Here is a 72,089-nt window from a genome sequence, read left to right on the forward strand (position 1 = left end):
CTCAGGTATTTTGAAAGTGACCGAAACCAGATTCACAGAATATCTGAAAGAGGGTGGCCACAGACCGACCCAGGGTCGCTCCACTGGGCCTTGCAGGGAAATCCTATAGGACCTTCCACTTGAGTCCACTTGAGATGCAGCCCGCATGGAAACTTCACCACCAAATGCTGTAGCCCACAACCTGACACCCTAGAAATCTGTCCAGTGTTTTGGACAGAGCTATCCAATTCCAAAGAGTCAACAGTATTTACTGCCAAAGATTCCTCTGCAAAAGTTTGAGGACATATCATTCTCATATTTTGCCCTCCTTGGTGAGAGGTTTAAATAAACACATAGCTTCATTCTGAAACTTACGAGCTGGGGATTGTTTGAAACTTCCGTTGCACACCATTCAGAAGAACATGTATGACCTCCAGGAAGACTCAGGCTTGGAACTCTTCTAAGAGGGTAATCATAAAATTAATGTTTTCTCTATTTAAAAGTGATTTGAAATTAAAAATAGCTCTATTTATCTTAGAGAGGGGAGATAGGCTGTCAAGGAGCAAGTTTACATTGCTAAAGACCATCCATAATCCACACTACACCCTGCAGGGTTTTAGCGTCGAATATGTTGCTCAGGGCACCTGTCACCTGTGCAATGTATCTTATTTGATCAATAAAATGCATGATTAATTTAAACTTTGTAGGAACACAAACAAAAGTTCGTTTTTTCAAATATTCATGGTTTGGCATTTAAAAGAGCTCTGATTTGTGTACTGAAAAGTCTCATTTATTATTTTCATTTTGTGGGAAATATGAGGAATTTAATTGACTTTACCAAGGTCATCAGCAAAGAAATGATGAGAAACCTGAGAGTGAATCCTTGCTGCTTCCAAACATTTTGAAAGTTGGCTCATGTAAAGGGAAGGAAAAAAAAAGCACGATGAAAGAGCACTTCTGGGAATGAAAAAGAGAAACCTTGTCTTTCAGTGCCTAGAGGTCTGTGCTAGTTCCAAAGATAAAGCTTTTATTTTAGGTACAGAGCTCACAGTAATCTTCATTTTAACTGGACACTTTGCTTGTTATATTCTGAATTTGGAAAAATAAATGGAATAATCACAAAAGCACAGTCTTATAAAATTTGTCCTTACAAGTCTGATGTTTAATGGCAGGGTTCTGTGGCTTTGGTAGGTATTTAAATAATTCCATGTTTCAGTGAGATCTACATGTAAAAACTGTCTCCTGAATTGTAACATTTATTTAACCACTATTTGTTGAAAGTTTATTAGCCAGGTACTTGTTAATCTCATCTTCTCATTTAATTCTTGTAAAATAACTGCCTAGGGAAATGCTGCTCATATCATCTTTATTTTATAGATAAGGAAATAAGATATAAAAAAGTTGGCTAATTTTCCTGAGGTCATGGGAATAGTAAAGGCTGGAGGATAAGTACAAACAGGCTGAATATTATCAAAATTATATTAAGTAAAGCTCACAGCCTTGCCAAAGGCTACTCTGTGGTGTATTAAATCTGATTTTTCAGGGTAGTTTCTTTAAAACAACAAAATTAGCAACAGTGAAAACTGCAAAAGAACACCATTTCGTATTTACAGAAAATCTTACCTTTGTTTCTTGCATTTTTATTATTTGTATAATTTTTCTCTGTTGGTTTGATCCTTTGTGCCATTATATAGACAAAGACTTGTAGCAAATTGAACTCAAATTCTCACTTTGCCTTACCTGGGCCATGTAACCTAGGGCATGTTATCTAATTTCTTCAAATCTCTTTCATATTGGCATTCAATAAAAAGTTCCCAAATTTCTAGGTACAAAGGGTTTATTAGGAAGTAAAAAAGGAATTAGCCCAAATTTTTTCTTTCTATTTACAAATGATGAAAGTGAGACCCAGAGAAATAAGTTTCTCTAAAAAGTTTTCCCAGATAGCTCTGTGTAGAACTAGAAAACACATGGTTGCCAGAGTCTCAGGTATGTGCTCTGTCACTACCCTGTGCTATCTCAAGTTGATTAATATATGACTGATAAACTCTGCCATCAGAAGTTTTCCTCAGACAGATATGGAATGATTGTATTCATCTACTGTATGAGCAGAGTTTCAGTATGGAGCAGAGAATTGATTTTGAAACTAAATTAATGGGAGAATCCCTTCTGGCTATATGTGCAACTCCCACTTGCCAATTTGAGCCCATGACATTTTACTTGAGGTTGAGAAGTTACATAAATAACACGGTGGTGGTTTCTGGTCTTTCGATGCTTTGTTGCATGACTTTGCATCGTAGGCATCTGCACAGAACATTTCCATGGATCATTCCCATGGGGAGTGGTTTCTTACAATTACTGCTGCCAATTGACTCCTCAAATGACTCCAAGGGTCTTTCTGTGGCTCTGATATTTCAAAATGTAGTTTTTAATGTGAATACAGTTGGCTTGCTCAGCAGATTTAGAGAAAACACAAAGATGGAATACTATGAATATGATAATGGAGTGATCAGGTTATAACGAGCCTAGAATAATGGGGCAAGTGGAATATAATGAAATTTTAAAAGGGAGATTTTAAGTTCTTCGACTTGCATGCACAAAAAAAATCACTACAGAGAGAAGATGGGAGTATTTGACATAAAGCTGGCATGGATAAATTGCTACTCTTACCATAGATTAAAATCTTTAAAATCTTAAGAGTTGACTATAATCTTTCATGTTAGTCAACAGCAATGCGACTGCCAAAAAATATCATTTTGTCCTGTGTAGCTTACAACATTTGGATTTCAGAACAAAAAAAGTGACGATTTGGTTCTATTCATTTTAGTCAGATTACATATGAACTTTTATTTTCCTTTCTAAGTACCAAAGCCATAGTTAAACTGATAAATATACAGAACTTTTTATAAGATCAAGAGATGACTCAAAACATATAATAAACAGTATGAAGGGTGACTGAAGGAAGTTTGTTATAGAGGGATATGATAGTCGTCAAGAATTGCAGGCTAATAAGTCAATCTGCCACAGTTTCAAAGATGTTGGCATGAGACATTTTTCCTGGGTCAGAGACAATGGGTAGTTTATTACGCCTAGTGATACAGTACTCAGTATCAAGCATTTCTTATGCCTGTTCCTTAAGCCTAATTCCCACTGAGCAACTCAAGGAGGGTCAGATAAAGCTTGCACACACGGTGGATTGATTTACAAGAAAGGGATCCTGAACTTAGGGAACTCCAGTGTTTTATAATGGGCTGTAAGCCAACTGGCCAAACCATTTTCCAGAAAGAAGGGAGATACTATCGCTAAATAAACCTCTTCAAAAAGGACAAGCTAGCATTTGATTCTTTGCTAGAAAGACATGCGGAAACAGGAGAGACTCGTGAGAACTAGCTTTCAACAATGACTACACATTAAGAGTTGTCATGTTAATCTCTGTCTCCTAGGTGATAAATCAAGACAAACTGGTAAAAACTATGGAAAGAAAACTTTCTGGCATATAAAGCTATTTATGGAAAGCAAAGCTAGTATAAATAGGGTGCACACCCTAATAAGTTAGACAGGTGCAAGAAGATCTAGATGTTCAATTTTTTGTTGATCATTAAGGAAAATACTCATGTACCAAGAAGTACTGACCTTAAAGGTAATTAAGCTTCTTCTTGAACTCCAATTATCAGAGAATAGAGGGAAAGAATGAACCAAAGCAGTTTTTCATTTACACATGGAACATATATTCTAGAACATTCCATTAGATGCCTAAAATCTCAGAAAGTACTAAACCTTGTATATATTATGATTTTTCCTGTACATACATGTCTGTGGTAAAGTTTAATTATAAAATAGATACATTAAGAGGTTACCAATAGTAACTCCTAATCCAATAAAATGATTATAACAAAACTGTAATCAGTGATGGTGAATTGACAACTATTTGGAAGAAAACAAGAGACAATATGATAGATAGTGAAGATCTCAGGTCATCTAGCTTTGAATTTTATATGTCTTACATTGCTTTCTTATGTCCTATTTTGTTCTGTTTAATTTTACCCCCTTTAACATAAAAAAAAAAACCTGTACGGAAAGTTATATGATATTGTCTCTGCTTCTGTGACTTTCTATTTCATATTTGTATACTATGATGCATTGTGGGTAACTGAGCCTGCAGAAAAAGAAGCTATGGCTAAGGACGGAATCCTGCAAAAAGGTTAAAAGTCAGGACAAAAAAGGATTGAATGTACTTTCGAGCCACAGAGGCTGCATTGTACTGTGTGTCTTCTGCACCTCTGCGTCCCAAGAGGATGCAGGCATTTCTGATGAGCCACAGACGGGGTGGCATTCACAGCCTCTGTGATCTTTGCTATAATCTCCCTTGTCAGCCCTCTTCAGTTTTAAAGTCTTTTTGGAAACAAAGAAACTCGAAGCCTTACCCTAGATTGATTGTCCTTATTTTGAGAAACAGAAGCTTTGCTAAATAATCCCCTACAATCTAACTGCAAATAGTTCTGACTTCTCAGGCACTTAAACTGAAGCTTCAGAATATTCTAAAGGAAATTGCATTACCTATGCTTTTTTTCCCTAAATAATACATGTTTTATTCCCCAACACCCCCTACAACCAAGAGACACTATTTAAGATTATTATAACTCTTACGTCAATTAGCAGGTAGATCTATTTTCACTCATGAATTTATTCACTTACCAGTTTAAATTCATCTATGTATCCCCTGGATAAGATGACCCAGCTCCACAACCAGTGGGTAGGCAGATGACTGTGGTCATGTAATACAACCAACTTCTTTGTCTCATTATGTGTAAAGTAAGTCAGTTGACATAGACGACAGCAATGTTTCTTTGCAGCTTTTCAATCTTTAAGGAACCCATGAAAATTCGTTTTTGCTTTTTAAAGAACTCAAGTTTGGTGCTCTATGGCTGATAAGTCAGGGCTTGGGAAATAATTAGGGTAGACATCTCTTTTTTGTGTGTGTCTTTTTCCTTTTTATCGGTACTGGGGATCGAACTCACGACTGCCTGCTTGCAAGGCAGGCGCTTATGCCGCTAAGCTAAATCCCCAGCCCCTGTCTTTTATGTTTTAAAAGAAATCTCTCTTACCCTAAAGCAAAGTATAGAAACATCAATCAGAATAGGATCTTGTAGACAAAACATGAGCATTCATTTGTAACCAAAAATGTGACCGAAGTTCTACTCTGAAAAAGTTCAACAGGGCATGAGAGAAAGAATGAAAGAAAGAAAGAAAGAAAGAAAGAAAGAAAGAAAGAAAGAAAGAAAGAAAGAAAGAAAGAAAGAGAAAGAGGGAGAGAGAGAGAGAGAGAGAGAGAGAGAGAGAGAGAGAGAGAGAGAGAGAGAGAGAATGGAGCAAGCTTGGAAAGGGACCAGATTTTTAATAAATAAAACTGCGAACAACAGGATGGGGAGGTCTCTCAGCTGCATAGTGCACATCTGACTGGAAAATTCATGAATACGTTTTCAGAAAGAGGAGGAGTGAACAAAGCTTAAAGAGTTCATTTTTTTCTATCTCTAAACAGATAATCTCTTCTGGCATGGGCCAGTTTGATCCTGAGGGATTGATCGCATGTATTTAGATAATGATTTGGGCACTTATTTTTTGAAGATCATGACTCTACTTTGCAACTTTGTAATTCATCAATAAATGATTTTTCTTGAAAGATTAACATCGCACAAACCCCAGATCTTGTTCAGTGCTTATCACCTTAGAATATTTATTAAAAGTAATCTCATTTCAATATATTTTATATGCAAGTCTAAAAATTTTATCTAGAAAGATTTTTTAGTATAATGATCTACTCAGTGAAAATAATCAGTATCTACCATAATAACTTATAGTAGATAAGTGACTTTTTTCATTGCACCAATTTTTTTGTTTTTTGTTTTTGACGCAAGATCTGCTCTTCAGGCTGAGCCCGAACTCACAGTGATCCTCGTACCTTAGCCTCCCGAATGCAGGGTCTACTGGTGTGTGCCACCACATCAGGTCTCATTACACCAACTTTACCAATGTACTTATAATATTAAAATCTCAAAGGCTAAGTTTCGCACTGTGAAGTCAATAAGAAAAGAACAAAATACATATTTTTTATTACATAAACATCTATGTTAATTTTTGCCTCCTTCAACTGCTGTTCATTTTGCCTCAGCTTTAACCCTTTAAAATAGCAAAAGAATTCTCTCTTGCAATACTGATTAACAGCAGGAGTCAAGTTAATTGCCTTCATATCCAAGTTAAATCCACTTTACTTAGTGTCAAAGGTATTTTCAGAGGTCTCTTTAAGGGAGAGGTGTTATGAACTTAAGGTCTCTTGGAAGGCATAAAAATTGGGTGACTCAGAGCTCAAGCAATGAATGAGTGGGCCTCATTTTTCTGAATCAAAAGTTAGACTGATTCTAATTTTCCAGTTCTGACAGTGGACAAGTTTCTTTCTTCTTTCCTCTGAGATAGAGCCAGCCATGGTGAAGGCCAGCTGTGCTTGTTTTGAGTATCTTGTAAGACAGCAAAATGCTGCACTGTAACTCCTGTAGCCAGACAGCCAGGAAAGAGAAGGCTTAGGTGATCTTTTGAGAATGTGTGTTTCACCCCAAGGAACAGGGAGTAATTATAACTGGGAGTGAGCTCTTCTCACAGGGAGGATCAGTTGACTCCGCATAGCCCAGAGCTTTTTATCACTTGTTATGGTATTCTCACTCTGGACAAGGAAGGAGGGGGAGACCCAGGAACGGGAGCAGTAATCTGAGAAGAAAAACAAAAATAGAGTAGGCACTGAAGGGGAGAAAGAGGAGCAGGCTCAGGGAGGCCCTGAAGTCTTTACTGACAGTACCTGAGTTTCAAGGCCTTGGAGAGGGCCGGGGACTATTTCTGTCTGTTCCCATTATAGAAGTGGAACTAGATTTGCCCCCAAGAAGGGCAGAAGCTAGGTATGCCATGCCACTTTTCACACCATTTTCCTTCCCATGAATCCACAGTGTTTCTCATCCTTGGTTTTTCTGTTTGGGAACATCCCCACTTTTGGCTTTCCCATTGGAGCACCAGCCAGTTTTCCAACTGGCCTTCCAAATCGGGCTTCTCTCCTAGCCCGGAGCCCCCTACACACACACACACACACACACACACACACACACACACACTCCTTTTCCTTACCTATGGATTTCCTTTCTCCCTGCTTTAGCACATCCTTAAAACACCGCCATCCTTTTCAGTCAGGATTTTTATCTTGCAGGAATAACTTTCATTGCATAAAGGTTTACACCAAACATGGAGGCCAACAGTATCACACTCGAGTCACGGCCTCCAGGACATTTCCTTCACCATTGTGGCCTAAACCTATCCCTCCAGGTGTATGAACCTCCTAGGGTGTGTTCTCACCAACTCAGCTCTATGGCATCAACCCCCGGGGATGGAAAGCTGTGATAATATCCATTGTCAATAGACTCCCAGGAGAAACTGAGGCCTTAGGGTGCCCTAGTGGGGTGGAACTGTCACTGTGTTTCACTGTGTCTTCTTGCATCTTTCCATATTGTTTGATATATTCTTACCATGATTGTGTACAACTTTTATAATAAAAACTAAACCTATGAGATAGGAGGTAGGGTGTGACAAAGCTGGTTGGAGAAATAACAGAAAGCTGTTAATTGCACGGCATCCATTTGTAGAACTTCTTTCTCACAGGCTCCCAAGGGAAGTGGATGACATCAAAGAGATGGGAAGCCACAAGAAGCTCACTGTCATAACTCCTCAGAGCAGCCCGCTCTGTGACTTCCGGATGACAGTAGAGCACACTTTTATTTTTGCTTTTCTCTCTTTTTCTCTTTTTTTGGGCCCAATTTCACTCTGCAGAGCCAGTTTTTTCCCCTTACACTCTTACTCTTCACTTTTCAAATAAACTTTTGGCACCATTTTGGGCTTTTTTCCTTCAATTCTTTGTTCAAGGCAAGAAGGACCCAGAATAAGTTTAACTGACAACCCATTTCTAAAGGAACTACCTGGTAACAGATATACTAAGTTACCCCGGTGATTCTGATGATGGGGAGCCAGAGGATGCTTATTTGAATAATAATTCAGTCACAGGCCTTAATTTATTACCTCTCTTGCAAGATAAAAATCAAAAGCATGAACTAACCTACCCTTTCTTTCTCTTTAGGGCTCAAAATAAAGCTTTCATCAACTTTTGAGTAGGACTGAATAGACTCTCAAGAAAATAGGTCAAAAATGTAGTGACACATATATTACATTTTCAGTACTGGGAACTGCACCCAGAGAGCACTGCACTGCATTGCTAATTCTTTTTATTTTAAATTGTGTCCAGACTGGCAGAAAGGAATCCAGACTTTCCTACACCGCTGGCAGTAATGTAAAAGCAGTTTCATAGTTCTTCAGAACACTAAGCATAGAGTTACCATATGATCCAGAAAATCCACTTCTAAATAATGGATTCCAGGAGAATTGAAAACACATATCATACAGAAAACTTGCACACAAATGTTCTCAGCAGCATTAATCACAGTAGCCAATAGACAACCATGATAACAATAGATAAACTGAGGGATAGTCAAACAATGGGATATCATTTCGCTATACGAAGTAACGCATATCGTATTTCAACATGAATGAACCTTGACAATGTACTAAGTGAAAGAAGTCAGACACTATGCTTACATGCTACAAAATTTCATGATAGAAAATGTCCAGAATTGGCAAATGCATGGAGACAAGAAGTGGCTGATTGGAGTTGAGAAAGAAAGGCCTGGGGATGCCTTTCACTGTTCTAGAGTATGATATTGATAGTTACAGAAATCTGTGGGGTATAATAAAAATTATTCAATTGTTTTCTTTTAAAGGTTGAACTTTATAGTATGCATATGCAAAGTATATCTTGGTAAAACCTTTTTAAAGAAAAGAAAAGACACTCAAAAAATATAAAAATAAAAAAAATTTACTAAAGATTTTTTAAATAAAAAAATGATAGTTAACTATGGAGAAAATTAGAAGACAGAGACTATAAATACTGATAAAGGGATCTGACTCAGATACAAGATTTTTCCTTCCCATGCACATTAGAATGAGGTGTTCACAGTTTCCTTACTGATGCACTTAGTTCTTAGAATAGATTTTAATCTCTTCAGGACAATTTTCGGGAGCCCTTCTGAAATGGAAGAAGGATGAATTAGGTGACCTTTTATGCTCTTTGCTTTTTTCCACCTCTCTCAGAAAAATGTTGATCCTCAGCATTCAAAATGACGCACCATCCCAGCACATTCATCTTGGTGGGATGAGAAGAGACGTTGCTGTTTCTTGAAAAGTTTTATTTGGTGGCTATTGGAATCAGAGTGCACATTCCTCTTACAACCGCAAACGTCTTCTCTACATAGTTGGTTTTTTACTTAAAAAAGAAAGACAACCCAAAGCTGTATTTGTAACCTATGTTAATCATTAATGTAAATAAATTCAAATTACGTGTAGCTACCTCTACATATGCTATTACTATGAACACAGAGAATACACGAGGCCTAGTTTTGGAAAATTCTGTAACTTTCTAATTCAGTTTTGTTTGAAAACTAAAATGATATTAGTCTCACTCGTATTTACTGAGGACAAAACCATCTTAGTTAAGCCTCTCAGTGCTCCCTGTGTTAGGAGAAAGTAAGTCCACTTTGAGTCCTCCCAGGACAGCCTTCTTTACTCTGCCCAGGGCCCCAGCGCCTCGGAGATAAAGCAAACAGAGCCGCATGATTGGAGCGAGGCAGGTTCTTCTTGGTCTGCTCACCACATTCAGGACAGATCTTTTCTAGCCTTGAATTGTCTGCTCCGGCCAGGTAATGCTCGGTCTCATAGCAAAGTCTGTGTCAGTACTGCTGCTCTTGATTTCGGTAACACGCTCAACAGTATTCGTTCATTGACTAAACACAGTGTTTAAACTTTCCTATTTTTAGGGTCAGTAATGTAAACTTTCATTTCCAGTGTTCTCAAATAAAACTTCTTGAATTCAGCTCTGTGTTTATGGAATAACAGCTTGTGGTCCTAGGACCAGTTTTGTTAAACTCTGATTTGTTGAGAATAGTCACTAAAGGGAACCCTTCCCAGGCACAAGCCACTTCCCCTCCTCAGGAAGAGAGCCCTGAGTCCTGCTAAGCGAGGGCATGATCAAACTGCCCTTTCTCCAGGCCTTCTAGCCCATCAGCCCAGGTCGAGGTCGGCATGCTCCGATACGGGTCCAGAAGAATCCGGAAGCACCTGACAATAAGGATGCCCAAGAAAATAAACAACAAAACCACAAAAACAAAGGTCGTTTTCTGCTCCAGAGACATGCTAGAATCTGAGGACGCGTTCCCGAGGGGCACGAGGGGTGAGGGGATGGGCTGTCCTCCATCCATTGTCCAGGGAGGGCAGAGCATAGGACATCCGGGTTTCCTTTTCTTCCATCATCAGTCTGCTGAGATCATGGTGACTGCACCCCGGAGAGCTCAAGTAATCTGGAAGGAGAAAGAAAGGAAGCAGAGGGACTAACTATCACACCGGCATTTATCTTCCAGATCGATGGTCATGTTTTTCCAACAAAAGAAATCCTCAAACAGGCTACTCCTTTCACCAGAGATGCTTCATTTTGTATAATTATGAAGGATATTTCACCCTTCTGTGAAACAACTAGACTGTCCTCAGACTAGCCACTAGGGCCAGGAGGGATGGGCAGAAAACCTAAGTATAAGACAGGAGATGAGAAATGGGCGCGGTAATGTTGATCTTGGGATGTGCTATCAACCAGTCCCAGCCTCCCCATCTCTTCTCTCAGTTCTATTACTGTCATGCTGTTCTCATCATAGTGCCACTGACTGAGCACCAGCTATGTGCCGGGACTGCGCCTACACTTGGCATGTGTCAGCCAGTCTACTAGGGACTCCACAGAGGCAGGGACCTAGGTAGCCGTAGAGCAAAGGAAATCAGACCAGAAAAGGTGCTCAATATGGGTGATCCGTCAGGGGTTTAGGCTCTAGGCTGGAGGCTCTGGCCTCACTACTAAATGAGGCTGGGACCTTGAAGAGGTCGCTAAGCTGTAAAAAATCATCAGAAATGTCTGTACCATCTCATGGTGCAAGGATACTGATGAATGTCTGTTAAAACCCTTTGAAAGGTATACAAAGAAGAAGAGAAAAAAGACAACAAAGCCTTGCTTCACTGAAGACCTGACTAAAATAGCTAAATGCTTCTACTTTTTTTCAATTGCCCGAGTCAACGGAGAATAAGATATCTCAGAGTCTCAAATCATCAAGTTACTGCTGCTTTTTCTTTCTCCTTCAAAAACAAAGACCAAGTTCAATACTTGACCCAGAGAAGCACCTAGAGAACTGAGCTAGGGAAAAGGAATTGATTGCCTGCATGCTTTTAAAAGGACAGTTTTCTTAGCAGTGACTTCCTACCAGTTAAGACCATTTGGGAGAAGGACGAGAAGAGAAAGACAACTTACCATTGGTGGAAAAATTGAATCATTTGAATATTACAGCTTGTTTTAAAGACAGAAGGACACAAAAAGATCATTAAAAGCTTCAGGTACTGAATTAAGTCAATTTAAATCAAATTTGGTAAAGAAAGATATACATATTAGACATTACCATATAGAAAGTCATCATGAATTTGTAAGGAAAATTATGTAATACAGTAATTACCCATACAAATTAACATAGATCCACGAAACTAGGCTCAATGAAAGTAAGCAACCAGGTATAATCTGAAGTATCAACACAGTGTTTCTGTAGTTCACTTAATGGTTATAGTAATTCAGTTATTGGTTAGGGTTATTCAATTAACATGGAATGGTTTTTACATTTAGTGCAACATTAGTAATCATAACAGTTAGTGTGTGAGTTGACACTCGCAAACTTTACAAAAATCACAGTTTAAAGCACACTTTGTAATGGTGATCACTAATAGTGTTGGAGAGGAAAATGTTACCAATTTGAGGGTAATATGTCCTTTTGAAGTCCCAGCTCTTTAATTTCCTTCAGTACTAGGAATTAAATTGAGGAACTTCACCCTGTTTCATGTATTCCCCAGCTCTTTTTAATTTTTTATTTTGAAACAAGTTCTCATTAAGTTACTAAGTTAGTGAGATGGACTCAAATGTGCTATCTTCCTGCCTCAACTTACCAGAGTGCTAGGATTATAGACATGAGCCACCATATTCAACCTGAATTTTTAAAGGACTATAATAGCTGCAAGATTCATTTATGATTCATATTTGTTTCAAAGAAAGATTAGGATTCAATTTAACTCTATTTTTTTAAATAAGTAAGTTCTTTAGGAATACAGACCTGGTGAGGCGGGTTTGGTTTCAATCTGCTTCTTTTTAAGTACCTGCTATATTTTGGGCATTGACTCCTATTAGAGCTGGAGAAAAGGGAGCAGAAAGGGTAGCCATGGCCTCTAATGGACCTTCCTTGGCTTATCAGACTGGGGTCATCTGTAGCCACCAAAAATATTCACACTGGCCTTAATCATTCCAATTATACATTTCTCCAAAGGCTGACACAAAGGAGAGCCATCTGATGACAGAGGAGACAAACCTTGGCTGTCCCTGACATGCCCCTTCCTCCATTTGTGTCCTCAGGAGCATCCCACTTTGACCAGTAAAGTAGCTTTCCTGGCTAGTTTACTAGAATCCCTTTCTGTCTATTTTTTCTCCTGCTAGATAAGCACAGAGGTCTCCCACCCACCCCACCCTTTTTTTGCTGTATCCCCAATAGTGCCAAGCAAGTATGCATTTCCAGAAAATTCTTTCTAAAAACAATCCATAACACAACCAAGAATGTAGGAAGACCAAAGACCATTAGCTATTAATGTACAAGATAAAGATTTCTGCATCTGGAAATTCCAATGCAAAGAGAAAAAAAACTGGCTAAAGAACCCCTGGGCCTGTGAGAATGAGCCGCTGGACATGCTGGCTGACTAGTGTGGCATTCCCTGGTCTAGTGCCTCCCTGGCAGAGTGCCACCTTGACAGTCAGAAGCTGTCTCCCTCTGCCTTCTCCTCCGTACAAAGCAACTGCCAAATTCTTTCCTTCTAGATGAACACCCCATACCTCCAAGGCTTTACCCACTACTCGGGACTGAGAACCCATATCAGGTTCATTTAGGGGCTACAGCAATCCCAGAAACCCCAGCTGAGAGACTGATTCTGATTCACACTGTCTGGCACATTTTCCTTTGCAGTCTTCCTGCGAAAGATGGGGCTTAGCTTCTCCACAGGAACCAAGAGCATTAGGATGATTTCCAAATGAGTTTCCATTTTATCACTCTTTTGATTAGAAGGCATGAGCAGTGGGTGAGGCTCAGTTGCCTAGTATGTACATTGCATGTGCAAGGTCCTGGACTTGACCCCCATCATCACATGTACACGTACAAAGTCAAGAGGTAAGAGAGCATGGTTAACTCTCTTTGCAGCCTGCCGACACATTTTGAGAGGCCCATTAAAAAAAAAATATATATATATATATATGTATATATATATATACACACTAACCCTTCATCATCAAGCCCTTTTAGAAATAATAAATTGATGAGCAAATAGAGATGATTTGTAAAATTTCCTCTCCAGGCATACCACGGTGCCCGTGTTCTTACTCAAATAGTTTCTTGTTTGGATTCAATAATCAAAGTTGCTTTTAAATCGCAGCATTTTATAAAGGAAAGGGACACATCAGCATCTTAGCAGAAATTTATCCATGAGGATTGTCTCCATTTGAAAGATGAAAAATTTGGTTGATAGGAAATTGAAAGAGAAGGGGCTGGGGATTTAGCTCAGTGGCATAAGTGCCTGCCTGGCAAGCACTAGGTCATGAGTTCAATCCCCGGTACCCCCCCCCCCCCAAATAAAGGAAATTGAAAGAGGAGGGAAATGTAGTTAAAGGAAGACTTTTCTTGGAATTGAGGGACTGCTAGAAAGAATGGGGGCAGATATGGGTGGGGGAGGAAAGAAAGATGGTAGGTAAAAATGAAGGGATCAAAAGATGATTACAAAGGGATACAGGGATAAAGAGATCCAGAAACAAATGCCAACTACTTCACAATTTTGCTTAGGACTGATTGAAATCCCTGGAAGATCCTGCTTGACTTTAAACCTCTAATCCGCTAATAAATAATTTACAAATTTAGAAAGCTTGATTATATATTTAATTTGAAAGAAGCATTAGATAAAAAAATGGAGAAAAAGAAAAAAAACCATCTCTTTACTGCCACAATGAAGAAACAGTGAGATGTTGAAATTTTTAAACTGTGTATCTTAAAGTACAGCGTCCTCTTTTTGGTAGAAATGATTCTTAGAAGATATTCATGATTACTTTTAACTTAATAATGAAATCTTTGAGCAAGAGTGAAATCTGGGACAGCAAATTATTTCAAACGTTTTTAACATGGACATCACCTGATTACTAATCACAAATGGCAGATATTTTAAGCATGGAGAAGAACCACAGTTACTCACAGCAGTATTTTAGTCCTGACTGGCTTTTCCCATCACGCAGTGCATCTGTGTCTTCTGTTTGCCAGGTCCATTCACGTTGTGCTCAGGAAATAATGTCTAATTTTAATACTGGGCCAAGAAAATCTTAATCAAAAGATGCCATTAAAAATAATCCAAGACATCCTTTTTCTCAAGGCAGGCTCCCTGGACTCCTTGATACTGATAGTGGGAAACCTCTTACGAGTAAAAGGTCTTAGCGATGGCCAGTCACAGCAAGAGCCACTCCTGAGTGACTTTTATCTCCACCCTGTGTCCCCATCATCTTTCTAGTCCAGCTCTTCCTCTTCCTTTTCCTCTTCCCAAAGACCCGCCTACCACCCAGCAGCCACAGCCCACTCAGCCCCCATGGCCCTGATGCTCTGGTGCATTTTGGACCACTAAGTGGACCATACTTACAGTGGGATCTTCTAAAATATTAACTTATCCTCATAAGTTTACAAAGGAACAAGCATAAATTCACTTTCAGTCTTCACTATAACTCCCTGATGTATTCATAAGACTAAACATCCTTGTGATTGGGTCCTGGGACCCCTGAAAATGCCGTCCTTTTGTCCGTCCCTCAGCTCCTCCTAACACTTGCTGTTGTCTGAAGGGTTCCAGGTTCCCACTCCTGATGCTTTCTTCTCCTCCCCCTACTGTCTGCTCCCCTCTTTCGGGTCAGCACCCATGTCTCCTCCTCGGAGGGGTCTGATGTCTCTCCTTCCCAGGGATGGGGACTTTCTTACACTGTCTCTGGGCAGCAGTGGTAATAGGACAAGCGACCACATTGCTGTCACTGTCCTCTTATTAAACAAATTCTTGCAGAAGTCCCTTGCTTTGCTGGGAGCACTGCCTTTATGAATAGATTCAGTCAAATCTCGGGTCCCTTGTGATCCAGGGAACTGAATTCAAAAATTAAAGTTTTATCTACCTGATATAAATGAGGAAAAAGTAGTTCAACCAGGATGTCCAGTTGTTGCATTAGAAATAGATCTTGTTTCAAAGAATCACAGTTACCCCAAGCTACAGTGGCATTTAATAATCACAGAGTTTATGAACTGAGAAGCCATGAATTATTTGGCTCTTTAAATTTTCCTTAGCCTCAGTGCTAATAGGTGGGACCCAAAATATGAAAATCAGTCAGAGGTAAACAGGCACCCTTCTACTAAAGAGGTCAGTCCCTTCTTAATTTAATCCTTTTTTTTTTTTTTTATGATGAGGAAAGGCATCTCTATACCAAATCCTAATGTCTGACATGTAAACTATTACACCAATATGTATACCTCTCAGGATATTTTATTTTATTTGCATCTCATTACACAACTTCACAGAAAGAAGAAACACTTTTTAAGAAGAAAATATATCTTAACAAAATGATATATTTCTTTTCTCCTTTTCAAGTGACAACATCAGAATCAGTTATGTGCATCTGGCCACACAGACATTTGGTCCTGCCACCTTATCTTCATGGTGGGTGACTCGGGTGCCCACCCTCCTAGAGGGGTGGCAAAGATCATAGCAGCCCACGTGGCACACAGTGCAGGCTCAGTAAAAAAGTGATGACGAAGGAGTGTTTCTCTCTTGCTTCATTTTTGGGCAAAATGAGGATTATTTCTAATGTTTTTATACAACTAAGGACACAGAGAAATAAAAACTATAAATAAATTGCCCCAAATCATAAAAATCAGTTGTCAAAAGTGTAGCATCTGTCTTTACTCCTTAGAAATCCTAGATCCCAAGTTTTTCTCTGGCATGCTGAAATGACTTGAATGTCTTCACCCCTTGGTTAATGGCATGTAGGGCACAGTTGAGCAATGTTTTTTGTATTTTAAGTACTTCTAAACCACATAATTACCGTACCTAATTTTTAAAACTCCTAGGCCAGACCCTAAGTACGTGACTTGACATGTTATGAAAGGTAGCTGTAAAAATAGGCTGTCCATTGAGGGAGAACACTCACAGACTTGTTCAGTGTAAGTTGACAGGACACTTCGCCCTACAAAGACATCCTGTGCACTTTATTTATGTTTACGTGGCAGACTGGTGAGACTAATCTGTACTCTAACAGGAAAGAAACTGGCTAGCTGGGCAGGACTGAAGATGCAAAGCCCAGCAAAGACAAACTTCTCCCAAGACCTGCATTGTTCTTCAATAGTTCTAACGCTGGCTGCGCAGAGGGTAACTGGGCTCACCTTTAGCACGGTAACCCATAGCTTGAGACTGGGCTAAACAGAATCACTCTCTACTTTCTGAACTAAAGGAAGCCTGAATTGCTTTCCTGTTTGTAGCACTGGAGCCTCTCAGGGTGTACCCCACCATTCTAGATGTGCAGAACTCCTAAGTGACCCTATACTCAGCTCCCCCAACAACAGCGAGCCCTTTACAGAAAATACCTAATTACCCAAATGATCAAATAACTACATTAGCAAAAGTGACTCCCTTATGAAGCTTTTGGAAATGCTGCATATTAGCCCAGTGAACAATAACTTGCATTCCAGAAGGTACAAAACAAAGAAACAAAATGTTTCATCAAAATTCAAACAAATTATGATCAGCTGGGAACTTCAGGTAAAGACTTCCTGCCTCTTTCTAGGGCTTCATATATTTGAAATCCTCCTACTTCCTTTATTTTGGGCTCATTTAAACACATGACAATATCTATATATTTTTTCCCAAATAAAGTCCTACTGTTCCCTCATAGTAGCTTTGATGCTTCTAAATTCACAGAATGTCTAAGGGTAAATATAATTTTTTTGCTCTCAAAAAAGAGACCAAGGCTACTAGAAAGCTCACAAAAATGATTTTTAAAACATGAGCGTGTGGCCAGCTATGAGTGTCAACAGGCAGTTTCATGGAGCAGCGCCAGCCCCCGTGCTGCACCAGGAAGTCTGCTCTCAGCTCATCCCTGCAAAGTCAGCCTGCAGACACGCTGCTTGGGTTTGAGAGTGGACCTTGTCCTTACACTCACTGCTCTGTGTCACCTCCGGGTCACTAGGGGACCTTTCCTGTTTAGCCTATAACCCAAACCAGCAACATTTCACCCTTATCTTTATTTTCCTCCTAACACTTGCTTGGAGAGTTATAAAGGGACGTGCAGCACCAGGCTGCATGCAGTCCAAACGAGAAGATCAGAGAAGCACTGTGCGGGTGCCAGGCCTTAACTGGTGGTGTCCAAAGAAAGGCACCTCTGGCAAAGTGGGACTTGAACTTCAAATAATAAACCACCCAGTTCCCCCTGGTTTTCTGTCTTTTTCCTCTTGTGTTTCATAGTGCAAAGGCTGCCAGCAGAGACCTTGAAAAGCTAGTGCTCACACTGCTCAGCAGCTAGGGACAGGCAGCTAGGGACAGGCAGCTCTCATTAGGAGCAGTTAAGTTCTGACCCTTTATAAACAAATCAAAACATCCTTATTACCTTTTAGAAGCTTGGATGTTTTAGCCAAATGGAAAAAGAAAACTGTACTAGGCAAACAGCTTCCAAGAATAATTTACTGCAGCTTAGGAAAGAAAAAAAAAAAACCCTATTTTTCTACTTCTTTATCCAATATCAGTAACATCATAAACAAAAGCCTGCTTTAAAAATAAAGGCATTATACCCTGATGTTAACTTTTCCTGGCATCTGTTTATAGACTTTAACGGCTAGATTTAAATTCAGAACTTGGACCCAAAAGATAGCTATGTGATTACTGCTCATGCATAAATTGTAAAGTTATAAAAAAAATCTCATTAATTAGCCCATCAAAGATACGGTAATGGTCAAGTACCTGAGTCTGGCTGAACAAACACTTGATCCATTTCCTGGTGGAACAGTTACAGGTAGTTAGAAGCCTCTTTAGTTTCCATTCTTCCCGACCAAGCTGTATTAAAGCAGGAGATAGTGGTGGCTGTGAGCAGCTGATGGCACACCCCGGATCTAAAGCTGTTGTTTCAGGCTTAGAAACTTCCCATTAAAAGCCCGAGTTAAAGGGGCACCGTCTTTCTGTGTGAGGCATCATTAGCGGCCAATACAGCTGCTTCTTTGAGCGAGCCATGATTTCAGTTCTGCCTCGGCAACTCTTCAGAGGATTCTGCTTCAGTGAGTAGAGGCAGTATCCTAGCAGTGAGTCTGAAATCATCTTCAAGAAAGCATTAACATTCAAAAGGAGTACAAGGGAAAACATCACTGGGCATTCCCATACCTTTTCAAAATCAAAGCCATAAATCTACCAGTGCTCTGTCTTCTTTATTGATTGTTGACAGCATTGCTCTTTGGGGACATCAATTAGCACCTGCAGCTCCCATCCTCCCACATTGATTATGGCCTGTGACCTTCAGGTCAGCTTAATTAATGGATGGAAACAGCCTTTGGGATGTGAAAACTCCTTTTCTTAAAGAAAACTAAAGTGATCTTTTAGAAATGTAGCATTTATAGGGGCCAAGGAAGAAAGCACAGTTTAAAAAGAACCAAATCATGCTTTTACCACCCATTTTTAAATATTCTGGGCTTGAAGTTTCCAAGTCTGCTGTCCCTTTGGTCGATGAGGATAATGGTGGCCTTGTTGGGTTCCCAGCCCATGTCAGCCACCTGAGACCCCCTGATAAACAAAAAGGATGGACTTCTGTTAAGAGAAAGTCATTCTCATCTACAGACTCTAATTGTATGACACAATACTTAACTTACTTTCTTGGATGTAGCACTTAAATACATGTGGAAAATATTTTAAGATAAAACGCTTTTCTTAAAAAAAAATGCTTCTCTGGAAAGAATTCAGTATAATCCTCAAGATTGGAACATCCTTGTTTTTTGGCAACTCACCACATTCCTCGTTGAAGTGGAAGCACAGTTAGCAGCAACACGCCCACCCACCAAATGATGGGGTGCTTGATATTTAAAGCCACCTCTGTGCCTGTCAGCTCCGCTGCCTCCTCAGCCCTTGGGAGGAAGCGGCCATTTCAGAGCAGCTCTGGGAGCCGGAAGCCCAGCTCATGCCTGCAAAGAAAACCCCATCTGCAGAGAGCAGGCCCGAGTCCTACACAGACCTCAGAAACCATGGAGGTTGGTAAAAACCAGATGCTAAGTGTCAGGATCTAACATTAGAACTCAAGGCTTTAGGTTAGACTCTTACCTCCAAACAACAACAGGAAAGATGACTCCCCATATGTTTTCCTGATTTTTAACTGAATTCTCTCTCTAGTTAGTTTTACTCACCTATTTTCCCATGAACACACACACACACCCCACCCCACCCCAGAAAACATCATCGTTAAATACTAACTGCTGTCTTTTGGAATTGCAGCTGGCCTCGGTGTTCTGGTACAGGGCACACCCTACCTTGGCAATGCCAGTGGAGTGTGGCGACCCCACCCCTGCTCATACACTTATCATTCCATGTAGTCAGAAATAAGCCTGCACTCTGGCTCACCCTGCCAAAGAGGCCTCCTCACATATTGTTTTAGCCTGTGGCCTCTCCGAGGTGGAGGGGAGCCCAAGAGAGCTGGGGGCAGCCAGTTCTCCAGCTATTCCACAGGCTAAAGCCTGCTCCGGGGCTGGAGCTTTGAGTGCTTGGCCTATTTTTAAACTCTCTAGCAAAGTAGATTCTGTAGCCCCCCGTGACGACTTCTGTTTAAACTAACGTCTCCACTGCTTACATGGTACAAACGGGTTGGCGCATTTCCTTTACTTTCCTTGCCGCAGAAAGCCAGTCATTAACCACCATAACATCTTTGTCGGAATGCTTTTTCTTCCCATGGAAGCTGGAACACATAAACAAAAGAATTTTGATGAAGATCTGGTGTTCTACTTGGAGGCAAGTTTGGATATTTCTTTTAGAAGACAATTATAATCTCGATTTATGGGAATCAGCCTTTCCTTCCTCCTATGCAGCTACAGTCCATGAATCATGGATTCTAAGACAATGAATAACGATTTATAAAAGTCCATTTGAGTCTTTCATGGAGGGTCCTATGTGTCTTTAGTCTTTAACAGTTTCTATAGATCTTCTTGGAATTATTTACAAAGTTTCTGCTCTCTGGCTTGGCTTTAAAACAGGCAGGGACCCAGAATTGGAATGAAATAGGCCGATTTCATGACATATAAATGTACACTTCTCCTTACCCATCCTGACCTCTGGGTTACTCTGGTACACTAATTTTGCCTTTCTCTTCAACCACACTGTATCATGAGTTAATATTAGTTAGACATTTACTTTAAGAACTTTTCCTACTTTGTTGTTTCAAATCTCACCTTTTTTAGCTTACTGGGGCTGGGGATTTAGCTCAGCGGCATAAGTGCCTGCCTTGCAAGTGTGTGGTCATGAGTTCAATCCCTGGTACCGATAAAAAAAGAAAAAGACAAAAAAAAAATTCTTTAGCTTACTTACAATTCTTTCCTAAAAATTTGATAATGTACTTTTCCATAATGACACAGATGGCAAATATGAGGCATCTTCATAAGCCATCACAATTATTAATTGTGTTTCTTCTGACTCTGCCCAATTCTTTAAAAGTGGAACACAGTCTTGATATATCCATTTTGATTTGCTCAGATCAAAACATAGGTTTTTTTTTTGTGCACTTGTCTATATTTACAGGTCAGTAAGCATTCAAAGTGCAGGAGAATGCTGGGGAAAGTTAATAATATTCACATGTCTTCAAAATATAAACGTGGTTTTTGTTACCAAGCTGTTTGTAAAAAAAAAAAAAAAAAAAAAAAAAAAAAACCAAAAAAACTTCTGCTTCTTTCAAGCATGTTCTTGTGTTCTCTTATCTGGGAAACACTCATTGAGCTCACACTTACGGTCATATATGACTCTTAGCTCGTGTTAGGTGTTGCAAGAATAATCACTAGGGGGGTGAGGGCCCTGCTCCTCTAGGTTCAGCCTGTGCACGAGCCTATTCTAAAAGCCCCCTGACAAAGGCCCCAAGTAGCCCAATTTTGTGACAACCACAGAGCTTGCTGACAGCTTGCTCACTTTTACCACTGTCTACTTCCTGGCCTTCTTATCTACTGATGACCCCACACACAGTGGTGTTCTATCTTCAGCTTTCTCTAGGACTTGATTTCACAAGATCACTAGTGGCCTCTAATTATCTAATCAAAAAGAGCCCTTGCATGTTAATTTTCCATACAACTGGCAGCATTGGATGTGACTGACAACTCACTTCAAGAAAGACTCGTATAGAAAATGTTTAAAAGTCAGGTAGGCCGAGGCAAGTGGCATACCTCCCGCCTGTTACCTTCTTCTTTACAACCTCTCTCTGGCCTTCCAAGGTTCAAGCCAAATATAACTCGTGCCCCTATGCGCATTCAATGTGCAGTCACAATGGAAATGCAGCCAGTTTGGGTATGAGTTTGTGAACCCATATTTCTAATTCAAACAAAAGAAGTAAATGTCGTCTTACATGTATTATTTTAAATTTTTGTCTCCCTGGTTTAAAACTACTAAATTAATAAACTATCTAATATGAAGCATTTTTTAAAAAATCAAGGCTAGTTCAGTTTCTAATATCCCTTTCTATTTTCTCAGGTCAATATAAATACAAGTTTATTCATGTACTCATCTATCTTCACAGGTCAGTGAGCATTCAAAGCACAGGAGAATGCTGGGGAAAGTGTAATAATATTCACAACAACCTTATACATTAGGATCCATATTTCAGCATTATTAGATGCAAGCAGGTGAAAGGCCATCTGCAGATTGGCAGCCTCCTGTTTTGATATTTTCTCAAATGCAGTTCTGCACACATTACATCTGTGTTACACTGAATGCTCAATTGGCAGCTGATGAGTCTAGACTAGAGAAATATTCAAAATGAAGTTGGGGAACAAACAGCACTGTTACTCAGTGAAATGCATTTGAAAGAAAGAAAAGACTGATAGAATTTAATACTTATGAGGATTTCATATTGCCCTACAACATTAAATTTGTTCATTCTTCCAATATGTCAAAATTAAAAAATTAAAGCATGCTGAAAGGAAATACATCATGCTTATAAAAAACTGATCTCAAACCAGAAGAGAAAATGATATCACAAAATGCACAGCAATACTTCTAGTAGAGACAATATTTGCAACATTTCTGTAATTAACTCTAATTATAATATGAAAATGTAAGAACATCATTATGGATTATCCTTGTTCAAAAGAAATACTTTGGAGTTAACAATCTGATGGATAATTTTATTCTTCTAAGTGACTTTTGCAGTAATGACAATTTTCTCAATGGTTTTGAAATACTCAGTGTCTTTAAAATGCCATAGAAAATGCCAATTAAAGTTTCATACGAACCATCCCTATACGTTTTTATGTCATCATCTTGGAATTATTCTTCCCTTCTGCTCAACAGCTGCATTTTAGGAAAGAAACTATACCATGTATACAGTGTGAGCACTGAACAGCCCAGGACATTAAGATGAGCAAGAAAATGAAAGAGAATATACCAGAAGATACTAACCTGTTAGCTTGACTTTAATACCTGACAACATTCTGGAACTGAAACTGTTTCCACTGAAAAATCAATTTGAAAACAGCTAGAGGAGAAAAATTGCATATGAAGCAGTTTAAAATGCTTGTTAAAAAAAAGAATCAAGGAAAACCAATCTCATTTTTTGATATTTGAACTTGTGGAGATGGGGAAGGAGGATGAGAAAGAGGTTGTGAATGCGGTTGCCAAATGCCAGTTTCGGCTGTTTTATTGCTGCACCTCATAAATAACCTGCTTAGTGACTGCTTGAAAAATTTAACTTTAACTGTAAAAACAATCGATAATTTTAACTATATATTACTTATTAAAATAGACAAGTATTAAGGTGAAATATTTCTCCTCTAACTCTATGTTCCAAACTTTAGTAGGAGGCCTACCACCTATATTTTTACTAACAAATAGTATGTATTATATATTTCTATAAAGTCTCCAAATATTATAAATCACTTGTATTTTGTCGTATATGACATTAAATTGCCATATAAGCTTGTTAAGCATCATATTTTACAGGCGAGGGTCCATATTATTTAATTCCGTCAAGCAAAGCATCTGTGGTTTGAATAAGAAAACTACATGATTAATGAGATAGGGCATCTGAGGTCTATACTTCGAAAATTTATATATTTGAACTTTTTATTTCTCTTTGATTATTTGGCCATAATAACTATTTTAACTATATGAGAGAGAGACTCAAGCTTAAGATTTTAGGTGAACAGATCCTCTTTGAAAAAATAACTCTATGAATTCCCCATTAGGAAAAATCCATGTGTCCCACACAGAGGTCTTCTGCCCGAAATTCTTATTCAAAATATATCTTGTCTTCTGCCATCTCTGTCTTTGTCCACTTCTGGCCTTCCACTAACACGGTAGTAAACAATGACCAGAATAAGAATCCAGAGTGAGGAAGACATAGACACAGGGGTAGAGGGAAGTGTGGTCTGTTCCTGGCAGGGGGAAGGTGATTGGAGGAAGGCTGGAAGACCAGGCAGAGCTTAGAAAACACACAGAAGAGCTACGGTTGGAAGCGACTGACAAGCGAGAAGGCCAAGGTCGGGAACGAGGAGTGGGGCCAGACTAGGGACAGGTGAAGGCCTGAAGACATGGAGCGACCTCACTGCTTTCCAGGGTTAGAGGGGCTGCCAGGGAGTGAAGCGCTGATGTGGCTTTGGGAGAGGCTGGCAAGACGGAGTCAAATCATCAGTTATGATAGCAGGAACATTTCAGAGAATGCCAGCCTTGATAAAATAAGCAGGAGTTCTATCAAGATGTATTAAGAAAAATATAATAAACAAGAGAGCAAAAAGAGCAGCTGTTAAAATTCCTCCTCCTTGGGCTATCCCAGGGAGAGGGACACAGTGGACAGCTTTGCTGATTTTCATTATAAGCCCTTCTATGCAATCTGAGTACTTAACAGTGTGCTGATTGCTTAACTATGTACAACCTTGTTTTGCAAAAGCTGTCACTGTAGTATAAGTCATTAAAAATATATAAAAACATTTTCTAAACCTGAGGTATCTTATATGCTAGCACCAAAAGAATGGATGATTCTTTGAGGACAGGGGCTCCTAGAAATCTCCCCCGTAGGGAGGGTCTATTTTGCTCATAAATAAAGCTTATATTTCTCCTTCTCCAACATTTTACATGCACTTAGAATGTAATTTATTATAATCATATGCAGTGTAATAAAAATCTAAAGCATTGCCCTGATTTTCCTGTATCAAACAGACATCATTTGTTTTTTTATGTATTGTCTACTTATTCATTTGTATAACTAACTTCTGTTTAATTATTTATTTGTTCAATTATTTATGTGTACATGTATTTATAGCCCATTAAATTTCAGAAATGTTCAAAGAAAACTATATAGTAGATTACATGTCATTGGCGCTAACAGAGTATCACATTTATTATGTATTCTATGAAATTTTTCACTGCTGGTCTAGAAAGAAAGCTGTAAGTTCCTGTTTTCAAATTTGTTTGAAGAAAATAAAATACTTTTAGAATGGTTGTTTGGCTGAAACAACACATCATATTTAAACTAAAAAACTATTTTATAAAAAAAACTATTTTATAAGATTTATTTTTGACGTACCTAGACAATTGCAGTAACATACTTCAGTAGGCTCAAAATTTTTTATTGACAAAATGAAAAATACTGGACAGCAAATTAATGGGGACTGAGTATCAACTTAGAAAAATTTTGAAAGAACTTTCTAAGAGAAACAACTTTTCATTTGAAATGCTCAAGATTAGAACTTTTCAAATAACCTAAAACAGAGCAGGTATTTTAAAAGCTTAGCTTCCACTTTCTTTTATCCGTATGAGAATGCCCTTCAGCATAGTTTTGGGAAAGGCCCTTGTTTTTGTCATCACTATTTTTCTTAATTCAAAAGTGGATGTTGGATCAACTGAGAAAAATGAACATTTAATGTTGCCAATAGCCCTGCAATTGGTGTTGCATATCATGAATATGGTTAGGTGTTTGGGTCAAATGCCAATACAATACTCAGTGAACTATGGATTATTAATATGTACCCCAAGAAAAGGTGTGTTTGCAAATGCGGAAGGGGGAATGAAGAAAAACCATTGCCGCCTGCACACGCTAATACTCCCAGGCCAAGTCATGAAGCAGCTTAGGCTATTCATCATCAACCACCACCTTGCCCATGGCTGTACCTCGCAGGACTGGCCTGTCTGTCCTGAGATCAGCTCTCCCTGGCTCCTGAGTTCATGTGGTTTCCCTCTCCGAATGGAATCCTAAGTCTCTCTATCTGGCTATAATCCCCTATGTCTTTTATTAACCCTCCTCATCTGCAGTCCATCACTCCAAAGCAATGACTTTTCCCAAACTACCAGTTCATTCATGATAATCAGTTACTTCTCTGCTTTCAAGTATTACCCATTCACTTGGCTCAAGAGCCTAAATGTGATAAAGAAGAATGAAACAAATTTTTTGAAATGGCATAAGAAACTACTCTTTCTTATGTTTTCCTGGTATTTAACACCACAAAACTAAAATAAGATAATAACAAAAGTACTATAATCGCAATAATAACATCCATCAACCTTGTACCTTAGATCTTTTCAGACTTTGCTCTTACAGTGTCAAGAATTAGAGTATTTTACGTGTTTTTACCCAGTGAAGGCAGTGTGCATATATTTGTGTGTGTTTACGTCTTGGGAGGGTGGGATTGTTCTGGATATGCATGAGAATAAAGCAGGTTGAAACTCCTATTAATTTATATTTCATTTAACCTGTTATGATCTTAACAGAGGGAAAAAATTTACCCACAGGCCTCCACTCTGTCTCAAATTGTCCTAAACATACATTGCAATTGGATTTTCCCCAAATTGTTTTTTTTCAACGTCATTGCTATACTTAGTCCATCATAACTAGGCATGACTATTAATTACCACATTCGAACCAGTAATCTTCCTTGGTGTCACACAAGATAAAAATTACATAAAACTGTAATTTTTTAAAAAAAATTCAGTGACTAGAAATAACAGAAGTTTATTTCTGGCTATATGTGTTCACTAAAGATCACTCAGGGACTCTGCTCCCGTGTCTCCACCATCCACATTCCAAGACCTAGGAGGGGAGAAGCTGGATTCCAGATGTGCAGGTAAGGGGAGTGAGAGGATGCAAAGCATGTCACCAGACTTTTCCAACTTTGCCATGGGATAAGAAAATCTAGTCACTCCACTGAATTTAATAGGAAAACAGTCACTCTTTCCTGGTAAAGAATGTGGAATGCTGTTGACCAGAGACATAGTACACCCCACAGCTGCCCGGAGATTTTCCCTTTTTCCTGTGACTACCCATGCATGGTATTCCACAAGGTAACAGTCTCTGGTGAAGCTGCTTCCCATATCCGCATCCTTGAGCTTCCTCCTGTCCCACACCGCCCCCCATCCAGTTCCTGCTCCATCACTGCCTGCTCACAGTTGGGCATCCTGCATCACTCACCCACACACGTCCTATATCACCCCCACGCCCACATCCCACATCTTTGCTTCTAGCCTCTTCTCAGCTTTTGATTCAAGGGTTTTCTTGGTTTCTTTAGTTTCTCATTTACGGGGTCCTCTTGGGATTGCATCTTTCTTCCTTGAGAGCTCAGCAACAGAATGTAATTGTTGATCTTGTCCTCGCAATGCAGCTCTAGAACTCTGTGTCTCTGGATGCAGCCCTAGAACTCTGCGTCTCGGGAACATCAGATGATCTTTCCCACTGGCCAAGAGCAAGTCAAGAGCAGACAAGTTCAGAAGCATTTCCTACAGCCCACGTCCAGTCCTCATGGATCAGTTAGCACATTTGGAACCTCACAAGAGCCACGTCAACCAGGGAGACATAAGAGGATTATTCCAGTTTAGTAGGCACAAAAACAAAGTTTGGAGAGGTTAAGTCCTTTGCTCAGGAACCAAAAGGTCACATTTAAAACATTTTTGCCTGCTTTTCACTTCTCTAGAGGACCAATGGTAACTAAAAAAGGCAGTGTGTCAAAATCAAGTTTGCCAAGGCTCCCAGAAGAACAACAGCATTCGCTTCTTAGTAGGAAGGGGCGGGGAGCAACAGTGTGAGAAACTGCATCAAGAGTTTGAGAACTATTTCTCTGACATACGGAAAGGACTTGTTCAAAAAGGTGAGCAGAAAGAGTGCAGCCTAGGCGAGAAGTCCTGTGGTTTTCAGCTAGTCAGCTGGACCTTCCTAAGATTCTTAGAAGAGTTTTATGTGCCTCTTTTTCACAATTCTGCACTACTTGCAATGATTCTAAAATAGTTTGTTTATAAATTAGACATTATGTTTATTTATCTTTCCTGTTGTGCTTTGCCATCTTTTACTATTTTACTTTTTTTCTGATTGGATAATTTCTCTGAAACCTTTGGTGTAACTACCATGACTTTTGCCAATCCCTATGCTGGACATAAGCAGAACTAGAATTTTTTAAAAAGCAGAAAAATATATGTAATAAAGTGTAAGTGTTTTAGACTACTGGAAACTTTATGAGGTACAAATTTTTCTTCTCTTTTCTTTTTTATTACAGTTTGCTTCTTTGTTTTTCTCAGAGCATAAGCCTAATGCCTTCCTCAGGGCAGAAAAGAAAAACTCTCTGCTACAAAGAAAAGAAACAAAACTCCAAACCTAGAGTCAGTGTTTTTGGATGGGATTAACCTGTTTGTGTTCCTGCATGTATTTGTTTTGAGTTTAATCCAGGTCTTAAAGTGAGCACCAGGTGGTAAGATGACCAACCCAATAAAAATCCTGGGCTCCTTGCTACCCAGCTCTAACCCTTACATTTAGGCCATTAATCTTATCTTCATTTAAAATGCTGCTTGAGTGGTGTCTAGGTGTTTCTGAACTGAGCATATCACAGGGACACAGGTTGATTGAAGGAACAGACTGTCTGGCTTCTAAGTCTGCAAAAGTGTGGTGGTTGACTGATTGTATCAACTTGAATAAGAGAAACTCAACTAAAATTAGCTCAGCAATTCCATACTCTAGAATGTGGGAATCCCACCTGAGGGCAGCTCATTGCCTGGAGGATACAAAACAAAAGAGGAAGGGCAGATGTCCTTGTGCCTTTGGAGGAGCTCCAGTCCTTGCCTTCTCCTGGGACATCATCTCCTGGCTTCCAGCACAGACTCTTCAACTTCCAGCAAAGACCCTTCAGCCCTCTGGTGCAGACCCATGAGCCTCCTGATGAAGACTCGCTCAGGACACTGCAGTGAGTTTGAAATCACTGACTGGGTCCTTCAGATCATCCATTGTGTAGTCAGACCCTCTGCACTCTTCCAAACCCTAATTTATGGGTGGCCATTATAAGCCAGTCTTATAAATTTTTACCTGTATATCTGTATAAATTGTATTATATTTGTTTTTCTAGTAAACATTGACTGATACAAAAAGTTAACCCGACCAGATAGAAAACAACTTTGGAAAATTCCCATCACTGTTCTTCATGTGATGTTATTCATTATAAAACAATTTCTCAAAATTGTACTCTAATTAGTATGCCGCAAAAAGATGGCTCCACACTCCATCTCAGTAGTGTTGCTCAGTAGGAGGCATCAATCAATAAATAAAGCAATCATTGGTTTATTACTTGAAGAAGAATATGAATTCCTACGTTTCAGTGAGATTTTTGAGTCTCAGGATATAAGTAGAGTATGCAAAAGTGAAGTTTGGAAGAAATCTTACACAATTTTAGACATAACTCATTTAGAACAGTGTAACCCACTGCTAAAAGGATTAAGAGTTACTTGAAGACTCCTCAGCCTTTTTAGATAATAATCTATAAAAGAGGAAACTACAAGGGTCAGAAAGGTCTCTGTTCTTCCACTGGCTGTGGGACAGAGTTGGACTAAGAAAATGATCTCTTACGTTAAAATGAGAAGTCCCAACTAGACCTAAAATTCTATGATTTTACAGCTACCACATACCCACAAAAAAACTTCACCACTTTCTTCCCAAGTTTGGATGAGCTTTCCAGAAATACTCAACATATCCTTTCAGATAACTGAAGAGAATCCAAATTCTTCAAGAACTCCACCTTGTCAGGCTAGAACGGTTCCAGCAGCACTTCAGAAGAAAAATTAGAAGGCTCATATTTTTAAGTTTTCTTGGAGATTTTTTTCCAGGAAAACATTTTACAGTATGATCAACTCTCAAAAATAGAAGGAAGGTTCTATGTTATTATTTCCTTCAAGTCTTCACTCTCAGCTTCAGTCAGTTGTTAAAATTCAGGGAGTGAAGCCTGTGAAGCAAGGTGAGCGGCAGTGAGGGCCCTCTACTCTGTTCTAGGGAGTGTGTCCTACACTCTCTGTGTGACAGAAGGAAGAATCAGGCTCATGGTAGACGAAGCCCAGTAACAACTTCCATGCACAATCCTATCTTGTAAACTAAAAATATTAAGTATCCATAAATAATTTCTATAATCCATTTAAATATTAAAAATAACTCAACATTGCCTGTAAGCCAATCATAAGGAATTACACTGCTATTTTAAAATCTTTGTCCTTCCTTCTAACTGATAAATGATAGAAAAGAAAATGCAATTCTACAAGCATGTTTTTATATAAACACAAAAAATATCAGTTCAGATCCACTGTGATTTGTGTAACTGGTTCGATTCAAACATCAAGGATAGTAATAACACTAGTTATATTTTTTTCAAAGGTTGCTGTTTATGAAATGAAAACAAATTCAATGGGTTGCAAACAGAAGCAGGTAATGTGAAGACCTAAATCAAGAGCTATTTCAGAAAGTCATCATAAATCACACAGCTTCCAGCAGGACCTCAATTTCCAGAGGCTTCGCCTTTAGGGTTTCACCATAAATGATTGACTAGGTATCTGTGTATTCAAGCATCTTAGCATTTTTTATTTTTTACATACTCAATCATGGTGTAACTTCAAAAATCTATATGCTGACATGAGTTGTCATCTGTAGTGGCAACTTTCCTGACCCAATCTCCTACGACCTCCAGACTCCACTCATTCACTGTGGTCCATTCCTCAGGCTGCTTAGCCATGTCCCAATGACCCTCTATGGAATATATGATCAGCAAAGTCTCACCACAAACAATTCATAGAAAAAAACTCTAGTTTAGAAATTAAATGACTAGCAGCTGGAAGACATTGAGTTCACAATCAGAGCCTCCTCTATTGCATCCCCAGATGGCAAGGCTGGCTGAAAAAATATAAAACCAGTGGGAACCCCAAGACCCAAGATAGAAGCCCAGCACACAGATACACACATACCTTTGGAAGGCAAAAAAAATCCCCAAAGCCAGTAACGTGGAAGTGTGTGAAGCAGCAGCGAGGAGACAGCAGTTGGACTATGGAAAACTCCACTGACAGAAGACCAGTCCCAGCATCCACATCTAGAGGTCAAGATCAGGTCCATACCCAGGACATCTCTGAGATATAACACAGACATTGTCACAGAATACCAGAAGAAGGTAGGTTCTTGGGATAGCTATGAAGAACCAGCTATATCTAGGGGACATCTCTGAGGATCAGAGATCTACTTTTCTGCTTGAGAGAGGCCTCAATGCTAGTGGTAGAGCCCTATATACTGGGAGGTTGGTGGGCATCCACACAGAAGACAAAATAAAAGAAAAAAGAGAAGGTGGAGAATGGCAAGACACAGAGGTGGGGTGCGGCCCCAAACCTGCAGCCCCAACAAGGACAAGCTGGAACTCAATGAGATGGTTAAAGTTGGAAGTCAAGCACTGGAACTTTTGGAATGATAACAACAGAAGTGAAAAAAAAAAAACAGTGGAAAATGCTAGAGAGAAAATGATGTCTCAGGTACAAAAAGAAATGATGCTTAAAATCAAAGATATTAGAGAAGGTACAAATAAAAGAATAGATGAGCTTAGAAAAAGAGGGACACAAGAAATGACCAACATTGGAGAGAACTGGAATCCATAAAACAGACCCAAACAGAGATCCAGGAGATTAAAACTTCCATTGAAAGCATATGCAACAGATTGGACAAAGGAAAGGATAGCATTTCAGATCTTGAAGACAGAATTGCAGCTAGTGATCATGAAAAAAAAGACATCTCAAAAATAGCAAGAGACCATGAGAAATCAATCCAGCAGCTACAAGATGAGGCAAGAAAGAATGACACAGAATTGATTAGAGTCAATGAGAAAGCTGAAGACAGCATAAATGCATAACAGTCATAAATACATATGCACCTAATACAGGAGCACCCAACTATATAAGACAATTATTGGTAGACATGGAAAATCAAATGAGCAATAACGTAATTGTAACAAGACACTTCAATACCCCATTATCACAGAGAGACAGATCACCTAGACAGAAAATCAGCAAAGAAATATCAGAGCTGAACCAAACCTGTGAACAAATGGAGTTCACAGGAAGAAGCTGCACCCTGAGGCCACTTGCCTGTGGCCTAGAGAGACCCAGTGAGCCCAGGCCCAGCCTGGAGAAGAAACCATGCCCCAAGGCAGTGCATCAGCAGCCCACAGAGATTCCCAGAGCTGGCCTGGAGAAGAAGCCACACTCTGAGGCACTGCTGACATTGGAGAAGCATCTGCGAACCACTATCCCATGCCTCTCCATACGCCAGGAACTCTCAATTAGAGGAACCCAGATGCCTAGTCCAATCCACCTCACTGGGGAACTGGCAGCCAATGTAGGAAGCACCTGGGATGCAGCAATGGGCTGATTCCAAGCAACACAGGAAAATGTCCAGAGGAACGAGCAAAACACAATCTCAGACCTGCAGAGCAATCTCAGACCACACAGAACAAGTTCAGGAGACACAGACATAGCAGAAGTTACAGATCACACACATGAAATTTCTGAAAAGATAACAACTGAAGAAAAGAAGCAACTTAGTTCTAGTATTGTTTGATCAATTTTACATGCCTGTGTCTGATGGTCTGTACAGGTATTTTAAAGATAACAAGAGGCATTACGGTAGCCATTGTTAACTTCCTATTATCTTGTTTTGAAGTCTTGTATCATTTTCATTGTTTTGTTTGGACTTATTCTGTTTCATTTTTTTATTTTATTATGTCTTATGGTATGGACAGTTATTTTGAAGACAAGATATACGATAGTAGCCATTGGTGAGTTCCTATTATCTTGTCTTGAAATCCTGTATTTCTTAGATTGTTTTATTTTGATTGGATTTATTGTTTTATTTTTTTTTCTTTAAAATTAAAAACAAAAAAATTTGGGCCAGGGATTTAGCTCAACGGCACAAGTACCTGACTGGCAAGCACAAGGTAGTGAGTTTGATACCAAGTACAAAAAAAATTTAATTAAGTGAGTAGATTATAAACATATAGAAGAATGACATCTAATGTATGGGCAGGAATTCATCATTACCATCAAGATAAACCACACAGAAATCCAAGTAGCTGGAGTTTCTCTTATTCTCTAACTTCTCTGTCTCTGTATCCTTGTGCATATGGATTGGTGGTAATAGTAATACTTACTGACCTCCCGTGATTGTCGTAAGGATTAAACTAGTTAAATTTATATAAAAGGACTTTTAAAAATTTCTGGTACACAGAATTCTGTGCTATTCTATATAACTATGAGCCATTATATAATCATAAATATTACTGTTTTCCTTCTGTTTGCAGCAATGACCACAGTACATCTTCCCAGAACAAACTATACATTTTTATTTCTGCATAAAGCCAGCAAATTCTAATACAAATACTACTTTTAAAACCTACTGCCTATGTTCAGATTTAAATTGAAAACCATAAATTAACAGCTCTATTGTAGATTTTGTGTGTGTGGTATGCATGCTATAGCTATTTGTATTAAATTTCACTTGTTTAGAAAAAAACCTTTAAGCTCCTTTGCATGTAATAATTTGTCTGATTCTTACAAACCCATTAGATATTGTTCTCACAATTTTTGAGCTACCTGCAGAGGAATGGGTTGGTTACCTGCCTTGTTCAATATCACAATGGCTGAAAGTGGTAACTAAAAAATCAAACAGAGGCATCTGGGCTCTCTGTGATATTTCTTGATATGGACAGAAAGTTCTTTGTTGCTTGTCCTGAGCCATAAGCTACCATTTTCCAACAATGGGCAAGACAGTATTAAATTCTTGCCATATGTATTGAAAAAGGATCACTCAACTTTAGATTCTGTTTACAAGGGGCACACTTTTGTTCAATGAGTAACCTTTTATGTAATACAGGTCTATCTCTATTACTATACTGTAACTCATATGTTTTTTCTTTAAAGAAAAAAATAGAAAAAGGGTAGAAATAATACATAATTTCAAGAAAAATAAACAGTAAGAAATCACTAGTTGATAATTACATATTATCCTTTTAGAAATAGTTGTCAAGTTACAAAAGTAAAGCATACAAAGTGTACATTCAAACAGTGAGACTGCAAACAGTTCTTTCTGTTGAACTATCCAACAAAAACTTAGTAAGATGGTTATCAATCCTATATACTTAAACATACATGCAGTTATATCCTTTGGAACACTTTCTTTTCCTCTCATTTTTACAATAGTAATTACACATTTTGAGTTTTATTACTCCTACATTTCTTATTATTTTTTACAGTAGAGACACAATGTGGTATTTATAAATGTGATTATTTACTTCACTAATGAGGACAGCCTCAAGTTGTCTCCTTTACCTATGAAGGCCTCAAGATCCTTTTTATAGCTGAGTAATATTCCATTGTATAAAAATGGCCCACATCTTTTTCATCCACTCTGTGGTTGATGTGGAATCTTGGTTGTTTCCAAGATTTAGCTATTACAAATTGTGCTGCTATGAACATGGGTGCACATATATCACTTTGGTATGACCTTTTCAGTTTTTCTGGGAAAATACCCGGGAGGGATTAGCTGGATTGAATGGAACTTCCAATCCTAGGCTTCTGAGAATTCTCCATACTGATCTCCATAGTGGCTGCACCAGTCTACACTCCCAGCAACAGTGGAGCAGTGTTCCTTTTCCCCCGCAGCCTCGCCAACATTTGTTATCAGTTGATTTCTTGATGGCAGCCATTCTTTCTGGAGTGAGATGAAATCTCACTGCTGTTTTAATTTGCATTTCTTGAATGACCAGTAATAGTGAACATTTCTTCATGTATTTATTTGCCATTTGTATATCTTCATCTGAGAACTGCGTGTTCATCTCAGATGCCCATTTTTGGAGAGGGTCTTTGAATTTGGGGGGCTTGATGTTTTTCAATTCTTTATATGTTCTGGATATAAGTCCTTTGTCTGAGGGGTTGCTGGCTATAGTTCTTTCCCATGCTGTAAGTTTTCTTTTCACTTTGTTGGTGATTTACTTTGAAGTGCAGAAACTTTTCAATAATATGAGATCCCAGTTGTTGATTCTTTGAAGTGTTTCCTGTGCAGTCTGCATTTTGTTCATAAATTCTCTGTCTACCCCTAGGTCTCCAAGACTTCTACCTACCTTGTCTTCCAGTAGATTTAGTGTTTCTGTTTTAATATTTAGGTCTTTGATCCATTTAGACTTTAGTTTTGTGCATGGTGATAGGCAAGGATCTAGTTTCAGTGCTTGGCATGTGGAGAGCCAATTTTTCCAACACCATTTATTAAAGAGGTCATCCTTCTTCCAGTGAACATGTTTAGCCCCTTTGCCAAATATCAGGTGGCTGAGTGTCTTTGTAGTTGTGTTTGCATCTTCTAATCTGTTCCACTGATTCTCAGGTCTGTTTCTTTGCATTACCATGCTGATTTTATCACTGTGGCTTTGTAGTATAGTTTCAAGTAAGGAATTGAGATGCCTCCTGCCTTGTCTTTGTTACCCAGAATTGCCTTTGCTATTCTAGCTTTCTTCTGTTTCCAAATGAATTTTAGGAGTGTCTTCTCTAGATCTGTGAGGTATGTTAATGGTATTTTGATTGGGATTGCATTAAATCTGTATAACAGTTTTGGGAGTATGCATTGTCACAGCACTGGTTCTTCTTAGCCAAGACAAAGAATATGCTTCCATCTTCTAATATTCTCTTCAGTCTCCTTTTTTAGCATAGCATAATTTTCAGTGTATAGGTTTTTTACATTCTTAGTTAGGTTGATTCCTAAGTATTTTATTTTTCTAGATGCTATTGTGAAGGACGATACTTCCATAATTTCTCTCTTGGTGAGATTTTGTTTGTGTACAGGAATGCTACTGATTTTTCAGCACTGACTTTGTATCCAACTATACTGCTGAATTTGTTTATTAACTCTAGTGGTCTTTTAATGAAGTTTTGGGGTCTTCTATGTAGAGTATCATGTTACCTGCAAATAGTGATAATTTAACTTCTTCCTTTCCTAACTTTATTTCTTTTATTTGTCTGTCTTGTCTGATTGCTCTGGCTAGTGTTTCCAGAACTATATTGAATAGGAGTGGTGAGAGTGGACATCCTTGTCTTGTTCCTGATTTTAAAGTGAAAGCTCTCAGTTTTTGTCCATTTAGTGTAATGTTGGCTGTTGGTCTGTCATAGATGGTCTTTATAAGACTGAGGTAGACACATGAATTCTGAATTTCTGAAGGGTTTTTATCATGAACATGTGTTAGACTTTATTGAAAGCTTTTTCTGCATCTATTGAGATGACCATGTGGTTTTTGTTTTTGGCTCTGTTGTGTATTACATTTATTGACTTGCATACATTAAATCATCCCTGCATTTCTGGGATGAATCCCACTTGGTCATAATGTGTAATCTTCTTGATGATTTGCCACATTCTCTTTGCCAGTTTTTATTGATTTGCATCAATGTTCATTAATAAGATTGGCATATAGTTCTCCTTTTTGGCTGGGTCTTTCTCTGGTTTTGGTATGAGAGTAATACTTGCCTCCAGGAATGATTTAGGGAAGACTGCTCTTCCTTTTCAATTTCATTGAAGAGTTTAAGGAGTATTGGCATCAAATCTTCTCTAAATTTCTTGTAGAATTCAGCCATGACTCCATCATGACCTGGGCTTTTCTTTGTTGGTAAGTTTTAAATTACATTTTCAATTTCAATAGCTGATATTAGGTTATTCAAAATTGCTATATCTTCTTGGTTGAGCTTTGGTAGTTCACATGTGTCTAGAAATCTGTCCATTTCCTCTGTGTTTTCCACTCTATGTGAGTAGAGATTTTCAAAGTAGGTATTTACGATCTTTTGAATTTCCACGGAATCTACAGTACGTTCCCTCTTTTTAGTCCTTATTGCCTGAATTTGGGGTTTTGCTTTCTTTTTCTTTATAAGGTTAACTAGAGGTTTGTCAATTTTGTTGATTCCCTCAAAAAACCAGCTTTTTGACTCATTAATTCTTTGGGGTTTTTTTTAGTTTTAGTTGCATTGCTTTCTGCTCTAATCTTTACAATTTCCTCTCTTCTATGAGCTCTGGGTTTAACTTGCTCTTCTCTTTCTAGAAGCTTGTGATAAAGCATTAGGTCATTTACTTGTGCTTGCTCTGTTTTCTTGACATGACAATTTATTGCTATATATTTCCCTATTAAGACTGCTTTCATTGCATCCCACTGGTTGCAGTATGTGTTTCTGCATTTTCATTGAATTGTAGGTGTTGCTTTATTTCTTTAATTTCATCTGTATCCCACTGGTTGTTCAAAAGGTTGTTATTTAATTTCCGTGTATTTATGCAGGTTTTGCAATTTCTTTTGCCATTAATCTCCAATTTCAATGTGCTATGGTCAGAAATTATGCATGAGATAATTTCAATACCTTTGCAGTTACTTAAGAATATTTTATGGGATAATATATGGTCTATTTTGGAGAATGTCCCATGTGCAGCTGAGAAGAATGTGTATTCTGATGTGGTTGGGTGGAACACTCTGTAAACATCTAATAAGTCCAATTGTTCACAGGTATGATTCAGTTCTATTAATTCTTTGCTGACTTTTTGTCTAGGTGATCTATCTCTTAGTGACAACGGGCTGTTAAGGTTCCCTGTTATAATTGTGTTCTTGTGCATTTGGTTTTTCATGTCCATTAGTATCTGTCTTATATAGTTGGGTGCTCCTGTATTTGGTGCATGTATATTTATAATTGTTTTAACTCATATGTTAACTCAAAATTCCAAAATAGATTATGGTATGTAGAAGGCCCTCCATAAACATTTGGACATATGTGATTCTGGTCCATAATTGTTTGTAAATGTTATAAGATTTAGTTGGACTGAGTTGATTTTTCCACTTCTGATTTAGGATGCATTTCCCCTAATGGTATGTCTCTCTATGCCATAAATATGGTGAAGTCTACACTAAGTTAACTGGAGTTCCCCACCTGAGAAAACTATCTTCACTCTTCTGTGAGTCATCTGTGTCTATCTTACTTTTAAAAGTTATTACTCAGCTTTTGGTGTGGACAAGGGCTCTTCAGATAATATTAGCTCAAGAACTGTTCTCAGATGCAGAACATCAAAACCTTCTCAGAAGCCTTTATGGCAAGTACTTCAAGCCAGACCATGGGTATCAGGGCAATTTCCTTGCAGGAATATAGCATGGCCAAATTAATATATTTAAACAAAGTCCCAGAGTATAGGTAGGGTAGATATGCAGCTTTCATTGTATCTGACAAGAGGGTAGCTGCTGCATAGTACTCCCAAATTCATAGCAGATGGTCCAAATTCCAATTCTACCAATTCCTACCCTCTGGAAACTTGATTAGTCCTCTATCCTTTCTATGTTTGGGTACTCTAGATGCAAAATGAGGGTCAGTGTGCAATCCTTCTCCATTTGCTTTGTATGTGTATATTGTTGATACATTTTCTGTTCCAGGAAACACCTTAACAGTTGAGTATATATACCTCTTAAAAGGCATACGGTATTTTGTAAGCAGGGAATAAAGAACCATGTTCATAATTCTGGAAAGCAAGTTCTTTCTTCCTCTTTTTTTTCCCTTCATTTTTTTCCCTTTTGATACCTTAACCAGTACACAAGACACTCAGAGAATCATAGAAAATACTCAACCATGGACCACAAACCATGGACCACAACTAAATGGTGATAAATACAAACAACCTACAACATGCGTAAGCACTGAAAGTCTCCTTACAGCCTCCGAGCTGAAGCAGTGCTGAACCCACAATGGCTAAGCCCTCCAAAGTGCCCCAGCGGTGGAACCTCAGGGCAGCATTTCCTGCTGTCCATATTGTTTCCGAGTCCTGGACCCAGACTCTTCCTCAGTTATAAATCTGCCAATGCCCCTTTACAGACAGTGGAAAATTCATGTCTCCCCTATTAGTGGTGGACATGCATTTATTGAAATGTAGAAGATTATAGGTGTAAAACAATTTCTTCCTCCGCAATGGATTATTTCCTCATGCTCTTCTTACTCACTGTGGGAAGACCCATTTCCTTCTGACTCACTGCAATTATGGAGTCACCTTTTCTTGTCCTAGTTGTGATTGTTAAATACCCCTGACAAAACAGAACTTCACAAGTATAAGGTATCACTAAACTATAAAGCACTAACAGTTGCCTATTAAAAATGTAACTGTGCCAGGCAGTTAATTAGAACAATAACGTCTTCGCACTTACATAGCAAAACACCTCTAATGCAGTGATCAGCAAACTTTTCCTATAAAAGGGCCTTGCAGGCCAGGTGGTTTGAGTATTTACTACTGGTTTCTGTTACAGCCTGAAAGCAGCTATAAATAATGCTTACATAAACAGATGAATGAGTCTGTGTTCCAGTAAAACTTTTACTAATGGACACTGAAATTTAAATTGCATATAATTGTCATGGGCTTTGAAATATTGTTTCCTCCAGTCATTTAAAGATACAAAATCTTCTGTGGCTCACAAGGTATATAAAAACAGGTGGACTTGTTTTAATGCACAGGACATAGTTTCCCTTTCTATCTTTCCTTACATCTGTAAGTTCTTTAAGGACAACAGGCATATTACGTTCATCTAAATGGATGATTATTATATGCTTCTAATGTCAGTAATTTATGTGAATGCTCAGGTCACAGGATTGAGGGTCATATGACTCTGCAAACCAGTACAAAGCAGGAGAAAGGAAGAAAGTGTAGCTAATAACTTAGATGTCATGTCCTCAAGAATGGCTGGAATTAGACTGCACTATCTGTTAAAACATTTCTTGATAAGCTGTTTGGATTATTCCTTATTTTTAAAATTCTGGTCACAGTTGAGCGTGGATTGCTTAGCAGTTCTTCAAGAGGCTGATGGGGCTTTGCTGTAATTTGCATCAGAACTGAAAAAAATGGAATATGAGCCACGATTATTAATGGAAGCAGCTACTTCATTCCTGTTATCATTCCACACAGCAAACGGGGAGAAAAGGAATCCAAACAGAAAGAAAAAGGCCTCGTGTTCTTTATGCCTTTTTGATGCTATCTAAAATCCTGTCTTTCTCAGCCTATGAAACACCCTGAGATGAAGAGGTTTTCTTCCCAGGGATGTTGTACTGCTCAGTCCCAGCCGACAGCTTTAACCACACTGAACACTGTTGATCGCTGTGCTGAGTTGTTCTTTGCCCAAGGGAGACACAGGCTCAGTGCCGATTTAGAAAGTTTCCTATTTGTTACCGTCATAATCACCATGGCCACATTCTTTCCAGATGAAGACTGAAATCTCCAGAAGAGCTAACGTAAGATATAAACCCAGGCATTTTGCTTTTGGAGTTGCACATTTTTTTAAAAAGACACAACTGCAGCAGCAAGAAAGTATTATTAATATGGATGACCTGCTAGCCACAAGTTTCAAGGCCTCCCGAACTTGAGCAATATCAGATATAAACTTGAGAATATTTTCATTCCAGTGGGGAAAATCTTAGAATCACTAGGTTGGAATAACCTTTGGGTACTTTCCAGGACTTTCAGCATTTATCAAAACAGTACTCAGATCTTTTAAGATGGAGTCAACCAAAAGTACCCTACCCACACACCAAATCTCGTGTCCTGATATCTGGTACCTTTCCATACCAAATATTATCTTGTGTCTAATTTATATTTCGGGAAGCAGTTTACCTGCTGAACCTAAATTTTGGGAAGCTCATCAATGATTATGCCAGTCCCATAACTGAGGAAAGAACTTTGAAAACTTTGATGTGTTTATGGAAATTGTAAAGCCCTCCCACTGTAGTGATTAATAAGAATAGAGAGGAAATATGCTACAGGAAAGGCAAGATATGAAGATGACTCATGAAGAGCCAATCAAAGAGGCTGGTTCTGGAATACTCCTCTAGGCTACAGATTGAAGGGAAAATGCATTTCATATAGCTGATGTCATTTAAAAACAATGCTTTGCTACTTACAGCTTTGGCTTGGCACAGTTTCGATTCATGTTCTACCATGCAAACATGAGCTCTTCTTTCTCCTCCCCTAAGCCAAATACTTGTATTTCCTCCCTGCAAATAAACCACCCTTTCAAGAATACACTTGCCCTGTGGTTTTCCAGCTACCTCTCAGAAAGTGCTTGCTCAGTATCCATTCTCATGGCTTTTAGTTTACTGAGTGAGTAGATGTCTACTAGGGTAGGTAGAGTACATCACCTCTTTAATGATGTAAAGTGAAATATATATTCAATGAATTTCTATATGCTTCATAGAACTAAGTTATCTGAACATTATTTTTATGTCTTAGATTGAAATATTATATAGTACACAAATGGAGTATAACTGATTTTGTTCTTCTGTGGTGCTGTCTCCTTCCTCAGGGCTGATTCTTTGTATTGCCAGTGCATGTGCTAACTTGCAAACAAGCTTTCTATATTTCTCTTAAATGTGGCAGCTTAAATTCTACTCCCAAGAATTTTTTTGTCAACTAACTTAAGCAAAAGGTGTAATACGTATGAAGATGTTAATGAGAATGTATTGCTTTCTCTGAAATACTTTAATTTTTATTAGATTGAAAAGAAGCAGAATGTCAGGAATGAAGCAATGTGAGAGCTGGAATTTCAGTCCAAAGAGGGCGAGAGTTTCCCACCTGCAAGCTTCATCAAGACTCCCACATATATACATCGAAGCAATCTACTCTCTACCAAAGCTGCCCTAAAATAGGCCAGCTGAGACAAGTACTTAATATATTACCTTTACAGAAACAACTATACACACAGACTGTAAATGAAAAATGTTCCCAGCAAATAGTGCAGGTAGCAAAAATGCTAAGATTATAATTATAAGAACTCTTAGCATAATAGATGAGTAATGATAAATTTTCAATCCATATGGCATTTACTTAAATAATACTATGTCTGAATTTCATCACTTCAATCAACAGCTTAATTAAGAGCATAATTAGGTCATTTGTGAATTTCAACCCATTCATACTTCTAATATCAAAATTTAGTTTTAAATGATTTTCTTATATTAACAGCTCCATATTAATTATGCCACTAGTCATGCAAAAGGGATAAAACTTTGCATTCAAGTAGCTCATATTTCACTGAAGCTTAGCACACATGTTTCTGCATATGGGCTTTAACAAAGGCATATACAAATGTTTCTTAAATATGTACTGTACCTAAAAAAGCAGTGGACAATGACTGTGTGAGGGAAAAGTACTCGTCAAATTCATAAATCAGTCTGTAATGCATATTCCTGTTAAAAGAAAAATAATTTTCAAGTTAAGTAAAGTCATTTGCCTTTAATACACACCAAATATTTCAGAGTATTAACTGAAATTAGATCATTACTATTAAATTCCTATGAGCATTCAAATTTTTAACAAAGAATATTTTTTATTAAACAAACAAATGATTAGTCATAAAAATAGACATTTAGATTAATCCCAATTCATAAACGTATGTAGTTTTTCTTAGACGCAACAAATAGCTTTGAAGCTTTGAATAGTTTTTCTTAGATGCAACAAATAGCTCTTTTTCCTATGGCATAAACATGAATTTATATAGATCTCAGTTTTAAGGAAAGATTTAGAAATATATCTTCAAAAATTGATACCATGACTATTAGTATATTTCATAAATGTATCCACAATATTGAAAGAGAATTCTTCACATTTTAATTTTATTAGCTAAGTATTCTGATTGGAGAAACAGAATTTGGTGCCAGAATTTATTATTTATTACTGAAATGTCTCATTTGTTTTCACAGATCTATTTCAAAAGCACTTATTTTAGTAATCACTTTACAGCTAAAGAAGCTAAAACTGGAAGGACATATAAGTCTCTCTCTCTGCAAGAAAGCAAAAAAAATTTATAGAGCAAAGAAAAAATTTTAATTTGTACCTTCTGCATTGCACTGAAATGTTGGTATTTACCCGGAAACGGATTTCTCCTTTCTGCTTGCTTCTTAGGGTACTTGTATCCTTTCTAGCTGGTTTATTGTCAGCGATGGATTTAGGGCTCAACAAAGGAGCTCATGGAGAAAGAGTTCAAGCTTCACAGGCACTCTTGTGGCCACCTAGTTCCCTTGTAACCCCCGGGGGCAGTGGCCTAGGAGGGAGGCAGAGGCCAGAACTGACAGCTGACTGGCACCCTACAACATAGGTGACGAGGAGGTAGGGAGACCCCTGCTTCAGGCTTAGCTCATGCTGGCAGAGAGATGGACTCTTACAGAAGTTTATGAAGCAGTTTGAATTATGACTGTCAATATCTCAACAAGCTAGAGTGACAGGGTATACAGTTCAACACAAAAAAAAACATATTCTTTTAGCAGTAACAATGAAATCTTGAGGGTTTTTAAGTAGGGATAGAAAAGGTTCCTTTCACATACAGTACCAATGACTTACAGACAGCAGGAAGGCAAAATGGTTATTTGGCAAAGGGTTTGTCATTTTCAAAAGATTTCCATTCCACAAGAGGGGAAGAGGTTTTGTGTCGCCACAAGCACACATGCAAGAGACTCTCGCTGCAGTGATTTGTATTTTAAAAGGCCCAGAAAGGCAGGTAGTGTTGGATGTGTCCCCTTTTCCCTGTTGTGCAAAATCTGAGATGCCCTAGAGCGTGGGGTGCAATCAGAGTGTCACTTCACACCGGGCCTGCTGGGCAGGAGAGGATGGAGCAGCTTCTCCTGGGGGAACGGGCCCCAGCAGCTACCTGGCTGCACACCCCATCAGCACTGGAGATGCAATCGAAGGGCAGAAACCTACACAGATGTGCTCATGCTCGAGATTAACACGCAGGGAGCGAAGTGGAGCGCAGGTCATGAGAGAAGGTCTGAGAAGGGTGCTGGAGTGGCTGGAGGGCGCCAGGAACATCACCCCCCCCCCCCCCCCGACAGCCGGGGTCAGCTGCTCCTCCGGGAAGAGTGGAAGCGAGAATGCAAGTGTGCATGAGAAGTGGGAGTTCCAACACTTCATTTCTGGCCACAAGAGTCTCACAAAGTCTTCTTCCAGACTCCAGCACTATATTCCTAGAGCATAGTTCCCCTAGATGTCTTTGGAAGGGTCCTGTGTGTTATATATACCTGTGTATAATCTCATAAAAACCCCAAACATATTTGTAGAGAGAAAAAACACCATACATTTAAATAATAGAAGTATAGTATATTAACATTTAGCTTTACATTATATATATTGATTATTCAAACTCTCTTACCCATCTGACGTTCCTGTCCTTCTATGCCTACCCTAGATCTTTTTGACTGATAGGCAATCAGCAACTTGAGATTTCCTCAATCTTATGTATATTGTAGAATTTTTTGTTGTGCTTTTTGTTTTGAAACAAGATCTGTCCAGGGTGGTTTAAAACTCTTGGGTTCCAGCGATCCTCCTACCTCAGCCTCTCCAGTAACTGGGACTACAATTATGTGACACTGAACCAGCTTCTATGTAAGCTGATTTTTAAAAATCAGATTAACGTCTATATTCTAAAATATGGCATCTCATCAAATCCCCTTGCAATCTGACCTATTGCTCACACTGACACTCATGGAGTAAACAAATTTCTCCCTGGTAGTAATCAAAGACACACACTCCATTTTCTAAAACATTCAAATGCCTTTCCACAGGAGGAGAGTAAACAGCCACTTTTTGCCCCACCGCTGACAACTGCTCAACTCTGGAGAAGAAAAGTCAAGAATGCAGGGGGAAACACTAGATTTTATTGAGTATTGACACAAAAGAGACAGGATACATCTACCAGTAACATAGACTCTTTAGCAATAACCAGATAATTTTCTGCTAAAGGAAGAATGGAAAACAGACCATTCTAGTTTGGCTTCAGAATTAAAAATTTAAGAAAATTGCATTTATTCAGCACACCTCAGATTATGCCTAATTACAAGATCAATTGTCTGATTTTAATTTCATTCATAATATATGCTTCAAAAGTTAATATTCAGAAATTCTAATAATAAAATCACTGAGTTGCACAAAAAGGAAAAGTTTTTTGAGTGAATGTAAATCGGATTTTGTTAACACTTCTTAAGTCCTTAAACCCAAATTTAGATATGTATTTTAATTGATATGCTTGCAAAAGTCTCTATCTGATATTATCATAATGGTCTTGTCTGCATTGCTTACTTCAAAATAAATAAAACAAGGAAAGGATATGATTTCTAGACAAAACAAAAAGGCTATCTAGAATAACCCATGACAGTTAATATTTGTAATAGAAAAGATGTTAGCTAAGAAACACATTTTAAATCTGATATGAGGATTTATGACAAAGATAAAACAAGAATTCTCTTGTCATAGGAAAAATGCAAGTTTGTTACAAAAGCAATTAATTCAGATAAAATGAAGTTTCCAGGTATTTCCAGCCATATGAAAATAAATGTAAAAATTTTTTCTTTAAAAAAATAAAAAATGACTTTTTGAGGCAGATTTAGTTAACATCGGACACACACTGATTAGGAATCAATTGTTCCTCAAAATGCCAGGTCCCAAATGGGTCAGGGAGGGAAGTTTTTACGGGGTCTGCACGGGGAAGTATAAAGGCAGTATACTTGACTATCTTGGATTGGTTCTTACAGTATATGTCATTGTGACGAACAACAATAAAAAAATGATTTTAAACTGTATTAGCAACTTTGATAAACAGAAATAAGGGAAATTATTTTCATTTTATATAAATTCCATCCATTATTATTATGTTTTCTGTCAAATCCCAAAACAAAAACTAGGAAGAGAAGACTTTAATAAATTGAAAAGATTACCTGTGACAAAATGCTGACTTTGTATTGAAGGGTGGTGTGTATCCAAATGAGGAAACTATATCCACACAGACAGGATGGAGTCATGTCCCACCTACTGAGAGGCACTGTCCAGGGGAGGATCATCTCAAGTCCTCCCAGTGTGCAGAGGAAAAAGGAAACAATAATCCATCAATGATATGCTCAGAGATATTCCTCCGCATAGAGATATCATTCTAACTATGTACATATTCTAAGCAATTCACCATAGTTGGGCTAAATTATAGGTGCTTAGTTTTCAAGCAGCCCCTGTGAGGACTGGCTCAATTTCCAAGTATTGAAATGACAATCACAGGTTCATACAGAGAACCGTGAAATGCTACAGTGCTATAAATAAAGGTTCAGTCTTCTTCAACATAGTTCTCCATATACATAGGCAAGCAATTCCCTAAAGGAAAACTGAGCAGTAGCTAACATCTTAGTTACTTTTTTCCTTGCTGAGACAAAATACCCAACATCCAAAGTTAAAGGGGAAAGGTTTGTTTCACTCACAGTGTGTAGAGGTTTCAGTCCATAACTGGCTGGTTCCAGTGGAGGGTGCACATGACATACAGGCGACAGTTTATGGTTGTGGAAGGCAACAAAAGCAACAAGAAAGGAAAGAGGCAAGCCTCTTTCTGTCCCTTATATTATAACCTCTCAATGGGGATTGAAGCAGTGCCAGTCCAATCAGTGGGCCGATCCAGCAATCACCCACCCTGAATCCCAGCACTTTTAACCCTAGCATTGCACTACGAATCAATCCCACACTCAACTCAGCCACCTCTGCAGAAAAAGCTCTACGACCTCATGAGGCTTGGGGGAAGGAGGCCATTTAGATACAAACCCCAATACCTATATTAGAAGGATTCTATTTCTACCCACTAAGGAAACTAAATAATTTTGATTTTTCTGTTTTCATTCACTCAGATTTCCTGTGGGGTGTGCTTCTGATACACTTCGCATGGTTTCTGTCTGTGCCCCCCAGGCCTCATGAGTTTGAATTGTGCATTTATTATTCATTCATTGTCTAGTGCTTGGATTGATGGTGTCAGTGCTCCACCCACAAAGAGGTGGAGCCAGGATGTGATGTAATGGCAGGAAGAAGGTGTGTCTTGCTCTTTGCTGGTTCCTGCTTGCTGTTTGCAGCCACCATGAACTGGGGCCCAGCCATTCCCGCCTGCCTTGGAGCCAACTGAGTACAGATTGAAACCTCCAAAAACTGTAAGAAATAAACCTTTCCTTTCCCAACTTTGGGCTTCAGGTATTTTGTCTCAGCAACAAGTAAAAAGTAGCTAATACACACTCCCTACTTCCATAATGCATAGTTATTATGACCACTTTTTAAAAATGGTAAATAACACAGTGCCAGAAAATACCCAACCCTCCTAAAAGAACACAAAATAGAGTATGAATGATTGTATGTAAGGGAGATTGACTCATATTTAGGCAGATTCATCTATTTTTCTTCATCCTTATCTATAGAAACCAGAGGCTCTTATAAAGATTTCATTTAAGAGATCCCAGTCGTTAATAAAACCATACTTCTTAAATATATCATCATTTGTTCTCAATCATACATCATAATGAAGTCTCACTGTTAAATGCAATGATTTTGAGGTTTTCATAAACCTCACTTCACTCCAGGAGAAGGCTGGCAGCAGAGAAAGTACCCTGCCTCGTCTTGGTCTACAAATTTGCCAGCTAAGACTGCAGACAGTTTGTCCTCTAAGATCACAGCAGAGCAGTCTTTTTGGAATCCTTCCTCACAATTCCTACAGGGACAGATTTTGGGTTATCTCCCTCCTGCCTGTGCCTCGTGTTTGTCTCCTTCATCTGCTCCCTCGTTTACTAGGTCATGTCTTCCACTGGTATTCTCGAGGCTTGTATGTATATCCCATTTGACTAATATTTTGGATCTTATTGAAATGGACACAGGAAATAATATTGTTTTCTTAATTTTAAAGAAGTTCTCTTTTCCTCTAGCTTACAGAGTTAATTTTATTTTAAATTCTTTGTATGTGATTCACTCTTCCACTGAGAAGCTTCGAAATGTTCCCCCAGTGCCGAGTTCTGATTTTCACAAGGAGGTGCCCTGGACAAGCCCTCATTCATTCACTGTTTGGGACTCCTGTGGGCCATCTCATGACCTTTAGTCTTGAAGAAAATGTCTTCAGGTATTTTCCTGATGATTTTTTATCTTCAATTTCCTCTGTTCTTGTTCTGTAATTGTATATTAGACTTTTCTGGACTCTTTTCTAAGTTTGTTATCTCTTCTGACCTATTTTATGCCTTTTTGATCTACTTGCTTCTTCTACTGTGTTTGTTTGTCTGCTTTTGTTTGTTTTCATTTTCTGGGTGCCTTTCTTGTTCCATCTTGTTCTTAGCTGATGGATGCAGCATCTCCTGAAACTTTCTGGCATATTCATGATAAGTTTTATATGATTTCCTCTTTCACAATCATTTCTTTTTCTGTCAAGTTCTGCCCCCCCCCATGCACTTTGGGTTTTATTTTCCCCCTTGGGAGATTTTCCTTGTTGGAAGCATTGAGTATGTGTGTGAGCCTGATTAACTTCGAACTTCATTATAGAGAGATCTGGGTGGTTGTTTTTTGGATGTTAGTAACTATAGATCTTTTTTTCAGGTATCTCAGCATCCCAAGAGGAAAATCATTCTGTTTTCCACGTGAATGACTTTAGCCTATTGGGGAATCTAAGCGCTCAGAATTTAACAATCAGAATTTAACCAGAGCCTGTTGTCACCATGTGAAGAAAGTCTTCCACTGGGGTCAATTGGTCAGAATATTCATCTCTGCAGCTTCTTGGCTTTCAAATTATGTGGTAGAATCCATTTGAAAATTTCTGCCCTAAAGTTTCCTTCTCATTGGTCAAATAGTCATTGACTCTTTGTTTACCTATGATAGGACACATGATACTATTTCAAATATTAGTTTTATATGGAAAGGAAAAGGTGAGTCTCACTGGTGATACAGTCTTCTAAACATTTAGCGCCTTTTTTAACTGGAAACTCTGACAATCAACTTATTGCTCTATATGGAGCCTCCTTTGCTGCTCCAGTGTCCAGGAAGTGGAGCCAGGAAATCGAAATTAAGCCAGAGTTTATGAACAGTAAGCACGGAAGCTCATGGTACATGTTTAAGATATCTACAAACTAAACGTTCACTTCCTTTGTGTGCTATTAATAACTTCTTTCCTTAAAGAAATTAGCCAAGGGAAACAGGATGAAATATAAAAGTGCTGGTGACAGTCATTTGAAATATAAAAGTGATTGTTCTTGAGACATTTAAACATTAATTTTTCACACCAAATGCTCATTTTCCTTTTGCTTGTCCATTTCTTCATTTTTTTATTCACTATGATTTTTTTCTTCTATTTGACATTTGATATTTGTATTATTTTTCATGTTTCTTTTGTCTGTATCTTTTTAAACTCATTTTTGATAAGTTGTTGTTCCCATTTACATCCTAAACTCAAGATCAAAAATATCTTCTAGCCAACTGAACTTCAGTTGCCAGTAAATCAACCAATAAATGATTCTTCAAGTAGATTCTGAGTATGTGATGTTTGAATGGATAAACTAAGGAAATAAAGCATGAGAAATATATAAAGTAACTTTCATGAATATTCTATGATTGCCATATTTTTCATGCAAAACACTGTACGAAATGTAACATAAAAATGTGGAATACATATCTTTTATTAAACTTCCTCCATCTGGTGCTTTGCCCTGACATTGACATTGTTAGGGATGATTAGCATTCCATGACATCCAAGTTCCCAGTAGCAGTGGGTTGTCTGTGAGCTCATCTGGCTGAATAAAATGTCATTCTAATCCTGTTAATATCCTTAACAGATAACATGCTGGATAGATTTAGGTTTGAATTTCTGGTCTTTTGTCTACTAAATTTCCACTTTAAATGTAATCAGAACAGACATACTTTTAATACTGAGAGCAACTCGATACTGGTACCTGACATTTATTGAACATTCACCACCATGCAGTGTGCAAAGAATATGCATTATCATATTTCATCCCTTCAAATCTCTGTGAGGTTTCTGTGATTACTCTGCATATTTTACAAGTGGGAAAACTCAGTTTCTGATTAATAATATGTCCAAGGTCACAGAGTTGAAGGAATCTACATTTCATGGTTCTAGTGTACATATTCTTAACTACAATAATTTATTGTTATCATTACTGGATAAAATATAATTTTAAGAATCAATCCATTGAAATGCAAGGTAATATTTGTCTTAGTTTCTTAGAAACTAAGACATTTTGTTAGAGAAGTATTTTGTTAAGAAAAGATGATAAAAGATAAAAAAATAAAGAGGTCATCCAGTTATAAATTCTCAATCATTATGATACCACAAAATTATTAGACATTCAAATCACTGTCCTTATTAAGAATGCATTAGCTATATATTGTTGCCTAACAAATTATTCCAAAATTTAGTGACCTAAAACAATAACAATCACCTTTTCTCACAATTCCTATGAATCAGGAATTCAGGAATGAGTTGGCTACGTGGCTGGATTCTGGGTCTCTAGTGAGTTGCAGTCTAATATTAGTTAAGATAGCAATCATCTGAAACTTAACTGGGACTCGGATTTGCTTCTAGATAGTAGTGATGGAGACCACTCCAAAGTGGCTCCGAGCAGGATTTAAAATTAACTAATTGGCTTTCTGTGTTTATCCGAGAGTCTGTCCTGTGCCTCGGCACCTTGTCTGGTGATGGTCAGTGAGTAAATTCATAGTCAATGAACCTCTATGAATCACTGGCTCTGGCTGAGACCTGTAGAGGCCTGTGATTCCAGAGACACTTCAAAGGGCAAGGTAAAGCCACAGCTGAGGACACCTGGCTCCAACCCCAAAAAGCAGATAGAGATTGCAGCTGCAGGCATCCCCCTCCTGCTGCCTCATTCTCACCATGAATGTCATCATGGAGACAAGACAGTTCTCCTAAACTGGCATAATTTACTACCTAGAGAAGTCTTTGAAATGACTTCCAAAGCCCTGCTCTGTTCTTGTGCTTTCCTCAGTATTCCCTCTCTTTGTTTTAAAACCTAATAAATAAAGGCTGCCCAGGGAAGCTCTTTGTCTCAGCCCTGAGTCTCAAACTCTGCAGAGTTTTGATCCTCCTGGAGGCCTAAAATCATACTGCTTGTCTTGTTTATTTAAGCCTCATTTGGGTGATTGGGGATGTTGGCCAGGTCCCCAATCCTGTTCTCTGTTCCTCTCTACAAGAAATTCTCCACACAAATTCTCCTTGAGGGTCCTCAAGGCCTGGCTTCTCCCAACGTGAGTAAGACACAAGTTGGAGGCTGATGTTGCAAGGCTTTTCATGGCCTATTTTTAAATGTCACTCCACCAGATTGGTTACAGCTCATTCTAGGTAGAGATGCCACAAGAGTGAGGCGACCAACAGACAAGAATTTGGGGGTACTAATCTTGAGTCTGGTTGCCTGAAAGGGAAAAAATGTTTTTGTTTGTTTCATAACTGCTTGCAAAGCCACAGCATATAGCAGATGAGACCCTTCACAAGGTTTTTAGGTTGTCATAGGCGAAGAAAAGCTTGCCAAAGGAAGGTGGAATTCACTGTCAGTAGGCCTGGTGGCTGCTGCATTGGATATGCTAGCGTCGGGTTACAGCAGGGTTACTCCAAAAAGTAGAAAGGATTGAGAAGAAAGCAGAATAAAAAGATAAAGGAGCCATGAATGGTTGTTTTATTAACTTGGGAAATTTTGGTGGATGGGTATCATTTCCCCTTACTCCCAACAAGTCCTCTTTAATACCTACAATAAACAGAGAACACTGTAGAACTGGATTTGCTCTTTGATAAAAATACTGAATTATGCTTTAGATTGATAATGGGCTGAAAGAAAAAAAAAAAAAAAAAAAGAGCTCCCAAGATTGTATCTGGGAGCATCCGGGTAGCAGAACTTCATCTTCTTTATCCAACACTGAGAAAGCCTCCCTCTGGAAAAGCGATCTTACAATTTATTTTTTTTTTAATTATACAGAAAGAGAACCAAGATGGCAAAGTGGGTCCTCTGCGGTCACGAAGGATCTGAGGTGTTAATTAAAGCCCCGGGAGAGAGTGAAGACAAACTGGCCTTGAGCTCACGTTGAAGCCCAGGCTGGTCTCAAACTTGGAACAGTCCTCCTGCCGCAGCCTTGAGAGTCCTGGCATTACAGGTGTGCACCAGCATGCCCAGCTTACTGATCTTTTTCTCTCTCCCTTCTCTGTTTCCCTCCAGTCTTCTGCAACAGTTTCCCAAAGTTAGCACGATTCCCTTTGTCCTGCAGACTTATTTCTAGTCTTCCTCTTCTTCTACGTCTCTATTTAGTTAGTAACCCCATTTAAAGTTTAACTCCTGAGTATTGAATTGACACATTAAGGACTCATCTACTGTATAAAATTTTCTGATTTGTATTAGATTTTGTTGTATAACAGAAAATCTAATTCATATGGTTAAAGGCAGCAAATTAATGGTTACCTCAGTTTGTCATTTTGTAGGTTGTGTTTGATTCTGTTGTTATTGCTAATGGTACCACTTTAGCCAAAAGTGACATAATTGTTCTAAACAGCTATTGTCTGATATTCCAACAGATTGACCAAGTGTCTGAGAAAATACTGTGGTTGAGTGACAAATAATGGGCCAAGCTGGCAGCAACTTCTCATCCCCAACATATTGAAGAGGGAGGATTTGCGACAGACTCAAAACCCAAAACCAGCTACCCCTAAAAGATACCTGAGACAAGTAAGCATTTTTCTAAGGGTTCTAAATGCTAGCAATGAAAGAACTCACCATAGGCAATTTACAAGAATCATGTCATAAATTAAACTAAAAAGAAAAGATAAGGAGAAGAAAAGATGAGAAGAAACTTAAACAAGGTGCAACCCCAGACATCCAGTTCACCAAAGGCAAGCCCAGAGGTCAGTGAGACAGAGCAATCTGAAAGCCTCCACCTGGCCTCTCTGAACTGGTAACAACAAAGCAATTGAATGAGGCTCTAGAAAAAAAAAATGAAGTCAGAAATAATTTCTCAAGTAACTACAGAGATGGTGACCACAATGAAGAAACACAAACAAAAACATATAAGAAGAAATGTCCAGCATCACTGGTCATTCGAGAGATACAAATTAAAACAACACTGAGATTCCATCTCACCCTGGGAAGAATGGCTATCATCAAAAAATCAATCAGTTAACATGATGGAGGGATTATTAGGAAAAAGAAACACTTCTCCACTGTTGGTGGGACTGTAGACCGTTACAACTACTATGGAAACCAGTGGGGAAGTTCCCCAAAAAACTAGAATTGGAGGTTCTATTTGACCCAGCTTGTCCTCTTCTGGGTATCTTCCCAGAATTAAAAACATCATAACATAGTGATATATGTGCACCCATGCTTACAGCAGCACAATTTGTGATAGCTCCGCTCTTGAAAACAACCCAAGCGCTCATCAACAGAGGAATAAATAAAAAGATGTGATCTTTTTATACAATAGAGTACTATTTTGCCATAAAGAAGGATAAACTGGAGACTTTTATAGGTATATCAATGCAACCCAAGACCATGCTCATAAGTGATATAAATTGGACAGTATAAACAGATTGTCTCCCTAGTGTGGGAAGTTGAAAGAGTAAATAAGATCCAAAATGTACAATAGATAACATAAAATAGGAAGAAACTGTTGAAAAGGAAAGAGAAACTGGAATGGGTAAAAGGAGAAAAGAAGAAAGGGAAAAGTAAAAAACAAATACTATATATATGTATACACATACACAAGATAGTTAAGATAGTCATACTACTTACTAATTTCTCTTAGTTTATTGAAAGTAAAGGTTTGTGCTAATATTGTTTGGACAATTAAATGCCTATATCTTGTACTCTAACTGAAGATAACAATATACAATGTATTAGCCATTGTTTTTATATTATCTTGTTTTGAAATTTTGGGGTTTTGTTCTCTTTAAAATAAATTTTAAAAAAGAGCAGTTATATTCATTGTTTTCACAGTGTAATGAAGGAGATTTTACAGAAGGTGTTTTTAAAAATATTCAGGTCATAGGACACTTGATGACTGATTATGAAAGTCTTGGAATCTCATTGGAACTTGTTAGCAATTACATAAAAAGCACTATAAACAAGTTTTTCATTCCTCTGTACTTCATCCATTACCACTTTTTTGCACTAAACTACAGTGTAAATTTCCACTGCTCTGAAAAAAGCTGGATCAGTCTCTTGAAGTTCCTGTCAGCTTTACATACCTACATTTTTCTAAATAACAACAGAATAAAACATCTAATGTGAAGAATATGTCATGAGTATAATAAAACTGTGTCTTGTAGAGAGTAATATATGCCTTGAAAAGAAAGGTTTGTGCTAATAACTGTTTGGACAATTAAATGCCTATATCTTGTACTCTAAAGACAACAATACACAATGTATTAGCCATTGTTATTATATTATCTTGTTCATATATGTAGGCTAAAACTGTACATTTTTCTTTCATAGTAACTGTCCTCTTTCATATGTGTCCATGATTTATGTTTGTTATCAATTTCAAAAACTATTTTCAATGAAAATAGTTTTTAATTGTAATAGTTTTTAATTTTATAAAAATATAGGCAATTAAATGCAGATGCCTTATACTCTGAGTCACTAATTTAAAGATAACAATATGCAATGTATTAATCATTGTTATCATCTAATTATCATGCTTTGAAATTTTGTTTTTTCTCTTTATAATAATATAAAATAATTTTTTTAAATGTATACATAAACATTATCTTTCTGAGGTTGTATATTCACCATGTTCAATTGTTTTTCTTTGTGCTCAAAAACCACAGGTAAATTCATAGACTCCATTCTGGAAGTCTTGACAATGAATTTGCTTGAGACAAATTCAGTTTATTTACCTCCAACTAACCACAGATTCTTGGTGGAATTTCCAGATTGATTTTCTGTCTTTTCATTGACCAACCAGTCATTACAAATTGTGACTACAAGCATGAGTTTGCAGCATAATATATTAGTGTGGAAATTATAATAACTCTCTCGAAATGGATTTGAAGGAGAAAAAAAGCTTTAGGTTTAATTCATGGCATACATCCGCTTTCCATGTTCCTACAGTCTCCTCTAAAACCATATGCCATAGTAAAAGAAAAATTCTTGTTGGTTAAGACACCTAAAGATTTTGCCATTAGAGGTTATCAGAATCAGAGATAAAATTTCAATTAATTGTCTATGCAAAAACCCTATTGCTCAGTGTCATGTTTTATGTCGGTGGCCCCCAGGCCTCATAAGTTTGCATTGTGCATTTGTGATGGTTCATTGTCTAGTGCTTGGATTGATGGTGTCAGTGCTCCACCCCCAAAGGGGTGGGGCCAGGATGTAATGTAATGGCAGGAAGAAGGTGTGTCTTGCTCTTTGCTGGTTCCTGCTTGCTGTTTGCAGCCGCCATGAGCTGCGGCCCAGCCATGCCTGCCTGCCTGGAAGCCAACTGAGTTTGGACTGAAACCTCCAAAAACTGTAAGAAATAAATCTTTCCTTTCCCAACTTTGAGCTTCAGGTATTTTGTCTCAGTGACGAGTAAAAAGTAACTAAGACACTCAGATACCCAAACAAAATTTTCCTGTTTTTCTCACACACAGGGCTTACCAGAAAGAAAATTAAGCAAAATATCTATCAAGGAAAAACCTCCTATTCAGTGAAATTATATGTTAACAAAATTTGAGCTGAAAGGTAGATGTGTCATATAAAATGAAATGTGTTCTGTTTAACTTGAATTTCGAATGTTTTGAGTGTTTGTATTTTCATTTGGTAAAATGGGCGCCCCTGCCAAGGAATTTTTAAAAACCTTTCCTTCTTACTTCTCATTCTGCTGAACCTGCAGTGACCTTTTGAAGAGTCACAAAGGCATATTGCTCTGGAAGAAAACCTATATTTTGCAGAACACAGAAAATGTCTGCTAATCACTCTTATGGGAAAATGGCTGAATGTGGAGTATGAGGGATGCTTTTATTAACACAAGTGCAATTTGGCATGAAGGCATGATAATGATTTTGAAAGGTCATGAGCTCTCACTCATGGAACAAAATCCTGACCTTGATGCTTCGGTGCTTGAAACAGTCCAATTTACAGTTTCGTCACCTGTAAAATGGAATCCTCGAACTCACACTGCAGATTTGTGGTCAAGATAAAGAAAAATAATATGTATTAAGGTAACTGGAAATAGCTGTCACCCTGTAAATCTACAACTGCCATTCTCTTACACATAGTTTGAAGAGGCTGAGAATCCAAGACATTGAGGGAGAGAGTGTTGTCAATCAGTTGAGGGTTCTTTTACCCAATTCGGATAGAAATAATAAATTGGCAAAGTGTAGCTCTACTGACAGTCCTCATGCCACTGCATGATGCCAGATAACACAGGATGTCATTAGCTAACCCAGTCAGCTGCTGGTCACTCTGCCATCTGGTCCTGGCTTGTTCTCAGTGTCATAAGTCAGCCCTCCTGGATGCTGGTCTCTGATGCTGACCTTCATTCGCTGTTGGTTCCTAGATCTCTTCTGGATGAATAGCATCTAGTGTTTACTGACTTTTCTTTCTGTCTGTCTTTTCCTTCTTCTTTTTTGGGGGGAGGGGGAGTACTGGGGATCGAACTGATGACCTCAGGCTTGCCAGGCAGGTGTTTATGCCGCTGAGCTTAATCCCCGATCCCTACTGACTTTTCTTTTAAAGGATTTCTTGGTTCACATTACTCAGGATAAAATCCTATAGGTTTACAAGACCATCAAGTGAACACTTCCAGAAATAAATTATGAGTAGATTTACAGGACTACTGAGATGAGTCTTTAACAAGACCTGAGCAGCAACTGAGGTGGGAAGGGAATGTGGGATGAGGTGGGGAGGGGACTGATGAGATTATAGGAGCAATTAGGCAGTAGAGGCAGTATTAGTGCACCAGAGGGGAGCCCTCCTAGAGTACACAAGAAAGGTAAGGGAAATACTACTTACACAGAAGATTCTGATTTGTGCTTGGGCCAAGGGCAGGCCTGTGATTGGTTCGAGTGGGTATAAGACTGTAGGAAAGCCACAGCCACAGCTATAGTGGCAGCTATTGAATGAGGGGGCCCAGGACACAAGCTGTTTGATTGACAGCTGTCACATCTCTGAAAAAAAATGGCAGGGCTGAAATCCGGGAATCTTTGGGAAATGCTAGCTGTGTTCATTACCAGACTTCTGGGGCTGGGGGAGGTTTGGGATGTTGGCGATGGACCAGATCCTTCCCTCTCTCATCTAAGCCACATTAGGGTTCCCCTCCCTCCCTACAAGGATTCAGCAGCGGTGTCTGAAGCAATGGAAGCAGGGGAGAAGCATTGAAGCTGACAGCTGAGCCTGCTCAGCCTGAGAAAGAGTGACTGCTAAGTGAAAAGGACAAAACCGAGGCAAGCTGTCCCAGTTCATTGTGGGCGGAGGACATGACAGCATCCGGCCCACCTTGCTGCACTCCAGCCAGCATGGGAAAGAGGGCAGAGGGGCACTCTGTTCCCCCAGTGCTACTCGTTCCCAGGCTCCTCAAATTACCCGACCTGCTCTAAGCAGGATGGAAGAAGCAGCTTACCTGAAAAAATAAAAGATTATCTGCAAGAGTGACTGTATTTCTACTGAAAAGAAAAACGTTCTTTCCTCCAAATTTATGGACAGCGTTATTTAAGTTATCAATTGGCTTTGTTCCATATTTTACTACTACCTAATGGTCTTTATAAGGAGATACTTTCTTCCTAAAACATTAGTTGATTCTTCGAAAGAATACTCCTCAGGTCCTTTTGTGTCTTCTTACAGTTAAATAGAAATCAGAACATTCAGCCCGAAAAAGAGGTTTTTTTAAATCTGTAAATTTATGTTACAGGCCTGATTGCATTATACAGTTAATTGTATCAACTATATTTTTAATAAATTGCCTCTATCAAGATGTGAGAAAGAAGGCTGAAAAGACTAAGTTGTCCCACAAAATCACAGTGTGTGGCAGTGCGGTGTGATTCTGAGCACTCCACACCTCTCACCTGCCACAGAAATCAAGCCACAAAATCCTGGAACGTGTGCACAGGACAGTTCCCAAAGCCCTGCGCATGGCCTTTGCTATCATTCAACCAAAAAAAAAAGAAAGAAAGAAAGAAAGAAAGAAAGAAATTCAGGCATGTGGGAACTGAGATTGCTATGCTCAATAGCTATAAAACACACCTCTAGGCTGATGGAAAATATGGGCTTCCACAAAATGCTTAAAATTTCCACTGAAAGAGCAGTGTCATAGCAACTAAAAGTCCTTTTTTTCTAAGCCCAACATTCTCACCTAAGAAAGACACAAGGATGAGAACCTGACCTGTTATCAATCCAAAATCATAAAATAGTACAAGGAAGAGCACTTCCATGACAGAAAAAGAAAGAAACCCAAAAAGTCAAGTGAGCTTGACCATCTGATGAATGGACATAAATGTTGAAACCTAACAAATACAGGAGCAAGGGGCAGAAACCCTGTAGGGTGAGGGTCAGACTTTGACTGTATTGGTTTAGCACTGTTAAGAGGAAAAGATTTCTGTTCCAAGAAATGGAAGAACCAGCTAGTGTGGTGGTGCATGCCTATAATCCCAGCACTCAGGAAGCTGAGACAGGAGGATTACTGAAAATTCAAGGCCAGCCTGGGCTACACACTGAGACCCCATCTCAAAAAAACCACACACACAAAGAAAAGGACACAGAAAGATTTGGGCTACTAGTTTTCTGTTGAGACTGTGAATCCTACTCATGGTAAGGTAAGAAAACATTTAAATCTAATCATCTTCTGTTTTGAGTTACAATAATTTCATAATTATGTATTTGTCTCCCAGTATTGGGAATGAGACATCCAGAATATTAGATGTAACATCCATTAAGACTTTGTAGTAATCGAGAACACTTACATAATTACCCCAATATAAACCAAAGGCTGATAGAAGGCAAAAATATTCAAAATCATAACAAGAGAAATGAACATAATTCTGTCCTAAAGAGTAAAAGCATGAACAATTTGAGGTTTATTATAACATAATTGCATATATATGTTTTAATAAAAATAACCTTCAACTGTAAAGCAGAATCCATAAAAGTACTTTCTTGTACTGTGAGGCAATAAATGCATTAAATAGTTTTTGTAAGTTCATGAAAATTAAAATCTAAAAATTGCTTTTCTTGGTGACTCAATTAAATAAAGAAAAAAAACTGAAGGGAAAGGAACATCATTTTCAAAAATAGTGGATGCTTTAGTAATTAAAACCAAAATAGATCAGAGGAGCAAACACTGATATATATTAGAATTTAGTATTTATTAAAGATGGGCGTTTGGGTCTGTGAGGAAGAACATAAAATTCCATGTGAATACACATTTGGAAAAGGAAATAAAGCTAGCTTTTTATCATACCCTATATACAAATAAAATTTGTCTGGATTAAAAATCAATTTTAACCGTGAAAACATTAAAAGGAATTTAGGAGACATGTTTTGTAATGTTGTAAAAGAAATGATCTTTTTATGAAAGCTGCAAATTCCTGAAATCATAGCAAAAAAGTTTGACTATAAAAAAATTTAAAAGCCCAACATGAGAAAAAATAGTCTGGTAGAAACTACTATTAGCAATATACAACAGAAAATAGACTCCTATTCAGGTCATGCAAAGAGTCCCTATAAATAAATAATTACCCTGGTGAGAGTCTGAATATACAGCTTGAACGATCAGGCCATACATAAAAATAGAACGTCAGCCCACTACTGGCAGCAATCTGTTCCCGAAGGCCAGGGACCCCCACTCCCATAGCAATTGTTCTAGAACAGCCAGGGAAACATGCTTATTAGCCACGTTTCCCTACTTTCTGATCCCATGCTCATCTTAGGGTCAACCAGAGAACATCAAATATGTACCCCCAGCAATTACCAAGGACACCTTCTTTCTGGTTAGCCCACCTGCAACTTCCTCACGGCAGACTGGAGTCTCCCTTTTTTCCCAGCATAGAGTCTTCCCATTTGGTCTGTCTGCATTTCTGCCAAAAGCAAGTTACAGTGGCTGACTTTCTCACTCTACCAAGCTCCAAATAAAGATATGTGTTCTCATTTGGGATGTCTTTGTTTATTTCCACAGTGGTAACTCTATTCATTAGAACTCTTAATTTTTCTCAGGAAGTAACAACTCCAACCTTCCATTACTAATTTCAAAAATCTTAAGAGTTTTTCTCATATCTCATATTAAATTATTCACCAATGCCTATCAACTACTTTCAAAATATATCCAGGTTTGTGAAGTGACAGATTATTGGAATTGAATCAGAAGGACAGAAATTGTCCTACTTTAGATAAAAATCTATTTTAAAAAAGATCTTTAAAGAAAAAAAATCTGACATCATTGAGTCAAATAGAGTCTTTTTTAAAAAATGGATAATCATTTGGAGAAAATTAAAATTAAATATATTCCCCAAACTATAAATAAGCATAAATTCCATATAGCCCCAAATCTGTCAAGATCTGTTTGAAAAAAGTAACAACTTGAAAAACTTGAAAAAATAAAAAAAGTAACAACTTGAAAAAATTGTGGGTATCTTCTTCTTTACCATCAATTTAGAGTAAGGTATCCAAACTGTGACTCAGTATCCAAAACAAGAAAAGATAAACAAATGCAACTACATGGAAATGGATTTTTTTGTGGGCCAAAAATACTATAAGCAAAATCAAAAGAAAAATGACAAGCTCTGAAACAATGTTTTGCAACATGCATCTCATAAAGGAGCTAATACCTGTAACATATGAATCTTTTTAGTTGAGAGGACATTTTCTATTGAAAAGTTGACAAGAGCCCTGAACAGATGACTCACAAGAAAAAGATCTAACAATATATCTCAAACATGTGAAAAGATGTCCATCTCATGAATCTGAAATTCAGATTAAAATTACACTAAAGGATCATTTCCCATTCCTTGGAATGGCAACAGTGTAAAAGTCCGACAATCTCTCTTGGGGAGACTGTTGGAAACAGGCACTCATGCACTCCTGAGATCCCTCATTTGGAGGGAAATGTGCCACTATGTTCCACAATTATATGTAAATTTACTATCCGCCCAGCAGTCTCATTTTTAGGAAGTTATCCTGAAGACACCAGCAGTCTTTAAAAGATACATATTGAAAGGTTCTTGCCCTAGTATGAATTACTGTACGATTATGGTGGTGGTCTAACATGGCGCTTACCACTTCCTGCTTCCTCCTCAGCCTTAATTGCAACTCCCCTTCCTGTTTACATGTGAAGAAAACTCCAATCAGCTCCTTGCACCTCATCAATGCCTGCCCTAAGTGCCACCCCCGGGCAGAGGTTATGTGTATCCCATATGTTTTGGTAGAGAAAGCTAGGTCACCGGTGGTCATGGACTTCTCTCCACATCCTTGGAATAAAGGCTGTTTTTAGTTTACATTTCTCTTTCATCGCCCTGAAAACACTATCATTTGGTTCCCTGACCAGGAAGGCAGCATGAGTGACTCTTGGGGTTCTCCCAGTTTGAGTCCCCTGCTAATTCATGGACTGGACTGTATCTTGGATTAATTCCTCATTTTCAACACACTGGAGCTGCTCAACTTGTCACCACCAGCCTGCAAACAACACCGACCTGTCTCATTTACCACAGGTGAGCCAATTTCTGTCCAGGGTTTTCTGTCACTGTGAGCTGGGCCCACACGGGATTACCCATTGTGTTCCTGGACTAAGGTAGCAGTTCTCATGTTCCTTGGACAGTCCAAGGCAGAGCCATTACTCTGGTCCTCTGTGATCTTGATCCGATGCCTTTTGGTGATGGCCAGTGGGTTTGGGTTGGAGCGGTTTTAACCACGCTTCCAAAATAGGTGACAATCTCTTTTGTTAAGTGTGATCTGTGACAATTTTCACATTCCTTGGGGGAGAGGCAGAGCTCTCACACCTGGAGACGAAATTGTTCTTTTTGGCTCACTTTTAATTTGGTCATGAGGAATACTATTTCCTGTCCCCCAAAAAGCACACCTATGGGGTGCCTGGTTTGTAACCTTGGTACCCTTAGTCTAAAGAAAACTATAAGAATTAAACAATTGATCTTTTACTGCCAGGAGGCATGGCCAACCTACGAGCTTAACAGCAGCCCATGGCCTAAAGAGGGGATGTTTGACCCCTGTATTCTCAAAAATTTATGACTTTGGTACACTGGTGACAAGTTAGCAGAAATTCCATATGTACAGGCCTTGCTTACCCTAAGGACATGCTCTTCTCTCATTAAATCATGTACACCTGCTCAAATCTTTTTAGCTAACTCTGATGTACCAGAAACTCTCCCCACCTCCCCTCAAGACATCTTAGATGATGTGCCCCCTGTCTTTACTCCCCCTCCTCCCTATCCCTGAGATCAAACCCCACAGTCTTCTCAGCCAAAGATTTCTATACCCCCTGCACTGTCCTCTCCTCCTCCCTCACCCACAATGGCCTCTAATCCTTCCCTTAGTGTCTCTCCCCAGTCTTCAACTTCTTGATCCCCCCTACCTGAGCCATCTGTTCTGTCTGAGTGTTCTTTGTCTCCTTCCCCTGCATTGCCATTTTCTCTGCTGCCTCACCATATGCAGTCTTGAGCATTCCAGCCTTCTGGCAGGCCACATGGTTGTCAGCAGCCATCTTGCTGCAGCTCGCATAGAGTACAGCCGCCATCTTGCGGCCCTCTGCCACATGACAGGGTGCCGCCATCTTGCAACAGGTCTCAGGGTCAATGGTCACTCCCTTGTTGCCCCTCATGTGATCAGCAACAAGCCATCCTGCTATGGGTCACACGGCAACCCACCAACAGCTTGTTTCCTTGTCTCAGGGTGACAAGTGCCCATTTTGTAGCCAATCATTGGGTAATTGCCCACACATGCCTGCTGGATGGTTGGCCACACAATGGCCATCTACTCCACAGCCTTCTCAGCCTTGATCTCTACTCCCACTTTGGGAACAGGCTGGCCCCAAAGGATTAGCTAATATTCATATTCCTTTTTTCCTTTCTAAGCTATCTCAGATTAGCCATAAATTAGGTTCCTTTTCTGGTATTCTAATTTCGAGAGATCTCTATTAATTGATCTACAAAAAGGTCACACTAGTGAACTATTTGAACTATTTATTATAGTTCAAATTGCCCAAATATATTTGAGTGCATTCTGATTTTATAAGATGATTGTCAGTCCATATATCTGTTGTCTGTTTGTCCATTAGCTTGCTCTGTAAACAGCTGTTTCTTTTTATTTGAGCTCAACAATATTTCCTCCTCTTTTACATTTTCAGATCATTTCATCAAGGTTTATTTGGGTTATAGAATTAAAAAAACATGGTTCTACCTAGGTTACCAGCTGGTCAAAATGATGCTAAAATTGGTTAAACAAAGTCCCTTGGGGTGAGGTTCATTGGACAGGACTTCAACTGATAAACAAGGAAGTGGCCACCTGGTAACTTTAACCAGTTCTTGTTCATTAATTGGAGGCCCCAACAATCTCCATAGCCTTATGGGAGACACCTCAACTAAAGTTCATATAACTAAGACAATTCTTTGTTGCTGATCTGATGGTATGTTCATGCCTTCAAATGTAAAATTGGGGTTGTTTATGATGACAAGTGTTTTCTTTCAGATCCAGACATCTGCCTTTTTCTTGTGCTCCAGCCAGGAGATTCAGGTCAGGTCAACACAAGGTCACCAGTCAAATGATAATTTTTAAACAAAAATTTATATGATGTACATGTTATACTTAGAGATGCTTAAATAATGAGCAAATGCTTAAATAGTGACCAAACACATATCTAAAAGTTACCCATTTGCAGCATTACTTGCAAGTGTACAATATGAGAAACTTCCTGAATGTTCCAGCGTGGAAAATTAGCTGGATAAACTATTGAACCAGACACTAAAAATGCTCTCTAGCTGTAAAAAAGAGTGCAAAAAGTTGCTATGAATGGATATGGAGTGAACACCAGGAGATATTAAATGATAAAAATAAAGTACAAAAGAGAATATGTAAAATGATAAAATTTGCACAAGACCAGAAAATAGGAAAATATGCATCTGTTTACTTAATATTAGAAAAAAAATCAAACAGAACAAAATATATAAGAAGCAAACCCAGAAAATGATGAAGGTGGTCCACAAGAGAGGTAGTGTTGGGTGGGATCCAGGAGGGAGTGAGCGCTTCTCTGAGTATATAATTTTACGTGGTTTTTGTTTTTGAAACCATGATAAGGGTATGTGTAAATATTGCACCATTTTATGTAAGGGATTTGAGCATGCTTAGATAGGGATGGGGGGACTGCTCACGGAAATAGTCCTCCATGGATACAGAGGGACAAGAAATACATATAACATATATCACATCTATCTGTGTGTGTGCGCTTGAGGTAATGTGTTCAATGATCTTGATAAGAGAAGGATGGTGGGCTGTGTGGCTTGTGCCAGCTGCAAGAGTACATGCAAAGTCCCTGGCACTATTGATTTTTTGCCCTCCTCATTCATCCTTCTTGTATAAAGAAGCTTCCTTTTTAAAGCCTAGAACCTTGAAACTGATCAGGAAATCCAGCAAAATTATGCAAAGGGAGGTGCTTTTCCTCTGGTCTAGTTCTTTGTGACTAAGCAACTCTGCTTCACAGCCTTTGAGAAGCTGTTTTTCTGTCAGCTACAGCGCTTCCATTTAAAATGGTAATCCCAGGTCTCACTTCGTGTTTTTTTTTGTGCACAAAGACGAGAAGGTCACCCACTTAGCAAAATCTTCAGTTCATGCAAAGTGCATTTAGAAGCAGCAACTAAGGCAGTATAAAAGTGAAGATGAATTGAAGTGATTTATATTCAGTAAAAATGTGTTGAAGGGGTTAGGTAAGAAAAATGTCTTCACAGCAGGAATGCTTTACACATGCTTAAGGAATGCTCCTGGGTCACAAACCACCGACCAAGATTATAGCTTCACTTCTTCCCAGAAGTAGCTGGGCCAGGAAATGAGCAAATAACGAATGGAAGGATAGTAGGGCAGTGTTGCAGGCAGCTGAGTTAGTTAAAAATATGATAGGCAGTGAGACAGGGTTGGGTCCTTAATGGAGCCAGTGCAGATACCTGGCAACTTTGGGGAGACTGATGCCTCCTGCTGTGAGCCAGGCCTCAAGACAAAAGACCATACAAATGCACCCATATCCTGGGATTGATACCCTAAATAGTTCCATCCCCTAGGAAAGAGTCACTGCTCTGTAAGAATGCCCACTTTCTACATGACTCGCTTCCCCATTTGTCCCTAATCAATTTTACCTGAACTATTGATCTTATTGGCTAACTATAGTTACATCCCACCTTATGCCCATCTGCCTTGTGAGCTCCCACTCTTCCCCCACCTTGAACTCATGGTTTTAGTCTATAAAAGTCCCTGGAAAAGACAAAGTCCTTGGCACCCTGCTCAGGACCCCTTCGGTCTCTCTCAGACAGAAGCTTTCTTTCTCATGATAAATATATTCTGCTCTTAACCTCCATTGTTCCTAAAATTCATTCTTCGATTTTAGAGAACACGAGCTCATACCGGACGTAGTTGGTCAGGAGTTTCATTCCCCTATATCCGCAAATCCAGGGTGATCTCAAAACAGAAGCACCACAGCAGCTAGGGAAAACTTGCCATGATGCTACAATGATGGGCTCAAAATGGCAATCAATAGAAAAGTAAGAATTCAATTAGCTGATGCAACAGCTTAGTCTTGTTTCAAACTTAAATTATGGGGTTAAAGCAGCTTCATCTTTTCTTTTACCTTCTAATGGTGGCCTTCCAGCCCTTTTCTAGATGATGTTTGTCTCATCTGCTAATATAAAGTTCATCCTCCATTGGGCAAAACTTTACCTTGTCCAGCAATGTCTTTTCCTCTGACTTATTACAGCACCTCAGTTTGTAAAGTAGACTAGAAACAACTAGAAACAATCTTTATACTACTCTAAAATATAATTAAAAAAAAAAAAACCAACTCAGCTCCTGCAGTGTCTTACCTCCACCCATCACAAGTAATAACATACTAACATTTGACTACCTTGGATGCATGCATTTAGCTTTTGATATAAATAAGAACTGGTAAAATTACACCTGCATGTTAATAAGTAACACAATAGACTCCACTGGAACTGCATCCATACTGCAGGGTTGAACCACATCATCATCATTGTTAAAAATGTTATCTTTATTGGTCATCTGTCTCACAAAATACCATTAGTCCAGAAGCCATTGTAAAGCTACCAAAATAAGATTAACAAAAATTTAAACTATTCTTCATGATTCAAGGACTTAACTATTAATCTTTTTATAATTAAATATGCTCAGGCAATTAAATTGGGTTGCCTCTATGAAATAAAATGGGTTTTTTGCACATATTTTCTCTTTTCAATTCAAAGTGAAATAGGTTTTTGCATCATTCAGGAGCATGGTGTTTTTCATACTATTTTTCATGAAATTAACTCAGTGGGTCATAACAAACATTTTCTTAATGAACTATAATAAAATATATAATAGAATGGAGCTTTTTGGAAAGGAAACTTTTTCATAAAATTTGTCTTAAAAGTAAGTAAATATATATTATATACATGGTGCACTGTAAAATATATTTTATACAGTTAAAATGTGTGAAAACCGTTAATTTAATATTTGCATGTTTTATAAGCAATCAATAGTCACTTATAACAGTCCAAATTTAGAATAATTAAAAAGAAAACACTTCTGTCAATGTGAACTAATTTCAAGATAGACATTCAAAAATATAGGTAACAGGAAACAGGAAGAGAGATGCATTGCAAATGGGAAGGTGACAAAGAGATGGAGGGAAGGGGAGAGAAAGGGGAGGAAAGGAAAATAAAAAGAATTAAGATGTGTTATGTCCGTGTACCAAATCCCTATGATGAAGGTGATCATTATGTACTACAAAATGTACTGATAAAAATTAAAATAAGTAGAATGAAAAGTCAAAAAACAAATCAATGTTTCTCAAGAAAAATATCTGTTTTGTTACAAAGAAAATGTACTTCTGAAATCTTGGAAATCAAATCCCTCACTCATTTTGTAAACTAAAGGTAAAAGAAAACAAATGCAAAATAAAATTTGTTACTTATGTTAAATAAACTTTTAAATTAGGATTTAGAATGAACAGAGTTTGTGAGTGTTTTGATGACATAATTTGAGAATGTTTTTAAGATTGAAATGTTGATGTCTGTATTGGGATTTTAAATCTGTAAAAGAGGCCTTTTCAGGGCTTATTTCATTATGACAGCAGTAGAGAGAGAACATCTGGACCATGGGGCAAATGAAAACTTTGGCATCTTAATGAACGTTGCCCAAACATGGAACTGATGGATGCCACCCTGGCCTTTTATCAGGAGCCCTCAGAGGCTGTCTATGCTGTGATTTCACAGAGCTATGGAGAGGGAGCTGCTCAGATGCCCTGGGTAAGTGCATACAGCAGAGTCAGAGGCCAGCTTGGAGGCTGATCTGAGATGGAATGAAAAACCTTAAAAAGTTGCATACTTAGCCTCACCTTTGGGTGCTCCAGGGACAGCGAGATGGCTGATTGTTCTTCTTGAGACCTCCTGAAATTACTGTCATACTTCTGGAACCACCTTGTGCCCTAAGAAATGAGGCAGACATGGTATGGCCTGACTATAGCTATTCAGCCTATGTTGCACTTTGCTAATCCGCATACAGCTAGTTATTGCCTGTCAGAATCATGGGAAGTCATTTGTTTCTGTCTCACCTTCGAACAACCCTTTTATTGACTGTCCCCTTCCTTTTTTGGTATACAAAATCTTCATCTAAGGTAGTATCTGCATTTTGATTTAATACTTTTGAAAAAGTCTTGGTGTAAAAATTAATCTAGCCTAGCTACAAGAATATTTGAAATTCATTGACCAGTCTCAAGAATCTTGACAAGTCATTTTCAAAATGGCACGGACTATAAATGGAAAATGGAAAATGTTGCTTTTGCTGGGAAGAAGTCCAAGAAAGTAAAGCACTCCTAAAATTTATATTGGAGCATCTAGATCTTTCTGCTCGCATTTTATCTTACAAACAGTGGTGTAAGTTTAAAAGCTAAGTTCCTAAGTCCAAACCCTATAAATAAACCTTCACAAGAGCGACCCCTATGACCCAGGGTGGTGTAGTTATTAGAAGTTAATCCTGTTTCCAGCTTAAACTTTTACACTATCATTTCACACCTCATTCCTCATTCACAATAATAGAGCCTGCTAACTTTCCTAACTTTCCCTAATAATCTGAAAAATTCCATGATGGAAAAATTTTTGATACAACATTTCAGAAAAAGCACATTATGGAGATAAAAATATGTTTTACTAGCTAGGTAGATGTAAGTGCTACACTTCCTGGAATATATGTTAACTACTGATGCTAAATATATCAGGCTTCAGTGAATACTGTCTGTATTACTGGGATTGTTCATACTTTCATTTACCTTGGTTTGTATAGGAGTTTCTAAAAGGGGAAAAAATAAGAGAATTGGCCCATTTAACTTCTCTCTTTCTACTTATGCCTCTGGTACGATATCAGGTTATTTCTATAATGTCTATATCTTTCACTGTTTACATTAGATTGAGTCAGGTAGTCAACTGAAGTCCAAATTAATCATATTTCAATAAATAAGTAAATTTTATTAAGTTGAAACTTGATATTCTCCATTATTCAATTCAAGAACACATTCATGCTTAAAAACACAAAATTCATTCTGTAAATTATTTCTTCCTTCTTATTTTAGAATGTATCAGTAAATAAAGGACTTCTTCGTATGTTATCCCCTTATGTCAATAGTCTTTCAAGGTAGGAGGAGTAAACTGTATGCCACATAGCTTTATCTAATGATGCAGGACTTTGAGAGCACAATATAGGTAAGTAAATATTAAAGGAGAAAAGTGAAGGTCAGATTCTCTGAGGTTTGATATTTCTGCAGTAATTTCAGTGAAGCAGATGTATTTCTCCAGATTCGGTGAAAATGCTCACAAAACATAAAGAGAAATCCTGAAAAGTCAAATTTGTATAGGACTTAAAATATGAAAATCTAAATCATGGAATTCTTGCAAGAAAACCCAGGAGGTTATTAATTCATCTTAGCCTGTCTGTAGGCTTCTCTTTTGCAGGTGAAACTTGACCACAGAGTAAAACACAGCCTTAAGGTATGGAGAGCCGAGACAAAAAAGCAGTCACCTTAAAAACTTGCAAATAAAACAGGGCCACACAGCAAGCTGGAGGTAAAATGAGAAACAAGCTCTCAGAGAAAGATCAAAAGGTGATGTGAAGGGAAACATCTCCAGGGAATTGTTGCTGTCTGAAATGGGAAGTGACAAGAGTGACAAATTTTAGATGGGGGCTGAGAAATATGGAATAAAACTACCTGCCTTGTTCTTTCAACAGGAGACACTCAAGGTCATTTCCTGGGAATGCCTTAGGGGCAATTTTGGATCCGGATGATTGCAAACTGAGAAAAGAAACTCCTCAAGGAAGAGAAAGATAGATCAAAGACGTGGGTTCTCTGAGCTGGTACCTTCTGGCCCCAGCCTTAGCGCCCAAGCTCCTTGAGGATTTTGTTTCTTCAGTATTAAAAATAAAACTGCAAAGAGGTGTTCTGACAACCAACCTCATCATGATAGCCTGAATAAGAATGACCAAGCTTAAATTTACATTCCGCACACAGATACAGATACACATGCACGTGGGATTACTGCACCACTGCCCAGTGGGTGACAGCCAGCCGTGTTCTTCTAGGGACCCTTAACTCTTCCCTAGCCTGGGAGGTGAAGACTTGGACTCTGTGCCCCAGTGGTGCATAGGAGTCCTGTCGTTTATGAGCTTAGACTCTAAATCAGCACCATGACAGGAAGATAGTAAGGCATGGAGTTTATTTTCAATTCTCTAGCAGTTGCATTTGAGAAACAAGATACAGGTAAAGTTAATATTAATACACTTTATTTAACCTAATATATCCAGAAATATTGTCATTCTGGCATGTAATTTTCAGAATGGGGTATAGATTTTAGGGACATGAACCACAGCTCAGTTCGGCTATATGTAAGTGCTTAGGGCTTCATAACCTCTTGGGGCTTCTGTCCTAGGATGCACAGCGCTGAGGGACAGGCTCTCAGGTTACTGAGGAGGAGCACTGCAGTGGACGTAAGCAGGCACTGCACAGAAAGAGTGGATGCAGGAAACTTGGCAAGAAGCTGTGGTGAGAGTTCATGGTAGAGATACCAGGGGTGAGATTCAACGATAACAGCAATGAGAAATGTCCAAAAGATGGATGAACAGGCTTGATGTTTTGATGGTGGTAGTGATAAGGAGTTGTTTAGGATGGTTCCCAGATTTCTGGAGACCATGACCAAATAAATAATAGCATAACTGGTTGAGATAAGGAAAATTAGAAAGATCACTAGTCATAGACAAAGTGAGGTGGGAAGCAGGATAATTTAACTTCTGAATCTATTGAATTTTAGTTGCCAATGTGGCAACCAAGTGGAAATGAAGGATTACTAGAATTAGGCAAAACAAAGAATCGAGGGAACAAATCTCGGCTTTGCTGACTTTATTAGCATTGATGTCTTCCAGATCAATGGAGGGCATGAGAAGAGGGAAAGCTGTGGAAACATTTGTAACATTTTTAGTAGGTATGGTGGAAGGACAAGACGATATAGCAATGGAGACAAGGAGAAAAAGCAGAACATGACATCACATGAACTTTCCACAGCAAAGAGAAGTAAAGATTTAGTGGTGGGGACAAAAGGGAGCTGGATTACTGCTACTCTCCAGTCCCTACATGTTGGGCAGGTCAGTCAGCTTCCTTTCCTTGAACGCAGAAAGTGATAGATAAGGCGAGGGTCTAGAGGAAGCATTACTGAGATTATAAAGAAATGTGTTTACATTCTCTGGAGCTCTAGATATACCATGGAAAAAATGGAATGAGGAATAGTAGAGAAGAAAAAGTGGTGAGAAGAAAATGCAATAGATACAGCAGGGGTAGAGACCAGACAGATCCACTGAATGGACTTGCATTTTGGTGATAACCAGGGATGCTGGAACCAGCAGAGTGTGAGGTCCTTACAGAGCCTGGTATTACTGGGTATCTATCACTGGAGGGATCTTTGTCCTCATTTTGTCCTCATCTGTTTGTTTTGCTTTTTCTACTTTCCTTCCCAAACTAGGCATTAAGGTACAAAGGAGAGCATTCAAAACATACATTAACCCCACCGATAATGTTTAGTGATTGCAAAGTTTTCCAAGACTTATTCTTTATTGTGCATTTAAGCAAGGTAAGAAATAATGTACCAGTGCTAGTCAGAGAGCCACGACTCAGGGTCATATAGACACTGAACTGAAAATAGTTCAGAAGCTGTCCAAATAAATATGCAAAGTCATCGCCTCACCAGTCACTCAAGCTTCAAGGAAAAGAGTTGAAAAGCATCTCTTTTTGAGAATAAAATATGCAACATTTGTCCAACAATAAAAATTCTTTACTTTTAATCAGATTTGGGACATAGTTTAAAATATGTAGAATACATTTAACCACTCTAAGATAATGTTTTATCTTTGAGGTATTGGTCGCTTCTTTTAAATGTTGTTTTTAAAGACTTTCTTTTTTGATAAAGCACTAGACAATGATGTTCCTCTGCAAGAGCAGTTTTCCATCAAACGCCTTTTACTTAAAGTGTGAAAACGACATTGATTATACTGCCAGGCACTGCAAAAATGTGTTCTGCATCATAAAAGGGCTGGGAACCCACTCGTTACCATCTAAATTGTATATCCTACACTTGATAACAAGGCTTCTGTAAACTAAACAGCTTTTTCCATTTAAACCAGAAGATGTTACAATAAAACAACTCCAAAGCTTTTTGAAAAGTATGATTTGGTGGATTCTTAATCTAATATTAATCTTTTTGCTCCGCCCAAACAAATTCTGGTTGTTGCATGCCTCCTCAGTTTTATATAACGGTGTTTGGTCACCTCAGCCACTTAGAATGGCATTGAAAAAGATGAACCAAAATGATAAGGTTGCTAAAGATTCCATCACCTAAGAATAATACTCTGAGATTTAATGTCTGGTTTGAGTTTCCTCTTAGACACTGAGTTGTTTGGATTCTCCTTCTGGATAACACCAAAGACATTTTAGAGATACAAACCTATTAGTCTTAGCCAAAAAAGTCCGTCCCAGTCAGAGCTAAAATAATTTGCCTTGCAAAGTTAATGTAAGTTTTGAAAGTAAATTTGAAGAAATCTAAATTCCTATGGTGATGATTACATTTCTTTAGTCAAATAACTATATAAAAGCCAGTAGTATTTCTATGGTCCAAAACTGAATTTCAAAATGTTGAAAATATGTGATATGTACAGATGTCAGCCTTTCCTAACACTGTTTCAAAAGACAAAACAATAACAACAAAAACAAAAAACTGAAAAAA

At 38.4% G+C, this 72,089-nt stretch overlaps 1 protein-coding gene and 1 long non-coding RNA gene across 4 annotated transcripts; one reads left to right on the forward strand and one right to left on the reverse strand.

Moving 5' to 3' along the window:
* The first annotated feature begins 304 nt into the window (after positions 1-304).
* On the forward strand, positions 305-55,131 carry LOC111753687 (uncharacterized). Its single transcript, XR_002788476.2, has 3 exons — positions 305-447; positions 51,586-51,760; positions 52,176-55,131. It is a non-coding gene; the product is annotated as an uncharacterized LOC111753687 (long non-coding RNA).
* On the reverse strand, positions 8,918-19,111 carry Ctxn3 (cortexin 3). Of its 3 annotated transcripts, none has more exons than XM_005007004.4 (3): positions 18,253-19,107; positions 14,473-14,580; positions 8,918-10,472 (listed from the first exon to the last, which is right to left on the reverse strand). In XM_005007004.4, exon 3 carries the CDS (start codon positions 10,392-10,394, stop codon positions 10,128-10,130), a length of 267 nt encoding a protein of 88 aa, XP_005007061.1. In that variant the 5' UTR covers positions 10,395-10,472; positions 14,473-14,580; positions 18,253-19,107; the 3' UTR covers positions 8,918-10,127. The 3 variants fall into 3 exon arrangements, with proteins under 3 accessions (XP_005007061.1, XP_005007063.1, XP_012996562.1); XM_013141108.3 differs by having other exon boundaries at positions 10,202-10,472; positions 14,473-14,553; positions 18,253-19,111; XM_005007006.4 differs by lacking the exon at positions 14,473-14,580 and having other exon boundaries at positions 18,253-19,111.
* Positions 55,132-72,089: the final 16,958 nt, after the last annotated feature.

The sequence above is a fragment of the Cavia porcellus genome, unplaced genomic scaffold (genome assembly GCF_034190915.1).
Source record: "Cavia porcellus strain 051 isolate PalLab524CR breed Dunkin Hartley unplaced genomic scaffold, mCavPor4.1 scaffold_21, whole genome shotgun sequence".
In the NCBI taxonomy this organism is placed as follows: Eukaryota; Metazoa; Chordata; class Mammalia; order Rodentia; family Caviidae; genus Cavia; species Cavia porcellus.

What these genes read in the sequence shown, in the direction of transcription:
- Ctxn3 (XM_013141108.3), bottom strand. Translation starts at nt 18,283, where the DNA reads ATGGATCAAGTGTTTGTTCAGCCAGACTCAG. An exon ending in GTTTGTTCAGCCAGACTCAG is followed by an intron (nt 14,554 to 18,252) that starts GTACTTGACCAT and finishes TTATTTCCTGAG; the next exon opens with CACAACGTGAATGGACCTGG. An exon ending in GTCAGGACTAAAATACTGCT is followed by an intron (nt 10,473 to 14,472) that starts GTGAGTAACTGT and finishes TTCTCCTTCCAG; the next exon opens with ATTACTTGAGCTCTCCGGGG.